Genomic DNA, 69127 nt, shown 5'->3' on the forward strand with positions numbered 1-69127 from the left:
GTGCTGGCTGGAAAGACATCCAGTCAAATTTGTGATTGGAAATAATTTTTTGAAATCGAAATTGATGGGATGTCTATAAAATATTGAGAAGGTGGTGAGACAAGTGCTTTGAACTGATGCGATCTACTTTGCATGTGTATTGTCTGATGAAAAAGACGTGTACAATAACAAAGGTAAAGGACTGCTACCATATTGTAGCAGCAAAACACTGGTTGGAGTGAATCAAGTATTTCCATGCTCTTTGTCCTTGTGCTGTGGCTATTGAAACAGGCATCAGAAAGTTGAATTTGGTGTCCTTGTGGTTCCGTAGGGCCAGTGGGGAGTGACAGCCACAGAGGAGGAGGAGGAGAACAGAAGGATCCGAGAATTTCAGGAATCTATACCAAAAATGTGCTCACAGCTGCGGATCTTGACGCACTTTTATCAGGTGTGTACTGGAGCGCAGGCTGCCGGGGCCTTCGTGTAGCTGACCAGCTCTGCCCTGTGGTGATGTGAGCTGAGAGCCCCGGGGGTGGGCCGGTGCTCCTCTCAGAGACTTGTGCACAGAATGCAGGTGGCCGAGGGAGGCCACCTTGAGCCAGGCCTCCCTGAGTGAAGCTGCCCCAGCCTGGGAGCTGGAGTCCTATTTGCTGGTGGTGAGTTGCATAAGCGGCACCCCTGTAGCTCATAAGATGGTTTCTGGGTACTCGTGTGTTCTTGTGGTGCAGGGTGAAGGAGACCACCACCAGCCTAGCTCCATCGTCGCTGGGAGCATTTGTCCTGGGGACAGTCAAGTGGTTTCTCTCCACAGTGGCGTATTTCTGGAGTGACTGACGTTGTGACGGGTCTGTGCTCAGTGTGGAAACTTGATGCTGTGTGTGTGGTGTGCACTGCTGGGCACCTGTGGGGAAGTCCCCCGCTAAGAACTAAAGTCCCGGGCAAAGTGGTGTTGTGTAAGTAAAAGCTTCCTAAAGATGCTGCAGCTTCTGGCGTAGTCACTGTTCCCATGACAGGGTAGTGTAATCGGGTTTTACTCAGACTGCGCTGTGCAGATTGTTAGTCAGAGGTGTCCAGCTCCGGACAGAGCAGACCTGCACTCTCCAGCCAGCGTCTACTGCCGTCACTACCCATGAATGAGCCAGGCAGAGAACGAGCTCTTCGGTTCCCTTGGGACTTCCCTGGCTTACTGGAACCACTGTATTTGTGGTAGTTCTCTTCCCCTGTCACTAAGAAACCCATCTGCACGTGTGCGTGTCACAGTGTGCCTGCAGACTGCCCGCCCTCCAGCTCCCCCAGGAGAGGGAGCAAAGGCTGCTGAGGGCTGTCAGGGTGCCAGGCCTCCTTCAAGGAGAGCCCCTCCCATGAGCTGGAGCAGGGACGCGTGTCTGCCAGTGGCAGGGCCTCCCTGCAAGCCATTCTCGGCAGCCAGAGACTTCAGTACAGTGCCAAGCAAAAAGGCTGCTCCCACCAGGGCGTGAGGATTGAAATGCTTTCACAAGTCAGGTGAAAGATGGACGGTGTGACCGACCTTTGTTTTCAAAAACTAGGGTGCCTTATGCACCCAGCTACTTTGTTTATTCCTGTGAACCTCCGAGGGAACACCAGCTGCTCCGGTGGCTTTAGATAAAATGTATGCACTGCTAATCTGTATTTGTGAGCACGGTTACTCTGATGGGGGCGTTTTGGGTCCGGTGAGTGCCAGGGTCCCCAGCTCTGCCTCGCAGGCACTGCCTGCAGTGTCTGTTCAGGCTTGATGGAAGCCATGCATGGCTGGCTGCTTCCTAAGTGAATGCTCTGTTTCTGTTTCTTCTCCAGGGCATCGTGCAACAGTTTTTGGTGTCTCTGACAGCCAGCCCTGATGAAAGCCTGCAGTTTCTCAGCTTCAGGTTGGACTTCAATGAACATTATAAAGCCAGGGAGCCCAGGCTGCGGGTATCTCTTGGCTCCCGAGGGCGGCGGAGTTCCCACACGTGAGCCCAGACGCTGTTACTAGTGTGGTCACACCTCAGCTCACTGCAGACCCTCGGGGCAGCTGGCAGTGGCGGCCGAAGTATAGCCGAGGCGAAGTATAGCAGTGGTGCGGTGTGTCCGGGTGCCCTGGAGATGAGTGTGTGATGTCACTGAGCTCAGCAGGCAGCGCAGGCTGTTCAGAGTCACGCCGAAGTCTTCAGGGTGTCCAGAGACATTGGGATGTGGGCCTTCCTAAGTTCTCCATGATGCAGTTTATATTTGCCACTTAAAAAATCTGTGTCGACCTATCTATCTAAGCAAGCTCACTCTGTCTAACAAAACTAGGCAGCGGTATCCTCCTGACTTAAGATGGTAATGTCAAAGCTGTTTTTAGCATTCTCTTGAGAGGCGTTTTGGGTACTGTGATCACATTACATTGAAATGAGATGTCCCTGCTAAGAAAGCCCAGCACGCTTTATTTTGGAATTGGTGTTGTAATAACCACCTGTGGGAGAGCGTCTGTCTGCCGAGTTGCCTTCGCACGCTGGTTCTCTTCCTCCCAAAGCTTACACTCTTGTGTTGAGTTCACTATTGCAGGTAGCTTGTAAAAGCAGCAGTACACGAAGCCTTGTCCCTGGGCAGATGTGCCCTCGCCAGGGCAGCCCGGCAGTGTGTCGGAGCTGCCACCCAGGCATCATGACTGTGGAGGGCTTGAAAAGGAGCCTGTGTTCATTTTCAAAATTCTGTTGATAAGCATGGGAAAGAAATCCACTTTTAGGACTAGTGAAGATTTTCTTTTCCTTGACTATTTTTTCATTGTAAGTATTTATATACTACTGACCAGATATTGGGGGAACTGTTAGGTTTTGTTTTGTAAAGCTGTCATGTTGGGTCCTGTAATTTTGCCTTTTTTTTTTATGTTGCATAAGTGAGAACTTAGAAAATTAAAAACATTATCTTTCAAGAGTTCCTCTTCCTTCCAGTGGCAGGGTTGAGTTGGGTTCATCATTCCCCCATGTGTGGACCTTCTCCCCTCTCCCCTGGTCCTCACCTGTGACCCCAGCACCCTCAGGCTAAGCTTGCTTTACGGAAGTGGGCATTGGCTGGGGCCTGATTCCAACGCACGCAGTCTCTTGAGTCAGCGTGTGGCTATCATTCTGCTGCTGCCTGCTCTCCCTCTGATGGGAGCCTGACTTGCCAAGCCACAGGTGGACCCATATTTCTGTGGGAACTATGTGTAGGAGGGAGAGAAAGATAGGCATTCCAGTAGCTAAGTGAGCAAAAATGCTGTCCAGGTGGTTAGCGTCCTGGGAGTCAGGGAAGTAAAGATGCCACAAAGGCCTTTGTGGTCCACAGATACACCTCTACTTGAACAGGACTCAGAAAACCACACTTCTACTTAAACAAAGCTGAGAAAAACACCTCTAATTGAATAAGGCTGAGAAAAACCACACCTCTACTTGAACAAGGCTGAGAAAAACCACACCTCTACTTGAACAAGGCTGAGAAAACCACATCTCTATTTGAACAAGGCTGAGGAAAAACACTTCTACTTGAACAAGGTTAGAAAACCACACCTCTACTTGAATAGGACTGAGAAAAACACCTCTACTCGAACAGGCCTGAGAAAAACACCACCTCTACTTGAACAAGGCTGAGAAAAACACCTCTACTTGAACAGGGCTGAGAAAAACCACACCTCTACTTGAACAAGGCTAAGAAAACCACACCTCTACTCGAACAGGCCTGAGAAAAACACCATCTCTACTTGAACAAGGCTGAGAAAACCACACCTCTACTTGAACAGGGCTGAGAAAAACCACACCTCTACTTGAACAAGGCTGAGAAAACCACACCTCTACTCGAACAGGGCTGAGAAAACCACACCTCTACTGGAACAAGGCTGAGAAAACTACACCTCTACTCGAACAGGGCTGAGAAAACCACACCTCTACTCGAACAGGGCTGAGAAAACCACACCTCTACTCGAACAGGGCTGAGAAAACCACACCTCTACTCGAACAGGGCTGAGAAAACCACACCTCTACTCGAACAGGGCTGAGAAAACCACACCTCTACTCGAACAAGGCTGAGAAAATTACACCTCTACTCGAACAGGGCTGAGAAAGCCACACCTCTACTCGAACAGGGCTGAGAAAGCCACACCTCTACTCGAACAGGGCTGAGAAAGCCACACCTCTACTCGAACAGGGCTGAGAAAGCCACACCTCTACTCGAACAGGGCTGAGAAAGCCACATCTCTACTCGAACAGGACTGAGAAAAGCACACCTCTACTTGAACAGGGCTGAGAAAACCACACCTCTACTTGAACAGGGCTGAGAAAAGCACACCTCTACTTGAATAAGGCTGAGAAAAACCACACCTCTACTTGAACAGGGCTGAGAAAACCACACCTCTACTTGAACAAGGCTGAGAAAACCACACCTCTACTTGAACAGGACTGAGAAAAGCACCTCTACTTGAAACACCTCTATTTGTACAGGACTGAGAAAATATACCTCTACTTGTATAGAGCAAGAAAAAACACACCTCGTACAAGACTGAGAATAACACACCTCCACTCATACAAGACTCGGGAATGTACCGCTGCAGGACAGGATGGAGAAAGTGCATGTCAGCACGTACAAGACAGGAAAATGGTGTGGAAGTGTGCAGGTGATGGAAGTCCACACAACACATGGCGCCAGGTATCTAAAAAGAGCCTCTGCATGGACTCTGTGGCTGTAATAAAATGCAGAGGGATGTAACAGGATTAATAGTGCCCCTAGGGCCTGCTGGGACCCAGCCAGTGAGCTCCAAGGGGCCCTGCCCCCGTGCTGTGCAGGGAAAGGTTGACTCCTGTTGTCTGGAATTACCCAGAGCCAGCGGGGCGCTCAGCTTCTGTGCCCTCAGCTTCTGTGCCCTCTGGGCTGGGAACACTGGCCTGGATTGCTGTCTCCCTTGTGCTTGAGCTGGCATACCTTGAGGGGGAGTAGGAGGTGCCCTGGGTAGCTGTGTGCCCCTACCTCTCTCTACCTCTGCGCATCCAGAGGCTGAGGTGAAAGAGACACCTGTTCAGTCAGCTGAACAACAGGTGTGGAGGAACGAACGCCCTTTAGGACGGGCCCTGCCGGGGTATGTGTGGTAGCTAGGCCCAGGGGTCTGCTGAGCATCCCAGCAGGTGACAGCACTCACCAGTGGCAGGTGTGAGTCCCCTGTATGCACAGAAAATGCTTGTAGCTTGCGTTTTTGTTGACTGAAAAGCAAACCTGAAAGTTCTGTTTCCTTAGTACTTGAAATGCAGCAACATGGCCCCAGAGACATAGCCATGTGTTGTTCTGAGTCTTTTAGAAAGGGCTTAGAGGTCCTAGAAACTCATGGAAGACACTCAGCTACTTTCTGCCTTCTATGTTCAGGAGTGTGGAGCTGTCTCCTGATCCCGGAGAGGGGTGTGTGGTGTGTTTGTGTGCGTGTATGCTTCTCAAGCATCTTGTACAACATAAGCTTGTTAGAAATGAGCCACAAGATTTTCAGATATGTGGCTTAGTGGTAGAGTGCTTGCCTACCCTGCATGAAGGCTTCGTTCGATTCCTTAGTGCCATATAAACAAAAGACTAGAAGTGGTCCTGTGGCTCAGAGTGGTAGCCTTGGGCAAAAAGAAGGTCAGGGACAAGCCCCAGGACTGGCCAAAAATAAAAAATAAAAATTCAGACATTAGGCCGGGAGTTTGGCCTAGTGGTTAAAGTGCTTGCCTAGCATGCACGAAGACCCGGGTTTGATTCCTCGGTACCTCATACATAGACAAAAGCCGGAAGTGGTGCTGAGGCTCAAGTGGTAGAGCTCTAGCCTTGAGAAAGTCCAAGGACAGTGCTCAGGCCCTGAGCTCAAGCCCAGGACTGGCCAAAAAAAAAAAAACTTCAGACATTAGACATTCAGTTCCACGAGCTTTGGCATGTGCAGGAAGCTGGGCACCTGCCCTGCTTGCACCATTTCTTCCACCCCGGAAGTTCTCTTTTTGGACCTGCACACCCTCTCTACACCCTCTGAGCTGGACCTATGGGCACAAGTTTGCTTGGCGGAAGCCAGGGCTTCGGGCACAGAGTCCCGCTCGCCTACCTGTCTGTTCCAGGACCACGTGGCATCCACCCTGAGACGGGCACCACGCCCCGCAGCAGTACCCGGCTGCTTCTGCTGCGTTTTGGTAAACGGTGCCTGTGTGAGCACACTGGTCTGTCCATTTCCTTCTAGCTGGATGCTCAAGCAGCCTCTAGCCTCTGTCCACCAGTAGGGATGAGAAGTGGTGTGGGAGAGGTGCTTTTGTCTTGGAGAAATGGTTTAGGAATGACTGCAGAATGGAGCTTTTCTGTCCTCACCAGCAGCACGTGTGGCTTTCTTCCCTGCTCTGCATTCAGTGGCTAGGCCTTCCAGTTTGGCCGCAGTGGGCTATGAAGTGGCAGTTGAGGCGCTGGGAGCGAGTCCGGGCACCTCGCCACGAGCTTGGACGCGTTGGTCTTCCTTCCTCAGGAAAGCTTTTCTCAAGGCCGCCGCCCAGTACCTCGTTGCTGCCCTCCTGCCCTGGCTTAGACGGAGGAGGACGTGTGCTGCAGACGTGTCCTGATTCATTTCAAGAGGCTTCTCACTTTGGAACACACTGAGAGCCGCAAGTACAGTAAGTACAAGTTTTGAGCCATTTCATAGAAAGTTGCCAACCCTGCACCCCTGCACGCCACAATTCTTCAGTCCCAAGATGTCTTACCTCCCACACTGCCCCAAGTTGGTATGTGACACATTCTGTGATGCTGATTCCACTTTAGGCCTCATGGCACCCACAGTGTCCCCTGTGTTGTGTGGGGGCCACAGCACCCCTTCTCAGGTGCTTGGTTCCCTGTGCTTCCCATGCTTGCCAGCCTTATGGTGTGGAGGGGTGCAGGCCCCCTCCCCTGAGTCCCACTCTGTCCTAGGTGTCCTTAGGAGGGGGACCCTGTTATAGCTGTGCATCCTGTCTGCACACCTGCAGGTGCAGCACAAGCCCTGCGTTCAGGTGTGGGCCCCCTGGTCGGCTCACTGGAGCCTGCAGACTGCACACGGGGTGGGAACTTGGGGCATGTGTGGTATTCCCCTCCTCACGAGGCTTCACGTTACTACTGTGTTTCTGGGTGGGTAGCTTTGCTGAGGGGTCACCTCACTCGTTACTCATTCATGCTCCTATCTTCCCAGCTCTGGCTAGTAGGAGCCAGCTCCACCCTTCCTCCTGGCTCACCAGTCACTCAGCCCTGTTAACTTCCTCCCAAATGCAGTGTCCTTCCCGGGCCCAGCCCTGGGATCAGCAGTGTCTCCCAGGACCTGGGTTCCTGCCATAGCATTTAGAAGGCAAGTCCAGCTTCTGATGGTTGCCTCTGTGTCTGGAAGCTCTGTAGCATGCCCCTGTATCCCACAAAACCCTCTAGGTACTGGCTGAGAAGCTCTCAACAGAGGTGAAGGTTGGGTTACTCTGGCTTTCTCATGTGTGGTGTGTCCATGGGGTGTCCTGGCCCCATTTCACTGTTAGTTCCCTTGTGCCTCATGCTTGCTTCTACACATGGCACATAGTTGGCCTTGGCAGTGAGACTACTGAAAGTGGACTGTCTGTGGACAGGTGGAAATGCTGAGCCACACCTGACCCACCGTTTAGGCTGCATTTGGGCAGAGCCACCCAACACAAGCTGCGGTGTTTACAGGCAAGCGCCTGCAGCACCTGCAGCTTCCTGAGTCCAGTGAGAAGCTGCTGGCGTGCTGTGCGGCGAGGCTGTCATCTGTCCTCACAGAGCCAGGACTGCTGGGAGCCAGGGATCATCCGAACTTCTGTTTTCACTGTTTTATTTATGTATTACATGTTTATTATTATATGGGTGATCTGCAGTTACAGAAGTCAGATCAAGGGTACATTTCTTTCTGGACACTCCTTCCCTCACTCTCCCAGTGTTCCCCTCCCACCCCCCACAAGTCCTGTAGTTCACTGCAACAGTGTCTGGTGAATGCCCTCACTGCGTTAGTCCATCCTGTCCCTCCATTTTTGTGCCTCCCCTTCTCTCCCAAAGACAGATAAATGAACAGATGGAACAAAAAGGAAAGAAACAAAAACCTCTTGTGTTCATTTTCTGGAGTTGATATCAATAAATATTTTCATTTGTTTTATACCTGCCTTTGCTTTTGAATATTTGTGCATTTGCACAAAATGCAACTATTAATGTTATTGGGGCTAAATTTGCCTTATTTCTAGTTCCTTGAGTATTTTCTCCATGGGATTTGTCTTTTCTAATTTTGTTTTGTTTTTGGCCTTGCACTTTTTGGGAGTAAATTATGTAAATATTTTGTCAGTTTAATTTTGTCTATTGACTTAACTTTTTTTTGCCTGTCCTGTTTTTAGTGATGGTGCAGAGATTGAAATGTGCATCTGTAATGGCTCTCTGCCTATGAAAATGACATCCTCATGAATTGTGTAAGAAATCTTCCAGTTGCATAATTTCAATCATGGCTCTTTCCCTTCTGTACCTTTGTCTATCTTGTATTTCTACATTCCTTGGAAATAGCATATAACATTCTTTGTCCTGAAACTTTTTTACACATACACACGTTTTGGTAAAATAGTGATGAAATAGACACACAGATGTATTTAGAGGTGTCTTGTGTTTCTCGGTATTCAGAGCCTCCGTGGAGGGCATGGCTGGCTGCACTTGTCAGCTTGTCTTGTAGTGTGAGAGAACTCGGCGTCTCTCTGGAAAGGTCTCCTCTCTCTCCGCCCTCAGTCACCTTGTGACTGTTTCCTCCCCTCTGCCTCCTCTATTTCACATGAGAAGCGTGGCCATTTTTTTATCCTCATTCCCTGAGCATCCTTTCCCCCCTATATGCTTTCAAGATGTGCATCTCTCTGTGGCTTGACTCTGCTGTGCCTTGGACACGTTTCCCACGTTGGTCCACTGCTGTGTTTTGCACGTTTGTCCCAGCTGCATGGCAGATCAGGGCACGGGCCTCTGGTCAGTGGTAGGGCAGGGTCAGACGTGCCTTTCCTCACAGCCCAGTCCTGCAGCCTCCCCTCCCTTGATGGCCCAGCACCACGTCTACTCAAGTACGGAGGCTCTTCCTCCTTTCCCTCTGAAGCCAGAGCTGGCTGCCCCTGTGTGGAGCACCGGAGGAGGCCTTATCTGCTCCCAGGCTTTAGCAGGCGGCCCGCCCCCATCCCCCTCAGCTTTTCCTCTTTGCTGTCCTCTCAGATGTACAAGGCAGATGGCACTGCTGACCAGTGGGCCCCACAGTCCTGCTAGAGCTGTGTACCCCAGATTTTTCCCCTTCCTCCCCTGCCAGATCTCTGCATTGCCCCCACAGCTGGCTGGGCACTCCTCCCTGGAGATGCCAGTCTGTGGGTCTCAGCCCGGCACTGAAGGGCCTAAAATCTGCATTTCTAGGTCTTCGTCTCCTTCCCCATGCCCTGCAGAGAGGGGCACAGAGGATACTGGCCCCTCTGTCAGCAGTGTGAGTGTGTATGAGAGATTGTGTCGGTACTGAGGTTGAACTCAGTGCCTGAGTACTGTCCCTTAGTTTTGTAATTACTCATTTGAAGCTGGTGCTCTGTCACTTGAGCCACAACTCCCCTTGTGGCTTTCTGGTCTTGTGCACTTTTCTGTCTGGGCTGGTGTCAGACTACAATCCACACATCTCAGCCTCCTGGGTAGCTAGGATTACAGGTGTGAGCCATGGGTGCCTGCCTAATTAGCGGTATCTGCTGCAGCATGTGAGGAGCTGAGGTGAGCTTGTTCTGACCTGCACATGGTTAGAGATGGACAGACATGGCAGAGGGACAGTTTCGCTTACAAAGGAAGCATAAAAATGGAAGAGGAAAGAGGAAAGCAAAGTAAGCAAGAAGTGCTTCAGATCTGTGTCTTCTTTGAGACAATAGTGGTGCTGAGAGTGACTCCTCTGCATATAGTATTCCTGTGTTTTAGAAACCCTCAGTCCGCCTAGGCAAGGCCTCACTAATGATGTTTTGACAGCAAATGGGGCAGAAATGCACCTGTGGAGAAAGCATGGTATAAATGGGTGTTCAGAAATGTATGATATTGATAAAAGTGATGTGACTTAAAAAAATTGTCTTAAACACAAACTAGGAAACGTGGTTTTAGACCTTGCGAAAATAGTTGAGGTAAGCTGTTTCTGCTGGATGTAGCGACTTGTCAAAATTAAAATTCAACACGTTCCGCTAGAGCCTAGAAATGCATTTCTGGATTTGAACATAAATCTATGTGGTTCATCCTGTGGACGGGCATTTATGCATTTCCATAGTTTATTCTGTGGGTGGATAGGCCAGCTTTCCCGTGGTTCAGTCTGGTGGATGGATAGGCATGCTTTCCCGTGGTTCAGTCTGGTGGGTGGATAGGCATGTTTTCCCGTGGTTCAGTCTGGTGGGTGGATAGGCATGTTTTCCCGTGGTTCAGTCTGGTGGGTGGATAGGCATGTTTTCCCGTGGTTCAGTCTGGTGGGTGGATAGGCATGTTTTCCCGTGGTTCAGTCTGGTGGGTGGATAGGCATGTTTTCCCGTGGTTCAGTCTGGTGGGTGGATGGGCATGTTTTCCCGTGGTTCAGTCTGGTGGGTGGATGGGCATGTTTTCCCGTGGTTCAGTCTGGTGGGTGGATGGACATGTTTTCCCGTGGTTCAGTCTGGTGGGTGGATGGGCATGTTTTCCCGTGGTTCAGTCTGGTGGATGGATGGACATGTTTTCCCGTGGTTCAGTCTGGTGGATGGATGGACATGTTTTCCCGTGGTTCAGTCTGGTGGGTGGATAGGCATGTTTTCCCGTGGTTCAGTCTGGTGGGTGGATAGGCATGTTTTCCCGTGGTTCAGTCTGGTGGGTGGATAGACATGTTTTCCCGTGGTTCAGTCTGGTGGGTGGATAGGCATGTTTTCCCGTGGTTCTGTCTGGTGGGTGGATTGGCCAGCTTTTCCATGTTTAGCCTTTTCACAGCTGCTGTCCTCAGCCATCCAGCCCAGTCTGCAGAGCCTTTGGCCCCACAGGAGAGTGAGTATCTTTTCCCCGGCACCTTGGTTGGCTCTGGGCATAGGTGGAGCCTCATGCTCCAGATGGTGGGTCTTCCCCGTTCCTCCCTCCTCCATCCATGGATGACCACGTCTGTGCACTCAGGTCTCCCGTAGAATTTTGGGTCACCGCAATGTGGGCAAGCAAGGTGTGGAAGGCTTCATCCAATCACTCTTTCCCCTCCTCCCCTCCACCACACCTCCTTCCCCTGACCTCAGGACTGAGGGCTTTACCGCAGGAAGCCCTCTTGTCCCCAGCTGAATTCTAAATTGGGAGCCACACAGATGGCAAATAAATCAACTCTAGTAGATAAACAAGTCACCCTCTTTAGTATGGCTTTAGGTATGTCTTGTCATGTTTCCCTCCATTACACATTTGGATCGTTGTCTATCCAGCTCAATGGACAGACCAACGGACCTGTTAATTCTGCAACTGAGGGTTGCCTCAACCATGTCTCAGCTGAACACACAGTGTGCTTTCAGTTGAATAAGTAAATCCACGTTTAAAAACAGAATGATAACTGTAGAATGAATCCTGTAAAAGCCCAGTGTCGATGCACCAATCAGAGCTCAGTGATGGTAGCACTTGGTGATAGTGATCCAGCAGAGGCGTGGGGACGGACGTCAGTGTGAACCAGAGCAGAGGTGTGAGGGCGTCAGTGTGAACCAGAGCAGAGGTGTGAGGGCGTCAGTGTGAACCAGAGCAGAGGTGTGAGGGCGTCAGTGTGAACCAGAGCAGAGTGTGAGGGCGTCAGTGTGAACCAGAGCAGAGGTGTGAGGGCGTCAGTGTGAACCAGAGCAGAGGTGTGAGGGCGTCAGTGTGAACCAGAGCAGAGTGTGAGGGCGTCAGTGTGAACCAGAGCAGAGGTGTGAGGGCGTCAGTGTGAACCAGAGCAGAGGTGTGAGGGCGTCAGTGTGAACCAGAGCAGAGGTGTGAGGGCGTCAGTGTGAACCAGACCAGAGTGTGAGGGCGTCAATGTGAACCAGAGCAGAGGTGTGAGGATGTCAGTGTGAACCAGACCAGAGTGTGAGGGCATCGGTGTGAACCAGAGCAGAGGTGTGAGGGCGTCAGTGTGAACCAGACCAGAGTGTGAGGGCGTCAATGTGAACCAGAGCAGAGGTGTGAGGATGTCAGTGTGAACCAGAGCAGAGGTGTAAGGGCGTCAGTGTGAACCAGAGCAGAGGTGTGAGGGCGTCAGTGTGAACCAGACCAGAGTGTGAGGGCGTCAATGTGAACCAGAGCAGAGGTGTGAGGATGTCAGTGTGAACCAGACCAGAGTGTGAGGGCATCAGTGTGAACCAGAGCAGAGGTGTGAGGGTGTCAGTGTAATTGTGCAGAGGCGTGAGGGCATCAGTGTGAACCAGAGCAGAGGTGTGAGGGTGTCGGTGTAATTGAGCAGAGGTGTGAGGGCATCAGTGTGAACCAGACCAGAGTGTGAGGGTGTCAGTGTGAACTGGAACAGAGAGGTAAGAGCATCAGGGTATTTGAGCAGAGGCGTGAGGGCATCAGTGTGAACCAGAGCAGTGACGTGAGGGTGTCGTGTGAACTGGAGCAGAGGTGTGAGGATGTCAGTGTGAACCGGAGCAGAAGTGTGAGGGTGTCAGTGTGAACTGGAGCAGAGGTGTGAGGCCATCAGTGTAATTGAGCAGAGGCGTGAGGGCATCAGAATGAACCAGAGCAGAGGTGTGAGGGTGTCAGTGTGAACCACAGCAGAGGTGTGATGTTGTCAGTGTGAACCACAGCAGAGGTGTGATGTTGTTGGTATGAACCAGAGAAGAGGCATGAGGGCATCAGTGTGAACTGGAGCAGAGGTGTGAGGGCGTCAGTGTAATTGAACAGAGGCGTGAGGACATCAGTGTGAACCGGAGCAGAGGCGTGAGGGTGTCAGTGTGAACTGGAGCAGAGACGTAAGGGCATCAGTATGAACCAAACCAGAGGTGTGAGGTTGTCAGTGTGAACCAGAGCAGAGGCGTGAGGGTGTCAATGTGAACCGAAGCAGAGGTGTGATGGCATCAGTGTAATTGAGCAGAGGCGTGAGGACATCAGTATGAATCAGAGCAGAGGCGTGAGGATGTCAGTGTGAACTGGAGCAGAGGTGTGAGGGCATCAGTGTAATTGAACAGAGGCGTGAGGACATCAGTGAGAACTGGAGCAGAAGCGTGAGGGTGTCAGTGTGAACTGGAGCAGAGGTGTGAGGTTGTCAGTATGAATCAAACCGAAGGTGTGAGGTTGTCAGTGTGAACTGGAGTAGAGGCATGAAGGCATCAGTGTGAACTGAAGCAGAGGTGTGAGGGCCTCAGTATAATTGAGCAGAGGCGTGAGGGCATCAGTATGAACCAGAGCAGAGGCGTGAGGTTGTCAGTATGAACCAGACCAGAGTGTGAGGGTTGTCAGTGTGAACCACAGCAGAGGTGTGAGGGCGTCAGTGTGATTGAGCAGAGGCGTGAGGGCATCAGTATGAACCAGAGCAGAGGCGTGAGGGCGTCAGTGTGAGCCGGAGCAGAGGTGTGAAGGCATCAGTGTGAACGGAAGCAGAGACAGGAGGGCATCAGTATGAACCAGAGCAGAGGTGTGAGGGCGTGGTGTGAACTGGTTGCAGTGGTCAGCTGTGTCCAGAGGTGGTGGTGGTGTGTATTCAGGGGGGCGGCCTTTGTGTTTGGGGCCATCGGCCTCAGGCGCCTGCCCAGGCCCTTGTCTGTTATGCCCAAAGGCCGTGGTTGGGACAACAAACACGAGCTGTGGCCCTTGTTCTGTGGTCCGGGGTCTGTGGGTTGTGTTAGGGGGTCCCCTGCTCAGAGAGCACGTCTAGGCAGCTGTGTGCACTTGGTCCCTTCCAAGCAGGGCCATTTCTCTTGGTAACCATGAGGCCTGTGTTAGGGGATCCCTGCCTGCCCAGTCCTCGGGGTGTCCTGCGGTCGTCTGTGTCCTCTCCTCCCCCAGTCCTCGGGGTGTCCTGTGGTCATCTGTGTCCTCTCCTCCCCAGTCCTCAGGGTGTCCTGTGGTCATCTGGGTCCTCTCCTTATGGCCTCAAGTGCCTGTGCTGGGCTCGGGGGAGCCTGCAGATCCTGTGTGATTCTCATGATTCCTCAAGCAGGGCATAACAGAGCTGGGAGCCTTGGGACAGAGGGCTGGGTCAGGCTGAGGATGGGCTTGAGTTTACAGGCAGTGCCCTCTTGTGGGGACAGAGAGCTGGGTCAGGCCGTGGACGGGCTTGAGTTTACGGGCAGTGCCCTTCTGTGGGGACAGTGGGCTGGGTCAGGCTGTGGACGGGCTTGTGGAGACAGAGGGCTGGGTCAGGCCGTGGACGGGCTTGAGTTTACGGGCAGTGCCCTCTTGTGGGGACAGCGGGCTGGGTCAGGCCGTGGACGGGCTTGAGTTTACGGGCAGTGCCCTCTTGTGGGGACAGAGGGCTGGGTCAGGCCATGGATGGGCTTGAGTTTATGGGCAGTGCCCTTCTGTGGGGACAGCGGGCTGGGTCAGGCCGTGGACGGGCTTGAGTTTACGGGCAGTGCCCTTCTGTGGGGACAGAGGGCTGGGTCAGGCTGTGGACGGGCTTGCGTTTATGGGCAGTGCCCTTCTGTGGGGACAGCGGGCTGGGTCAGGCTGTGGACGGGCTTGTGGGGACAGAGGGCTGGGTCAGGCCGTGGACGGGCTTGAGTTTACGGGCAGTGCCCTCTTGTGGCTTCTGTCAGATGCGAACTCCTGCGAGGTGGCTGTAACTCTCCAGCTGGCCATGGGGAGGCAGGGCAGGACAGTGGTTGAGAACTGAACCCCAGGGCAGCCCCGGGGCTCCAACTGGACAGGCTGCGGTCCGTAGTCTGAGTGTCTGCCGTGACTGGGAGCAGAGGAAGCAGGGGCGTTTTGCCCCACTCTGTGTGTGACAGATGGCAGCCCCAGCGTCTGCCTGGACTCCAGGGTGCTGGAGTTGAAGTTGTAGCGGGCTGAGGGTGGCAGAGCCTCCCTCTCCCCGCACCTTAGCAGACCCTCCACACGACCCCATGGTAAGACGTGTGCCTTTATGGTGCTAATGATGCGTCTGTACATGTGTGCTCTTCCTAAGGGGGTGGGCATGGAGGTCCTCCAGCTGCTGGCATCGCTCAGGTCCCTGCCTGCGTGAGGCCCTCTTCCAGCCCAGTCCTCTTCCCGTCACCGGAAGACACTTCCTGTTGGGGGACAGTGCATTTTGCTGAGAACCGCCGACACCCACTTGTCTTTCTGGGGTTCTGTGTCTGCAGCCCCGTGATAGCCTCTCACCGGGCATGCCAGAGGCACGGGGCGTGCACAGTGAACAGCGCCGCCTCACAGCCTGCTGCCCCTCACCTCTGCTCCAGAGGAAGGCCTGACTGGTGCACTGCGGGGGGGAATGGGGGGCTGCATCACTGGGCTCAGATGCTACACAGCTGGAGGAAAGGCTGGTGGGGTGGCGCGGGGTGAGGATGGCCACAGCGCTGCACCTGGCTGGTCACCTAATCTTCTGAGCCTCCTCATGACCCAGGCATTTATTAGAAATAAATAACAAGCTGGGTGAGCTGACTCACGCCTGTCATCCTAGCCACTCAGGATAAGATGAGGCTGAGATCGGAGAAGCGGGGTTCAAAGCCAGCCTGGGCACTAAAGTCCGTGAGACTCTTCTCTCCAGTTAACCCCAGAAAACCAGCGCCCAGGCCCAGAGTTCAAGCCTCATGACTGACCAAAAAAGAAAAAAACCAACCCTTTAACTCCTTGGGAGGCAGAAGTCAGAGGATTTTGGTTGGAAGCCCTGGCAGGGTGAGTGACTGCAGGGTGCTGTGGACCTGCCTGCCACAGTGACAGGGAAGCACAGGCAGAGGGGCAGCTGGCCAGGCTGGCTAGCACCCTACCTGGAAAACTAGCCCTGTAACGCAGGTGCTGGTAGCATAGGCTAAGCAGTAGAGCGCCTGCTATGCTACAGGCAGCAGTGTGTGTCACCCCGAGCCAGCACAGTACTTGAAAAAGCAAACACACAAGCCCTCCAAAATCTGCCCAGAAAGGAGAAGCCAGGCACCATGCTGGGGAACCTTGATTCCAAGACCCAAAGAGCCCGGGGATGCTGGTACAGAAAAGGGCAGCCGTGAGGGAGGCAGGCCCCTGGACTTAACCTGTTGGACTGTGCCACTTGTGCACAGGGTCCTCAGACACCGTGACACCCCCACCATCTGCTATACCAGATGTGGCCTCCCCCAGGTCTGGCAGGTGAGCTTTGAGACCCTCTCGTGTACCCGACTCTGCTTACACCATCTCTCAGTGCCCAGCATGGGGCTAGGACGCCCCCTGGGGATCCAGACGCTCAGGCTCAGGACCTGGGTGTGGTCACAGGTGGCTCCCAGGCCCTTGCACAGGCCCACGTGGGATCTGAACTCAGGTCGCACCTACTCCAGAGCCTGTGCTCTTAGCCCCAGCCCCACTTCCTGCAGTTGAGTCGGCCTTTTGGGGCTCTGTGAGAGAGAGTGTTGTGTCAGTCTGTGTGGCTGGAAAGAGAGCAGGAGGTGTGTGGCGGTGGTCTGAGGTGCTAGATACTGCCTCTCAGGGTCCTGAAAACTCCCGAAACCCAGAGAAGAGGCCGGCCTGGCACAGCGTGGGAGGGGGTGGGGTCACAAGGGACTGAAAATGAGGGAGACAGTGAGATATGTGGGGTGCTGTGGCTGGGCACGGGAGCCATCATGGGATCGGCAGAGCCAGCACAGACAGGAGGATTGCCGGTGACGCCCAGCCACTCCCTTGCAGGCCTTTCTGGGTGGCCCTCTCCTTTTAGCTGCTTCCTCCCTCAGATCTGGGGGGGCTCATGGGTCTGAGTGGAGCCACAGGGGCTGCGGCAGCTCAGTGAGATGCTGTGGGCTACTTGGGAGGGGAGGGGGTGAGCTGCTGTTGGTGTGTGTGGAGAGTGAGGGACACAGCCAGGTGAGGGGCGGCCCCGTGGTGGCCATATTTCAGATGCACAGGCAGCCGGGCACAGGGCTGGGGAGTCCCCAGCGTGCTCTTCAGCAGGACCCCGAGCCTCATCAGCCCGGGGATGGGCAGGACCGCCATGGCGCCTGGCGGGCCTCCCGGCCTCAGCCACCGCCTGCGAGCTCCAGCTTACCTGAGGATCGTCCTATGTTTTGAAGGATTTTGTCCAGGATCGATAATCTGCCGTATCGATCATTTTTTGGATTCTTTCTTTCTGTGGAGGAAAAACAGGCACTGTGATGTCGAGGCGTGATTTAATACCCATGAGTGAGCCAGCCATCAGCCTCGACTCCCGCCATGCCCCCTGCTGTGTCCCAGGCAGGGAGGCGGTGCTCTCTGAAGCATGCTTATTCTCAGGGTTCAGCCAAGCTGCTGGGAGATGCCTGGGTGTCACACACTCCTGCTCCCTGACCGCTGTCCCTGTGGCTTCCTGGCGTGCTCTACCTGGCCAGCCCCTCCTTCCTGCAGGTTCCGGCTGCTGAGGACCAGGTGCAGACAGGGCGTCTGGACCAGGACGGGTGAGGTGGCCTGGGCCTCCCGTACTCTCCTGGCATAGTTCTGGGCCTTGGGCCTTCCTCTCCCCAGTTTCCTGTGAGCCCTTGCGTGCTGGCAGGTTGCTATGTTCATGTGTCCCAGACAGGTGGGTAATAACCTCCCAGATCTCAGATTTCTAGGGAGCAGGGGACCTGCCCCACACCTGTTAGGCTCCCGGCAGATCCTAAACATTAATATCATTAGAAAACTACAACTCGGCATAAATCTGAATCTGTCCTGTGGATGTCTTCGTTTTCACAGAGCCTTTGAACTTAGGGCTGCAGGCCTGCTAAACAGGTGATCCATCCCTGAGGCAAGCCAGCAGCCAGAGTCTGGGCTGACTGACTGTGAGAGCAGAGTCCCTGGGTAAGAGCACCGTCTCCAGGCAGTAGCCACATCCAGGATCCCCAGGTATACCCGGCACCCAGCCAGTCTGGGTGACAGATGAGGAGCTGAGGGAATGAACGGGGAATGAGAAGGCAACCAGGAAGGGAAGGAGGCTGCAGAAGCACCATCCTTCAGCCTGCTTTGTTTCTACTTTTCTAGCTGTTTTATTTTTTGTAGTACTGGGTTTGTGCACTTAGGGTCCAGACAGTGCTCTACCATGTTTTCAGAAGAATGAGGTCTTACACTAACTTTCACTGGGCCAGCCTCTGACCACAGTCTCCCTGCTCTGCTGACAGGCTGGACCAGGTGTGAGCTGCCGTGCACAGTTAGATTTGGAGTCAATCTCACTGATTTCGCCCAGGCAGGTCTTGAACTGGGATTCTCCAGTCTCCACTCCGCAAGCCGCTGTCATTACTAACATATACCACTTGCCTAACAGCTTTGGCTTTAAAAGAAATTAAATAATGTTGAGGTATAAAATTTATAGTGTGAATAATCACTGCCTTATTTTTTTAAGGCTTTGTAGTGAGTACAGCCTCCTTCCCCACTTGTTCTGGAGCTGTCATTGTCTCCTGCCCCGCACCCCTCATCTTACCACCATTGTGTGCTAAAGGTTCCCACATGCTTAGCATTTGTAGAAGAAATTCCCTAGGAGATTTTGCCAGATAGTTCAGATTAACCGATGGGTAGGAATATCTATAGCTCATCAGTATAAGACCTAGATTAATTAATCACTGTGAATGCAACTCTTGACTCCTCCATTGTAGCTGAGGCCAGAGTGAGGCAAAGCCACTGTGCAGGGTCCTGGGGTGAGGTGTGGCCAGGCCAGGACAGAGTGGACAGCTTCAGACACCTCATGAGCCTGTGCCACGTGAAACACAAAAGAGCCAGGAAACGTCAGCTTTGCTTGAGTTTCAGTGGAGTGGAAAGTGTTCTAGCTGTGGTTAAAAGGTGAAAGGCAATAAGAGGTTGGTAATTTTGTCTACAAAAATGTGTAAGTTTTTCATGAAAAGAAAAGAACCGTGAGTTACATGAAGTCAATTGATTAAAAAAATGTCACATGTGTCTCAGGCCTTTGTCTAAGTTATAGTTCTAATATTCTTAAACACAAAGTCCTTGCCAGGGGCCAGTAGCTCATACCTGTCATCCTAGCTGCTCCGGAGGCTGAGAGCAGAGGATCGTGGTTTGAAGACAAGCCTGCAGAAAGTCTGCGGACTCTCACTTCCAATCGTTATCGACCCCAGAAAGCCACAAGTGGAGCTGTGGCTCAAGTGGCAGAGCACTGGCCTTGGGCAAAATTTCTCAGGTGCAGCCCCCAGGCCCTGAGTTAAGACCCCAGGACTGGTAAAATAAACCCCCAAAGCTAAAAATAAAATAAGCAACAGCAACCAAATCTCTTAGAAACCGAGGATAAAAGACCCAAACTTGGGCTGGGAGTTTGGCCTAGTGGTAGAGTGCTTGCATAGCATACATGAAGACCCAGGTTCGATTCCTCGGTACCACATACATAGAAAAAAGCTGGAAGTGGTGCTGAGGCTCAAGTGGTAGAGCTCTAGCCTTGAGAAAACCCAAGGACAGTGCTCAGGCCCTGAGCTCAAGCCCAGGACTGGCAAAAAAAAAAAAAAAAAAAAAAAAAGAGACCCAAACTTGACACAAGAAATTTGAAATGAGAAATTTGCCCGATCACATTTACAAGGAGGATGCAAAGATGGTCCTTGAATTTGAGAGGCTGAAGCCCACAGTTAAGTAGAGAATTGCCAAGCCTGAGGCCAGGCACACTGCCCAGTCCCCTCTCCCCCGTCCTCACCTCCTGAGGAGAAGTGAGGCTCGTGGAAGTTCTCAGAGCCCTGGACGTGAAGCGTCTCGGTGGTGACCTCTTCTTTACGGAAGAATATGGGAAAAGGGAGGGGATTTAGTACGTTTGGAATGCTCATTTAAAATGAGCGTCTCAAGACCACTATCACTTTTACGTTTTATCTGCCAAGCATTGTGCAACTTTTAAAACTACTCATTCTCCCATTCACTCCTCTTTTGGCTGAGCCTCACCGCCTAAGAATTTTCCCCGTGTATCTGGCCACACAGTGTGGCCTATCCTGTGATTGCAGGGTCTGGGTCGACAGAGACGTGTGGCCGCCCAAACCGTGGAAGAGGGGGAGAGGAAGAGACACCATTGGTCGGGGCCTGCGGGGCCACGTGCTTCCTGGCGTGTCCCTGGGAGGTGGCAACCCCTGAACTTAACCTCCCACCCAGTTCTTGGTCTCTGGAAGCAGGGCCTCGGGCAGGGAGGCAGCAGCGGAGCCTCCAGCGTCTTGTGGGCACACAGAGGAAGGGCTTGGAGAGATGGAAAGCGGCCAAGTGCCCGCAACCTGGCCGGCAGCCTGCGGTGCTCTCTAGTCTCTGCAATGCTAACAGTGATTGAATAAGTGACGAGGAAGGGTAAGAGGTGAACCCGGCCCCAGACCCTTTGCTTTCCCCTGTTTTGGGTATGGTCAGTTCTTTTCTTCCCTGGGCCAGCCTCAGACTCTGCTCCTCCTACGGCAGCTCCCATCCCTGGAGTCCCATGTCCTTTCTGAGCCTTTGCCCACGGCTGTTCCCAGAGGGAAGCTTTTTGGTTCCTGGGGTCCCCTGGGGCTGCTCTGGCTCTCTGCCACCTCACCACAGGAAGGAGAGATGACAGGTGTGCATCCAAGAGGAAGGGTGTGGCAGCCCCTTCCTTTTCCTCGTGGCATCTGCCTGTCCACGGCCTCTTCCTGCTGAATGCTCCAAGGGCTCATGTAAGGGCTGGAGCCTAACATGGTAGGGCTGCCATAATCCCCAGCTCCCCCCTTCGCTGACGACCAGGACCCGCCTGCACCTCTCTGACTCAGTCTCCCCAGGCACCTTCTGAATCCGGCGGGGGATTGGTGGGTCATATTCACCAGTATTATAATTTCTTTCCTCGCTGCCAGAAGAGAGTTCTGAACTTTCTAGTAATTCGTGGTAATTCTCAGCACCGTCACCTTGATAATTATCATCAATGCCGGAATCTTTGAACATGGAAAAGAATGGGGGAAAGTTGTCTTGGTTACACTCTTGTGAACATTTGTGATGCATGGTTTATTTTAAAACATTGGTTTGGAATTGTAGCAGGTGTCAGGTGAACAAAGTCCAGAAATGAATGTTCCTATCTGAACACAAACTCCAAGCAGATGCTGGCCCCACTGCCGGCTGCGTGTTCACGGAGTGTTCCAGCATTCTGATACACCCATCTCCGCAGCCACGGCTGTCCTTCTGTCCTCTCTGACCCTTGTGTACTATTTCACTCCCAGTGCACAGTTTTGACAATAGAAAGCTGCACTTCCTTATTTCTGCGCACTTTGTGGCCTGGGGCAATCATGTGCTCAACCTTGGTTTATCTCTCTTTTTTTTTTGGCCAGTCCTGGGCCTTGAACTCTGGGCCTGGCTGTCCTTAAGCTCCTTTTGCTCAAGGCGAGTACTTTACCATTTGAGCCCCAGTGTGATTAGTTAGAGTTAAAAGGCTCATGGACTTTCCCGCCCGGGCTGGCTCTGAACGGCAGAGTAGCTAGGATTACAGGTGTGAGCCACCATGCCTGGCTGGTTTACCGCCTGCCCCATTAGGTAACAGACCTGCCCTGCCCTTTCAGAAGCTGCTGCCCGTGAACGCGGGCCGGGGTCTGCTCATCTACCCCACGGTGGCCCATTCCAAGACCTTCCCGGGCGCCTCACGTTCCGGCCACCGCTCAGCCGCATTTGCATGGCGAGAAGACCATACAGCAGTGCACACTCAGAGATCATCCCAAAGGGAAGGGACGCCACCCCTGCCCCGAGGAATGACTTCCTCAGTCTCCAGAGGACCTGCCGGTGGCCTGGGGGTGGCTTCTTTCACACCTCCACCCGCCTCGGCCACGGCTGCTTCTGCTGGGCAGGAGAACTGGTGCAGAGGGCTCGCCGAGCAGTGTAAAAGCTCCGGACCTAACTGAAAACAAAGCAAGGCGTAAAGGCGTGAGCAGAGGGTATAAAAAAGGATATACTTGCTTTCTTCCTTTAATTGCTTTGTTGATAATGTCGATGCTGTACTCTCTGTCTCAAATACGGATTTGTTTGGGTCCAAAAGCTCTTGGACTAGAATCTCATCTGGGGAAAAACAGACAAGGACATGTTAGAGACAGGACTGACATGTGGGGTTGATGCCACGTGTGTAGTCTGAACCTCAGGCTGTGAGCAGGAGGAGAGAAAGCTGAACGCGTAGGACCCGAGCCTGACTCCAGAGAGAGCCTCATTGGAGAGGGCAGACGCCGGCTCCTAGACCCCCGGGACATTCCTGGGCACGGCTACCTGCTGACGTCTCCAAGGCCCTTGTGTTACCACGGGGGGCTTGGTCCTCGGGTGGGGTTACTGCAAGTGTGGGAGCCTTTAAGGGGTGGGGCCTAGCAGGAAGTCTCTAGGTCTGTGGAACCTGCGTCCGTCCGTGAGGGGGTTCTGGGACTCTGGCTTTTCTCTTTCTTTTGGCCCCTAATTGAGAGCTTTGAGCTGCACATTCTTCCATCAAGTGTCACAGGGTACTTCGTGACAGTGACGGGCACCTGTGGGGTCAGAACGCTGAGCCTGAGCCCCAGACCTCGTCTGGACCCCCACGTGCCCCGCTGTTGTGCTGCTCCGTCTCTGCAAATGCATTTCTTCCTGAGTGACACCCGTGAGCTGCGTGTCTTCCTGTCCTGGAGACCTCTGCGGCAGAATTTCTGGCGGAGGACTTTGTGGCCTCCAGTCCTGGATCCTCATTCCTTTTCTTTTTCTACTGGATTGTGACCTTGGGCAGCTTTCTTCCCACTCTGACCTTGGGCTGGCCTTGTGTAAATCTACCAGCACCAGCACGGAGTGGTGACATGGTGACAGCCCAGCTCACAGCCTGGGAATCGCTGCCAGTTCAGGAGTGTGCAGTCTGCGTGGACATAGACCAACTCTGGACTTTGAAGACTCAGTGTCTCATTAATAATTGTATATTAATTGCATAATGTATAGTATTAAACTTAGTCTCTCCCTCTGTCCCTCCCTCTCCCTCCCCCCCTCCCCCCCCTCTCTCTCTCTCTCTCTCTCTCTCTCTATTTCTCTCTCTTTATATTGGTGCTGGGGCTTGAACTCAGAGCCTGGGCACTGTCCATGAGTGATGGTGGTAAAGGCTAGCGCTCTACCACTTGAGCCACAGCACTCTTCCGGCTTTTTCTGAGTTGTTATTGTCAGGCTGTCTCTAATGCGCTCCTGAGTGCCACAGAGACCGTGGTCGGCAGACTTCCCTTCCAATGGCGAGTCCTTGGCAGATTCCTGTTCTGATCGTGAGATTCTGAGCCTGTTGTGGTGGGGAGCTTGACTCAGCTGCAGAGGCTCTGGCTGTTCACCTCTCTGGCTGAGGCTGCTAAGGGCGCCACCCACAGTGTCTGCCCCTCACTCGGAGACCAGGTAGGGCTGGCTACGGGAGTGTGGTGACCAGACCTCGGGGCAGGCCTTGATGTGCAGGGCTGGCTGACCTCTGTGTCTGGTCTGGAGGGGAGCGTGGACTCCTGTAGTGGAGCTGTGATCACGCGTCCCTCGGCTTGCCTGTGGAGAGTTTCTGTGGAGGCCCCAGTGAGCCGGCGCTGCAGAAGCAGAGCCCGAGGGACAGCTGCAGGTTCTGTGGGCCGGGTAGCTAAGGAAACCTCTGCAGGAGCAAGGGCTTGTCCCAGATGAGGCATGTCTGAAGAGGCAGAGTGCTAACTCGCAGATGGGCCGTGCTTTGGAGGCGGGGTGAGGCCACGCCCTGCCGTCAGTACAGGAGGAAAGTTCAGCCTCACTAGCCATGGAGGACATGCAATGAGGCCAGCCCCGGAGTCCCTCCCCAGCCAGAACGGCTCCACCAAGACGGCAAACTTCAACCATGCCAGGAAGCAGGGGGCAGGCTGTGGAGGTGCGAACACGCTCGGGGTGGCAGGGTGGCAGCCACGGAGGAATGCCACACCAGGGCCACAGAACTACCACCAGATCGGCGATGCCAGCCTGGTGTACAGCTCTGGTCCTGGGAATGTGTGTCAACACAGAGTCTCACTGTGGGCCCACCTGTGTGGGTGTCAGCCAAGCAGTAGATTCTGTCTGTACCTATCCGCTGATGAATGGACAAACAAAATGTAGTGTATGTGCAGAGTGGAGCCTTATTCAGCCATAAAGAATGAAATTATGTCACCTGTACGAACATGGAAGGGAGATGAGCGTGGTAAAGGAGATAAGCCGAATTCACAAGGCAAAATAAGTGAATGCGTTCACCCATGTGCAGAGTCTAGACCTGAGCTCAGGAAAGTCATGGCTAGAACAGCGGGACAGGGGCTAAGGGGTTGTGGGGCAGTGGTGTAGAACCAGTAGGAGGGGGAGGGAGGGTGGGGACAACACGGCTGGGGTACATTGTATGTGTGTTTATGTGTATGTGTGGGAAGGTGGCACAATGAGACCCAGTAAACACCACACTGTAGTAAGCCAGGGGCAGCGGCTCAAGCCTGAAGTCTCAGCTACTTGTGAGGCAGAGAACAAGGCCTGGGTATAAAAGCGTTGAAATTCAACCAGTGGGTAAACAAAAGCAGGAGGCTCGCAGCCCAGGCTGGCTGGCTGCAGAGGGAGACTCCCTCAACTGTGCTGAAGGTGAGGGGGGCCAGAGTGTGGCACAAGGGGCAGGGTGCCTGCCTGGCAAGCCTGAGGTCTTGGTTCAGTCTCCAGGGCTGCTAATTGGAGGAGAGTGGGGAGAGAGAGAATATTGGGGTGATCTCCGTCCAAGTACATCCACCGCACGCCTCTGCGGAAGTAGCACACCGAAACCCCTCTGAACAATCGTGCTTAAAGAAAGGCCTGGGTTTTCTCCTGTGGAAATCACGGTCACCATTCCGAGGGCTCAGGTGCCTGTGGCTTCCCACACCTCCCTTGGGGGAGGGAAGACAAGCCATTTAGCCATCCTAGTGGAGGAGAGACGCCCAGACTCCAGCACGTTCAAGTTCAGGGCAGGCGGCCTCCACCCACATCTCCAGGCAGGTTTCCGCTTCGCTAATAAATGGCCCTCGGCCTCTGCCTGCTCTTGGTGGCTCTGCTACTGCACCTGCGTCCTGATCTCATGAGCCGAGGAAATCTGGATCCCCACCCTGGAGCGTCCGGAGCCCCCTCCCCCCACCCAGAATGCCTCTGGGATGGGGTTTTTCCTGTGTCCCAGGACAGGACTTGCCCTGGGTGGGACCTGCCTCCTAGCCCGGCATCACCCCCAGATGGTGAGAAAACAGCTTGGTCCAAGGATGACTGGGCTGCTGGGCGGGTTGGTGGAGCAGAGGAAGGGGGGCACGTTTCCTTTGTGAGTAAGTACGTTTGTCTCCTTTGAGAGCTGTGGGCGGCCACCATCACACTTTGGGGTCCACCCTGAGCCACCCAAAGCCCGGCCCAACAGAAACAGGAACTCTGTGCTCAGCCTCTGCCTACGGCTCTTGCCAGCCAATCGTGTTCATTTTCTCTAAGCGCCTCATCAGTATTCCCCTCTTGTTCTTGGCTGCTTGAACTGCCTGTTGGCTGGCGCCGACTCACGCTGCGGTGGGTACTGGGGGGCAGAGAACTCAGAAGCCAACCCCTTCCTCCTCCTGCCGCTTCCGTGAGCAGGCACTTCCCGGTTGTGCCATCTGCAGCCAAGAAGCGGAGTCTCCTGGGCGAGCAGAAGGGTCCAGAGCCATCTGACCTCCCCTCCCTGGTGGACAGGAAGCGCCCCGCCGAGCAGCCAGGAGCAGGTGACTCCAAGCGCCAGTCCTGCTCGGCATTCCCTCCAAGACTCCCCTTCTGACACCGTGGCTTTTCGTTATCGGAGGTTGTGGCCTCTGTGGGTCATGGCACAGTTCGGCCTCCGTCTCTTCGTCCAGGGCTCAGGTCCTGGTCACCCGGGAAGGACCACTGGGCGGGCCCGCCGCCCCTTCCCCTGCTGAACACGCAGAGCCTGTCTGCGAGAATTGAAGTTCCTACCCAAACCAGTGCCACAGCTGATTCCCAAGTGGTCTTAATGACGGACAATCTGCATACCAATGCGCTCATCTGCACACATGCTCAGACAATGCAGGAAATATGGAACAAGGTCTGGGTGGTGATGACAATTGCTTCCAGTATGCTGACCTTCGGTAAAGGAAACAAACAAAAGTACAGTTCTCTTTGGAAGCGACATTAATGGATCGTTAAGAATGGGTACAGCTGTGCCATGCAAGCGCTTGTTAAAAATATTCTTTTCATTTGTGTGTGTCCCGTAATTACAATGGAAGCGTTGTGCAAGTCAGCCGAAAACCTGGGCAGGGAGTCTCTATGCTCACAGCACCCGTGCCGCAGGCCGTGCGCATTGTCAACGCAGCCTCTTCACGGTGGCTTTCTGGTCACCTCCTCCTGACAGTCGCAGTTTGCGGATGGCGCGTGGCCTGTGGCCTGGACACCCCAGCGCTCTCGTCCATGTCTGCCTCCTCACCTTCTGCCCGCGTGCAGTTCACTGTCGAGGGCTAAGTCCCCCTGGACAGCCTTCCTTCATCCCCAGGGCCATGGCGACGGCTGCCCTTCCTCTCGTGACCAGCGCCTCCATGTGAGGGACAACACTGCAGCCCGCACAGCGCACCTGCCAGCAGGTGGGAGACCCCAGAGTGGGGTGAGCGACACGCGGCACCCTCGGAGCTGGTGGAAACTTCCCCGTGGCTGGCTGCTCAAGCTGGGAAGGCATTCCCCTGTCCTGGGAGGTGACTGGCTGCTGGCCACATCCCGTGAGCCCGTTCACATGCTGAAGAGTTCCTGGGTCCAGCCAGGAGCAAGGCGCTGGCATCTGCACACAGGAAGGCAGGTGGTGGTGCCATTGGTGGGGTTCTGACCCTGCGCCTGCTCTGGACGCCCCCAGCCTCGAGAGCATAAGCACGGGGAGCTGAGCTCCTCCAGTCAGGATACTGGAGCCTCACTAGTTATTTCTGGGCCGTGGGGGCCTCCTGCCCTCCCTGAAAGTGCCAGGTCGGTTGTGTCTGGGGCTGTGGTATGCCCAGCTCTAGGAGGGTCCTCAGAACCCACTTGCCCACCCCTGTCCTTGGACTGGGGACCTGGTCCGACTCTTCTGGTACCTCTGCGGGAAGCTGAAGTGGAGGGAGCCCCTGCTCCCTGCAGGACGGGGGCAGGATCCATTGCTTCTAGGTCTTCTCATGTCAGCAGTGCCGCCGTCTAGTTCCTCACACGCTGTGTGGGAACAAAGGATGGAGAGAGCCCAAGGAGGCCCTCCCAGCGAGAGGGTGTCCAGCCCGGTGCCCGGCCCTCGTGCTCCTCATTCTAGCTACTCAGGAGACTGAGATCTGAGGGTCTCGGTTTAAAGTCAGTCTGGGCAGGAAACTCCCTGGAACTCCAATTAATTACCAAAAAGCCAGAAGTAGAACTTAAGCTCAGGTGGTAGAGCGCCAGCCTTGAGTGAGAAAACTCAGGGGCAGGGCCCAGCCTGAGCTGAAGCCACAGTACTGCTGTGCACACGCACACGCACACGCTCACGCATGCACACGCATGCATACACGCACATGCACGCACACATACACGTGCATACACACGCGCACACACATGCGCACACGCACATACACATGCACACATATGCATACATACACGTATACACACATGCATACACACATACACATACACATGCGCACACATACACACACACACACACCACATGCACACTCAGTGGGGAACTTTTAAAGTGTATTTTTTTTTTTTGGCCAGTCCTGGGGTTTGAATTCAGGGCCTGGGCTCTGTCCTTGGACACTTCCTATTCATAGCTGGCATTCTGCCACTTGAGCCACAGCTCCACTTCTGGCTTTTTCTGTGTATGTGGTACCGAGGCATCGAACCCAGGGCTTTGTGCATGCTAGGCGAGCACTCCACCACTAGGCCACACTCCCGGCCCAGTGGGGAATGGGTCAGCGTGGATGGCATGGCAGTGACTCTGGGTGGCCTGTGCAGCCATGCTCTCTGGAGCTCGCTTTCCAGGGGGCTCCTGCAGGACCCCCCATTGTGGACCTGGTTACCTCAGATTTTAGACCGAACTTCTCCCCTACCCATGATGCCTGCCTGCCTGCCTCCTAGGCCAGCCTCCTCATCTGTGGGTCTCCCGCTGGGGCTCCTGTTTGCAGAGCCTCCCAGCTGTGCCAGAGCCCCTCCAGCCTGCCGCGTTCCGCTGAGCTCCCTTCTAACAGGGCTCGCTCCCCAGAAGCCTTGCCAGTGTCTTTACCCAGCTCTGCACAACTCTCCAGTAGACGTGGTGCCACCACGGATGGATACGTCCCCCCCGGGGCCCCTCTGGGCCAGTCTGCATTCACGGCTGCCTTCCCTGGGGATCTGGGACTCGGGACAGTGCTGGAGCTCCAGAGCCAAGTCCTGATTCGGTTGGCGGAGGCCAGTGGCTGTCCCTGGCCTCTGGGGAAGACCTCTGTTCTTGCTCCTGGTTTGGGGTTCGCTCTTTGAGTCCAGGGCTGGACGCCCCTGCTCCTCATAGCCCCTCTTCCTCTGGTCCCAGCTGGCCTTGGCAAAATCAGCAGAGCGGAAGGCCTGGAGGTGCGGGAAGCTGGCGGGGTGTTGCGTCGTGGCAGAAGGCCTGGGTCCAGCCCCAGGACAGCCCAACGAAAAGTGGAAAATGACGTGTCCAGTCCGTGCATTTGACACCAATGAAGATATATGTCATCATCTGTCACTGTCTTTTCTTGTTTCAGTTAAAGCCGATGAAGATGTAACCAAAACTACCAAGAGAAATGAGGAAACGAGTCGGCAAACGAACTGTGCCAGGGGCTGTGTGAGAGGAAGCTGTGTGGGAGACGTGCAGGTGCTCAGATGACCAGGAGAGAGGTTCCGTTGTGAAGAGGAGCAAGATAAAGAGCAAAAGCCAAGCCGCGAGCTTTGAAGGGTCCGAGAGGAGCAGCTTCCTGTCTCCCGAAAACCTGCCTGGGCCAGTGGACCCTGGGGGAGGCAGAGGGGCTCCGCCCCGCGGCCAGCGGGCTCTCCAGAGCACCTCCTGTTCTGACAGTCACTTGTGCGGCTGCTGTTGTCTTTGTCACGTTTTTATTATTTAAGAAAGTACGGGCAGTGTTGGGAGAGCTACAGGTTTTCTTTCTCCTTCCTTTCCTTCTTTCCCTCCCTTCCTGTTTCTCAAGAACCAGTTACTGCTGTGACTACCTTTATTGTCATAGATAACCAAGAGCTGTCACCTTATTTAATCAAGAATGCAACGCTTCGGACACTTTTTGACAATTTCTCTGAACCAGATTCTAAACAAAGCCCTTTTGACCTCAAGCTCCCAGTGAGGTTCCAGAGCCGGGAAGATGGGGCGTCTCCTGAGGGACAGGAAGCCAACCGGGCCTTCACCAGATGGGTGTGCTGTCACAGGCACATCCGAATGGACGCCCGGGGCTCCTGTCCTGTCCTCCGTGTCCTCTGGATGTCCAGGGCTCCTGTCCTGTCCTCCATCCCCTCTGGACGTCCAGGGCTCCTGTCCTGTCCTCCGTGTCCTCTGGACGTCCAGGGCTCCTGTCCTGTCCTCCGTGTCCTCTGGACGTCCAGGGCTCCTGTCCTGTCCTCCGTGTCCTCTGGACGTCCAGGGCTCCTGTCCTGTCCTCCGTGTCCTCTGGACGTCCAGGGCTCCTGTCCTGTCCTCCGTGTCCTCTGGACGTCCAGGGCTCCTGTCCTGTCCTCCGTGTCCTCTGGACGTCCAGGGCTCCTGTCCTGTCCTCCGTGTCCTCTGGACGTCCAGGGCTCCTGTCCTGTCCTCCGTGTCCTCTGGACGTCCAGGGCTCCTGTCCTGTCCTCCGTGTCCTCTGGACGCCCAGGGCTCCTGTCCTGTCCTCCGTGTCCTCTGGACGTCCAGGGCTCCTGTCCTGTCCTCCGTGTCCTCTGGACGTCCAGGGCTCCTGTCCTGTCCTCCGTGTCCTCTGGACGCCCAGGGCTCCTGTCCTGTCCCCCGTGTCCTCTGGACGCCCAGGGCTCCTGTCCTGTCCTCCGTGTCCTCTGGACGTCCAGGGCTCCTGTCCTGTCCTCCGTGTCCTCTGGACGCCCAGGGCTCCTGTCCTGTCCTCCGTGTCCTCTGGATGCCCAGGGCTCACTCTGCTCAGTGCGCTGCTCTTCCTCGGTGGTTGCCGTCTGATGGGTTCTCACCAGGTTCATGGTGCGGGGACTGTTGGAGATGGACATTCTTTTGTCCCGTGTTTGTTTGCTGCTCTCTGGAAAGTGTTGGTCACCTCCATATTCTTCCTCTTCAGGAGACCCCAGGTTCCCCCTGGGCCGCTGTCCGCCAAGCTGGCGCCTGCTGGCTCTGGACGAGGTTCTGTGCGAGGTGAGACCCACTGGAGGCCAGGTCTGGAGCCAGGACAGCCATGTGGTCATCTCCTGCCGTTCCTCTCCTTTCTTCTGGTGGTGATCCACTCCCCCCTCCCCTGCTGTTAGCTCTTCTGGCGGCCACATGCCCACTTCACAAGATTCTAGTCACACCGGGGTGAGGATGCCAGAAGCTGGCTGGCTGCTCCTCAGAAAGGGACGGAAGAGGAGAGCCCCCGTCCCCCATCACCCGCCCCATCACATCAGAAAGGGACAGAGGACGAGAGCCCCCGTCCCCCCATCACATCAGAAAGGGACGGAGGACGAGAGCCCTGTGCGTTGTGCAGAGTGAGGAGGGGTGACTGCACAGCGTGACACCCGCTGCCCTCCCCACGAGGTCTCCGCCTGAGTCACCTCTGTGAAAGAGCCCAGCTTTGGTCTGGTCATCCAGATACTGGGCCAAATTCCTCCCCTGACACTTGGCCACTTGTCGCCCACGACACCCGTACAAAGACACGGGCGCAGAGACACCGGTACAGAGACACGGGCGCAGAGACACGGACGCAGAGACATAGGCGCAGAGACACGGGCGCAGAGACATGGGCACAGAGACACGGGCACAGAGACACCGGTACAGAGACACGGGCGCAGAGACACGGGCGCAGAGACATGGGCACAGAGACACGGGCACAGAGACACCGGTACAGAGACACGGGCGCAGAGACACGGACGCAGAAACATAGGCGCAGAGACACGGGTGCAGAGACACGGGCACAGAGACACGGGTGCAGAGACACGGGCGCAGAGACATAGGCGCAGAGACACCGGTACAGAGACACGGGCACAGAGACACGGACGCAGAGACATAGGCGCAGAGACACGGGTGCAGAGACACGGGCGCAGAGACATGGGCACAGAGACACGGGTGCAGAGACACGGGCACAGACCCGCCTGATCAGAGTTCTCCCTGGGGTTGGGGGCTCCAGTGCAGTGTGACAGTGGCATTGCGGATAGTTTATAGAACGAGACCCTTCCCGTGCAGGACTGGAAACTGTACACGTGCATGCACACACATGCGCATACGTGTGCAGGAGCGTGCACACACACACACGTGTGTGCTGTATGCCGGGTGCCTGCAGCTACACCGTGGTGTGGTGAGAAGGTGCACGTGCACACACACCTCTGGTGTGGACACACGCATGGAAGTGCCGTCTGGTGCACGTGTGCAGGCGTGTAAACACAGCAGGGGAGGAGCAGGAAGAATGGACACGGGCAGGTCAGACCTTGCTTCAGCAGCTCTCCCATGGAGTACCGATCCCAAAGGGCTTCGAAAATGAAAACCTTTTACTTCAGGTCCCCTAGGACTAAATGGGGGGCTGAGGCAGAGGCTGGAGAGGGGGAGGGTGGGGGGGAGGAGGGAGGGAGGGAGGGTGGAGAGGACCCCAGGGGAGAGAGGGAGGATGGAGAGGGGCAGGGAGGGAGGGTGGAGAGGACCCCAGGGGAGAGGGGGAGGATGGAGAGGGGCAGGGAGGGAGGGTGGAGAGGACTCCAGGGGAGAGGGGGAGGATGGAGAGGGGCAGGGAGGGAGGGTGGAGGGGACCCCAGGGGAGAGGGGGAAGGTGGAGAGGGGGAGGGTGGAGAGGGTGGAGGATGGAGAGGGGCAGGGAGGGAGGGTGGAGGGGACTCCAGGGGAGAGGGCGAGGATGGAGAGGGGCAGGGAGGGAGGGTGGAGAGGACCCCAGGGGAGAGGGTGAGGATGGAGAGGGAGAAGGTGGAGAGGACCCCAGGGGAGAGGGGGAGGGTGGAGAGGGAAGGGTGGACAGGGGGAGGGTGGAGAGGGAAGGGTGGACAGGGGGAGGGTGGAGAGGACCCCAGGGGAGAGGGGGAGGATGGAGAGGGGCAGGGAGGGAGGGTGGAGGGGACCCCAGGGGAGAGGGGGAGGGTGGAGAGGACCCCAGGGGAGAGGGGGAGGATGGAGAGGGGGAGGGTGGAGAGGGGGAGGGTGGAGAGGGAAGGGTGGAGAGGGGGAGGGTGGAGAGGGAAGGGTGGACAGGGGGAGGGTGGACAGGGGGAGGGTGGACAGGGGGAGGGTGGAGAGGAAAGGGTGGAGAGGGGGAGGGTGGAGAGGGAAGGGTGGAGAGGGGGAGGGTGGAGAGGGAAGGGTGGACAGGGGGAGGGTGGAGAGGGAAGGGTGGACGGGGGAGGGTGGAGAGGGAAGGGTGGACAGGGGGAGGGTGGACAGGGGGAGGGTGGACAGGGGGAGGGTGGAGAGGGAAGGGTGGACAGGGGGAGGGTGGAGAGGACCCCAGGGGAGAGGGGGAGGATGGAGAGGGGGAGGGTGGAGAGGGAAGGGTGGAGAGGGGGAGGGTGGAGAGGGAAGGGTGGACAGGGGGAGGGTGGAGAGGGAAGGGTGGACAGGGGGAGGGTGGACAGGGGGAGGGTGGAGAGGGAAGGGTGGACAGGGGGAGGGTGGAGAGGACCCCAGGGGAGAGGGGGAGGATGGAGAGGGGGAGGGTGGAGAGGGAAGGGTGGAGAGGGGGAGGGTGGAGAGGGAAGGGTGGACAGGGGGAGGGTGGAGAGGGAAGGGTGGACAGGGGGAGGGTGGAGAGGACCCCAGGGGAGAGGGGGAGGGTGGAGAGGACCCCAGGGGAGAGGGGGAGGATGGAGAGGGGGAGGGTGGAGAGGGCCCCGGAGGGCAAGGCTGCAGTTGGAGGCTGTGGTGGACTCGGGCCCTGGCTCTCCGGGTACTCTACCTGCTGACATCCTGAGGGGCTGGGGCTCAGCTTCTTGCCAGCTGCACAGCAGGAGAAGGAAGGAGAGAGTCCACGCTCCTCTGCTGGCTGCCATGCTCCCTCCAGCTGAGGGAGGGGAGCCTTGGTCTCCTGGACGCGTGGAATGTCAGGGGCCTGTGACATCAGGCCAGGAAGTGAGCTGGGTCCTGCCCCGTGTGGGGCTGCAGAGGCTGTGACGTCACAGGAGGCGGGAGGGGCTGCCGGGGGAGGGCTGGGGGTTGCCCCTCCCGCCCCGGAAAGCTGGTGAGGAGGGGCCCAGGGTGGCATCTCTAGAGCTGTGGCTCTGCCCCTGCCTGGCCACCCCTGGCCACCTGCCCCCGTGGACCTGTCTTGCTGGTTGTAGTGAGCCTCGTCCGCCTCACACACGGGTCACCCCGCCTGCCGCCCTGGCACGGGTGCCTTGACGGGACCGGACCCCTGCCCTCCGCGGCCCCGTCCCCAAGGCTCCGCTCACCCCCCTCCCAGGACGAGGTGGTGGGCGTGGCGGGCTGCAGCCCCCTCTCCTTGTCCTCTCAGGGCTGGCGCTGGGGTTGGAAGCCTGTTCCGGTATCGGCCTGGCTCAGGGCACGGACAGCCGGTACCCGGGTGGGTCTGTGAGAGTTCCACGTGCCTGTGCCCTTCTGTGGCTGTTCTGATGGCGGTGTAGGTGTGGGTGTGCTCTGAGGGACCCTCCCCCCCGGGCCGGCCACACCTTGTCAGGGGCCTGTCACCCAAGCCCCTCCCCACTGGACTCCCTCTGAGCCAGGCCTCGTCTGGCCATGGGAGGGGCCTCCAGCAGGGTTTGGGGGTCCGTCCTGGACGGCTGACAGTTTGGGTCTGCAGTCAGAGCCCAGGGCCACCACGGAGCCACGTCAGGCGCACGCCACTTGGGCCTCCAAGTTCATGGAGCAGACTTTTGCTCCTAGCTCCCTTGGAAAGAGACCCCAGGTTGGAGCAGCCAGTGTGCTGGCCGCCAGGCCCCACGTACACGGGAGCTGTGCGTGGCCAGGTGTGCTGGCTGCCAGACCACATGTCCCTTGGCTCCAGAGTTCCAATTAAAGATCCTTCTCAAAGCACATTTGCAGTTGTTTTCACTCATGAAAATATCCTGCAGACCCATAATTTGGCAATATACATATAACCAATTGTTTTAAAAACAGAAGTGACGCTGGCGATTATAATGCAAACTGTTTTCTAAATGAAAGAATTAAAGGAATGTAATTGGAGAAGTATACAAACAGTGGTTAATATGCTACTTCTTGCAAAGACATATTACAACTTATAATCTTCCTTTATGGGTGTATGTTGTTGGTGTTTAATCAGGCATGTGATGTATTCAGGTGTTAAACCATTCTATTAGCTGGAAATTGCACTATTATTTGCTGAGCTGTTTATGTTACATTGTTGTTGGCCCTCTGAGTTTCTCTTTCTCTCTGAGCTCCTCGCTCTGGTCTCCGCAATCTGTATAATTGTATTCCTTACTTTTGTCTTTAGAAAGCTTTAAATAGAGATCCTGGGACAATTAACTACAGCAGAATCACAAAGCTCTGGAGCTTTTGGATGAATGTAGAGATGTCACACAGATGCTGTGACAGGCAGAAGAGACCCAGGTCTAGCTCACAGGGCCACAGGAGAAGAGTTGGTGCAGGCCAGCTCTGCTGCTGACCAGCCCAAGGGCACTGCGGGGCCGGGGCACACCCTTGGGGACTGAAACCTTGATCTCAGGGCACCAGGATATCCCTCTGGGGAGACTTCCCGGGACTGGTGACCTGGTGACCTCCGAGGAACAGGGAGGGGGGCGGGGGAGCAAGGGTCCCCCCGCCGGGATACTGGGCACAGGCCCTCTGCGTCCCTCCAGCTCCTTCATCTCTCGTTCACTCTTCCACTCGCGCCCCGGCTCCTCCCCCTGTGTCTGGTGGTGAAGTCCTGGTGGGGTGGGTCCTGAGCTGCAGCAACAGGAAACCAGCTGGCTGTGACTCTCTCCTGCAGTTCAGCCTGTGCGGCTGCTGTGTGGATGGATGCACTCGTGCACGCACACAGGCATAGCGAGGGACCTGAAGCTCTTCCAGAAGAACCCCAGGAAGCTCTGCTCCACCCTTGACCACAAGATCTGGCATAAAATCTGCAGGGCAGAGAAACGCATCTGAAGACGGCACGAGCCAGGCTGCGATGAGATGTCATCCCTCCGAGGAGAATGCAACAGGGAAGTGTGGACGTTGAAAATACCAGGTGGGAAAATGTGAGTGGGTGAATCTAAATCCTCACACCACCCCCAGTCAGGACCCTCCCCCGCCGAAGAATTCTGGTGGAGAACCCCTCCCTCCCTGAGGACCCCAGCCCAGGGCCGTCTTTGCGCCAGGGCAGAGTGTTTGCCCAGAGCGGTTCCCAAACCCTAATAATCTTGCTTCCACCACCCAAATTAACTTTCACCTTTATTTCAAATAAAGGTCAATACAAGGCAAGCAGACGGAGCTCACTTAGCCCGGCCAGCTAGGGCTGTGCTCTGCCTGTCTCCAGACTTCTGGGGCCTCAGTTGCTCAGCCCAGCTGTGGGCTCCACCCACACTCTGATCCGGCCCTGAGCACAAATGTAGTGAAACAGCATGCCTCACCCTCTCCCACCTTCGTGGCTTCCTCTCTACAGAGGCCCAGTGAAGGATCACGTCAGCCATTTCCAAGACGCAGAATTAAATGCACCTGGTGCAAATCAATAGAAAGGAAATCACAGCTAAAAGGCTGGGTCAGTTCTGCAGATCACATTGTGCAAAAGAACTTTGCATGGATGGCAGGGGCCACCCAGACACTGCGACAGCTCTGCTTTCCAGGGGGTGGCGGCCCCAGGACAGGACTGTTGACCAAGCACCTGGGAAGCCAGCGCGAATACTTCCGGATCTGAGTTCAGAGGACTCCGCTGCCCGCCCACAGCTCCGAGTCACGGGACAAGGCAGAAAAGGTTGGCTTCGAAATGATTCACCAGACCACGACAGACGTAGAGCATGCTTCATTGAATTGGGCTGCAGTAGAGAAAACAGACTGAGGGCCGCAGATGTCGGTGTCCGTGCCCGGCGCTGGGCTGGCTCGTGGCGTTCCCGCCTGAATAGGAACTTTGGAGCCGTGGATGACAGAACAGCACGTGGCCTTCACCTTTCCCAGTGGAATTTAAACGGCATGCTGGGCAGCTCGCCGCGTCTCTCATGGGCCCCTATTTAGTGTGTGCCTTAGAGTGGGGGGGGAGTATGATGATTATAAGCCAGGGGGAGAGAACTAAAAACTAGACATGAAACGGTAAGTCGGGCTGCTTTTATCTTCAAAAGTGCAGAGGACATGAGGTGTTTTCCCTTGGCTTGGCTGTCCCGGCGCTCGGAGGAGGAAGTGGGTTGCTTTGAAACCGTGATCTCCGGCTCCACCCGAGGCCAGCTGGGCTCAGAGCCAGCGCCCTGGACCACAGGGGACTGCGTTCAGAGCGACTTCTCTGATGGATGGCGGCCACACGGCCAGCAGAGGCCACTGTCCTCCGCATGTCCCAGAGTCCACCAGCTGGAGCGGGGGTGGGCGTGGGACATGGCCCACTGTGTAGGCAGGGCCTGGGTAGCTAGCAGCTAGATCCTGCCGCCAAGAGTGGCCTCTCGTGGACTTCCCGAGGAGAGGCCGCAGAACCAGGGGGACTGCTTAGTTCTCAGTGTGTGGAAAGAACGTCACACTGGGCCCTGCATCCACAGCTGCCGCAGCTGGAGGAAGCGCTTGCAGGGCGTGTGGCTGGGCGCGTGGCTGGGCGCGTGGCACTGGCCGTGGGCTGCTTGTGGGGCTCATGGTGAAGCACCTGGTGCACAGACCCCTGTGGTCCCAGCTCCCGTCTCACACGTCCTTTTGGGTCAGTACTGAAATGTGGACTTGGGGGTTCCCACTGTCTCGACGGTGTTCTACCACGAGCCATGCCCTTAGCCCCCTTTTTGCTGCAGTGTCTGAGAAGGGTCCCACTTTTGTGCCCACATTGTCCTTGGAAGCCCTGTCTTCCTATAACTGGGACTACAGGTGTCGTCCGCCAAGCCCGGCTGCAGTCCCACGCGGGTGGGACGGGTCTGGACAGCCTCGCTGTCCTACAGGACCTTCTCAAAGCATCGTAGTAAGTCCTAAAGTGGCTGGGGTGGGCGTAGACGTCGGCCCAGGGGCCGGCCGGGCAGCTGGGGAGACAGTGCCTTTCTACAACGCCTTTAGACTCAGGCAGGAGTGAAGTGTGCGCTTCCAACCCCAGCCTGGGCTGCAGAGTTGCTTCCAGCGTTGCTCTACAGCCTCGTTCAAGAGCCCGCTGGGCTGTGTAGGTCGCTCTCCACACCGGGCTGGCTCTTCTGCCCCTGAGGCCTTCTGTCTCTCTGCGTCCTTCCGTGGATCCCAGCAGATGGCTTAGCAAGCTGGCTGGGATGGGAAACAGGGACTTTCTCAGACGGAGCGTCAGGCTTGTGAAATGAAAGCGCTGGGAAGCAAAGCGATTGCAACAGCACGTGTACTAGACCCCTCAAGATGGTTCAAACAGCATTTGTGTGGGGGGGGGTCATGGGGCTTGAACCGGGCCTGGGCACTGTCCCTGAGCTCTTCAGCTCAAGGCTACCATCCTACCCTTGAGCCAAGCCCTACTTCCCCTTTTCTAGAGGTTAATTGGAGATAAGAGTCTCAAGTTCTTTTGTGCCCGGGTTGGCTTTGAACCTTGATCCTCAGATCTCAGGCTCCTGAGTAGCTAGGATGACAGACGTGAGCCACAGTGCCCGGCTTCAAACAGCATTTTATTTTATTTTGGGAATTCTAGGCTCTTCAATCACCAAATTTTAGGCTTTACAAATACTCCTAGGACAGACAATTCAGGTGATGAAAGTTTTGTTGAGGGCACTTCTTGTACATAAAGAAAACAATGATCCATTTTGTCTGTGAATAACGATAGCTCTAGTTGGAATAGCATTCCTATCAGGATTTTTCTCTGAAGATCTAATCGTGGAGTCAATAAACACTTCATACGTACGTATGGCTAGGATAACAAACACTGTCACCGAAACAAAAATGTAAAGCTATAGATCACTGCATTTATATTTACAAAAAGCTGTCAATAAGCACGTACCTCTCCTTTATCAGGACAACTTGAATAGAAGTTTAAACATTAAGGCGGTGATGATTCTGAAACATGAAAATTAAGTTAAGGCTTTATGTTTGCTCTGAGACTCACATTCATAGGCAACTCTAACCAAGGCCTACGGGTATTTCCTGGGTAGAGTTGGTCTGGTGGGACAGGGCCACGAGAGGAATCTATTTATCCAGTCCAGCTGGGTGGGTGGCACCTGCTAACGGCAATGGCATCCATTTGCTTTAACCAATCATTAATTTATTCTTAGTTGATTTTGGGGACTTAGCCACACAAAAGAGAATTTGGGGGTAGACTTAGGGAACTCACAACTACACTCATTTTTACCGGCCTAGAAGTTGGGCAACAACCATGAATTTAGTCTACTTAACACAGAGAACCCCTGACCCCACCATGATTTTGCCTCTAACAGAAAAAAAGAAGTCCTTGAATACCAAAACACTAGGTTTTCAACGTCTTCACAGAATTGCACATTGGAGATGGACCTGTGGTGTCATTGTGAGCCTCAAGGCAAAATATGGGGCCAGTGTTTCCTTACTCAAGGGAAAGGCGAGCCGTGGACGGAGGGAAGGTTTTTGTAACAGGGTGGACTACACTCTTGCTGTCAGGCTTGGGGGTGCCAAGTATTGAGATTGGGCTGGGCCCCGGCTGTCCTTTTCAACAGCGAGAGGGACAGTTGGAGCACTGAGAAGCAGGCCCAGGGCCTCATCCGACCATCTGGAGCACAGGGAGGGCATGCTGTGAAATAGGGTCTCCTGCCCTGCCATCTCCACAATGTTCTATTTTGTGTGCATTCTACTGGGATCGCTTGCTGGTGGCGTGGCTCCTGGAGAGCTTCGGGATGGGGACTGGACAGGGAGGAGACCAAGGCCATTCAAGGAAGGGAGAAGGACTGAAGATTAGTGAATCAGCTCATGTAATGGAAGCTTCCATACAAATCCAGAAGGACTGTTTTTGGAGCACTTCCAGAGAGCTGGCCATGGATTTGGAGGGCTCGGGAGGGAGGCACGTCAGGAGAGGACTTGGAGGCCGGCTTCCCTTCCTTCACCCTCACCCAGAGCCCCTCTGCAGGACCCTCTGCGATAGCATATTAACTGCATCACAAGATACCCAGACAGCGTCCGCTGCAGACATGGCTGCTGGCTGGCACACAGAAAACTGCACATCTGATCACTACGGCTTCTCCATCCGTGGTGGTGGGCAAATGGAAAACAACAACAACAACTGCGGCGCCCGGCACCCCTGACCAGCAGGGAAGAACGGACACCACCCGAGGATCCTTCTCGTATCACGCTTTTAATGAAGAGCAACTCGTTTAAAGGGAAAGCTGAAGCAGAGGGGCGCGGGGCAGGGAAGTGCAGCTGCTTATAAACAATCAAAGAACGCGGGACTTTTGCCATTGGCTGCTGTGTTGCTAGGGTCATTTTAAAACTCGGGATTGGTCAGGCCTCTGACGTCATACGCGCAGACTCAGCGGAACGAGCAAAGGCTCTGCACTCACACACCAAATAAGGGGAACTAAGAAGTTTGTATACAATGAGCGAGGCAGGGGACAGGCGCCGTCTTGGCTGCTCCGGCTCCCCACATCTCCCCCTTTCTGTTTTAACGCAGCAGGCCAACATACCTGTTGTGAAGAGAGTAGAGGTGCTGTCCTCCAAAGTAAAACTTGAGGTCCTACTCTAGAGGAGTGACCCAGGCGGCCAACCCTGGATCCCTCCCCTCCAGGTCCTCTTTTCCCTTTGTGGAGATGGGCTAGGGGCGCAGACCCATATGCTGACGCACATGCTCTCCCTGACCTGTTAGGGTCAGGAGTGGTACTTTGTCCATCATTTCACAACTCTTGGCTGCCTATACTCCTATACCTCGTGCAATAGACTAAGGTCTCGAGGGTGCAAAGGCAGTACAGGGCAGTTTTAGTTGGCCTTTAAAGCTGCAAGCCAAATTTTGGGGGATGTCCCTGCTCCAAGACAGTGAGTGCATGAACAAGCATTGCTCTCTCTCTCTTATTGTGAGACCTCATTCAGCAGAGCAACCAAAGGCTAAGGACACAAAACCCAAAACAAACTGCAACAAACATTCACAGGAACTGGAACAAATGTAGGCAACGGCTCCAGCATTGACTCAATTTACACTCTATGGCAGAACAATTTAAAATAATCAGAGCGACCCAATTTTTGAGAAACCAGCCTAACACAGAAGGACAGATTTTTTGACAGGGTAAGGCATAGGGAACCTTGCAGTCCTAGGGAAGTTGCAAGGAAGAATTGGTGGCACAAAGGGGAAAACGGAAGAAGCATTAGTCACAGGCATTGGTAATGGAAAGGTCTTCATCACTGCCCACATCGTCTTTTCCTTGTTGCTTTTTCCCTTCTGTCTCTTCATCCAAAGTCGTGGCAGCAGAAGAATTATTAACAGGATTATTCCCAGGATTTTGTTTCGCATCATCCTCTTTAGGCGTTTGATTTTCCTCCAACATCCTTACGAGGCGCTGCGGCACCCAATGGGGGGATTCCTGTCCCTGTGGAAAAACACAAACAGCTCCCCTGGATCTCTGAATTACAGGATCCGGTCCATACCATTTATTATCGATAACATTTTTCCACATTACTTTTTGTGTGGGTGGTATTGCCATTTTGCCAGCATGCCGATCAGCAGCTGATTGTCCATTGTCATCCACTGTTACATAATTTAAGGTAAACAGTGCAATGGCCAGCCTTTCTCTGGGGGAGGCATCTCGGCTTATTTTTGACCCATCTGTAAATATAATTAGGGCATTACTCAGAGGCAGTTTTTTTGTAACTTTGGGGAAATACACCCAATCTTCACGCACAAAATTCAGCAGTGGATGTTTGGGATAATGATTGTCAATTATATTTGGAAAGGAGCACACCAAAACTGCCCACCAGTCAACAGAGGCAGCCAATATTTGTACTTGTTGCCGGGCATAAGGAATAATTAATTTGTCAGGAAATTTTGCAAAGTGAGTCAAACATGCCTTGCAACCTGTAAGAGCTAGCAAAGCAACTAATTCTGGAAAATACTGAATAGTTTTTAAGCCATAAGAATTTCCGTGCAACCATAACAATGGGCCTTCTTGCCATAATACTCCTGTAGGATAACTCTTTGTTTTAAATATGCACAGTAAGATTGGCGCTGATGGATTTACACGCAAGAGTTGTGCATTTTCTATGGCCTGTTCAAGACGCTGAATGGAACTCTTAGCCTGAACAGTCAATTTTCTATGTGAGGTAACATCCGGGTCTCCCTCCAATAAGGAAAAGAGGGGCAACAATTCAGAGCGAGGGACATTAAGAAAATTTCGGACCCAATTTACGTCCCCCATTAATTTTTGAAAATCATGAAGGGTATGCAAATGCTGTCTTTAATACCACCTTTTGAGGTGTAACAACTGTGGGAGTCATGGCCATGGCTTTAAGCCTACGCACTAGTGCAGTGGTATAATTGGCTGAAGGGCCATACTGTTGAGCAGAGGCCATAAGATCTTTTAAAGTTTTATAAGAGACTGGCTCCAGAACTCTCTGTCTTCAAAAACAGGAAAAGCAGAGGTCAGCCGAGACCAGGTGCGGGCCTTGATAAAGGAACTTCCCCTTTTTGGGATGTAGGGGGGCGGGGCAGAAGGGGTAGGTCCATTGTCTGCACCAAGTCCTCCCCTGGGGCTGTATCTGTCTGCCTCATACCTGGCAGCCTGTTCCTGTAACTCCTCCTCTTCATTTGAACTTAGCTCCTCCGGGGGCCCTTCCCCCTCATTTTCTGTGCTTTGATCTGACTCTCCTGCATCCTGATCATGTAAAGTCAGGGCAGAGAACTGGTTATCATCCTGAAATTCCTTTAAGGAAGGGTAGAGGGAGCTCCTTGGTCCCTCCTGTTTTTTCTTTTCTCTTCTCTCCTCCTGTTTTTTCTTTTCTCTTCTCTCCTCCTGCACTGTACTTTGTGAGGGCTGCAGTCCCTCAATTCCATTCTTTTGTTTTCTCTTACATTTTACCCCACTCTTGGTGGTCCCTCCTTCCTTGTACGATGACTCCGAGAGACTATCCTGGTGCTTAATTAATACCTTCCTCCCTTCTTTAATAATGTCAGTATTTCTGCCCTCCTCCAAACAAGCGCGCACCATTCTCCATATGGGCAACGTGGCGCGGGAGACCCCTCCCTTTTCTAGAGCTCTATCCAGGTCCTGGCCTAATTTATCCCAACAGGCCAGTGAGAGATCTCCAGACACCGCAAACCACGGGGCGTGTGTCTCAATATCTGTTAACACTCTATGTATTGTGCCGCGGGAAATTCTCAGCCCACGCTGTTTAAGAAGGGCCTGTAAGGGGGCACAGAAGCCCCTTATACTGCACACACTTCCTGAAGAGTTACCCATACTGATGTTGAAAGACCGAGTTAACACAAACCACAGAGGAAGAACGATAACAAGCACCCAGACAGGAACTTGTCAGAACAACATACCTAGAAGGAGTCCTCTTCACGTGTCAAGTTCTGGATCCTCTTCGGCCCCTCCGCAGGTCCCGGGTTTTCGGCACCAGTTGCGGCACCGGGCACCCCTGACCAGCAGGGAAGAACGGACACCACCCGAGGATCCTTCTTGTATCACGCTTTAATGAAGAGCAACTTGATTGAAGGGAGAGCTGAAGCAGAGGGGCGCGGGGCAGGGAAATGCAGCTGCTTATAAACAATCAGGGGCAGGGAAATGCAGCTGCTTATAAACAATCAAGGAACACGGGGCTTTTGCCATTGGCTGCTCTGTTGCCAGGGTCATTTTAAAACTCGGGATTGGTCAGGCCTCTGACGTCATACGCGCAGACTCAGTGGAACGAGCAAAGGCTCTGCACTCACACACCAAATAAGGGGAACTAAGAAGTTTGTATACAATGAGCGAGGCAGGGGACAGGCGCCGTCTCGGCCGCTCCGGCTCCCCACAAACAACAACATTTTTTTTGTGGGTCATGGGGCTTGAACTCTGGGCCTGGGCGCTGTCCCTGAGCTCTTCAGCTCAAGGCTACTGCCCTACCCCTGAAGTCACAGCGCCACTTCCAGTTTTCTAATGATAAACTGGAGATAAATCTCATGTTCTTTAGTGCCGGGCTGGCTTCGAACCTCAATCCTCAGATCTCAGCCTCCACAGTAGCTAGGATTACAGGTGTGAGCCGCTGCACCTGGCTGAGAATGTTTGAAAAGTAGATTACAGGGGCTGGGAATGTAGCTCAGTGGTAGAGAGCTTGCCAGCATGCACGAAGCCCTCGGTACGATTCCTCATACACAGAAAATGCCAGAAGTGGTGCCATGGCTCAAGTGGTAGAGTGCTAGCCTTGAGCAAAAGAAGCTCAGGGACAGTGCCCAGGCCCTGAGTTCAAGCCCCAGGACTGGCAAAAACAAAAAACACAGCCCACGAAAGTAGGGCATATCCCAGGATTTCCCCAGGATAAGCCAAGGGCCCTGACTTCAGAGCTGGTTCCTGTGGTTCGGATACCTTACTCTTGCCCAGGTGTGGCTATCTGTAGGACGTACTGCCACTCTTGGCTATTCAGTAGCTGGAGCAGCGGGCCTCCTGGGAGGACAGAGGGTTGGGTGCGTTTGTCCTCATGGGAGAAGGGACCGCGAGCACATGAAATCTTGCAAACGTTCAAGATAACTATGGTTTTCCTTGGTGTGTGCAAGTCAGAAGAGAAGCAGAGAAGACAAGGCTGTGACAGTGGCAGTCTCCAAGAGCAGAAGCACTGGTGAGGGTGTTGTGGCGCATGAGGAAGGTCTGAGGAGTTTACACCCCAGTACCTCACAAGCCTAGCTTCAGCTAGATGGTGTATGGGTTTTAAATCCAGGTCTGAAATATACTGGTTTGTTTAGTTTTTTTTTTTTTTTAAGATGGAAAGAAAACCTGTGAAAGAGCAAATGTAGGGAACACAAAAACATTTTTAAATCAACATCTTACACTTTATAATTATACACAGATTTTCTGTTGACAAGTACACAACGCAGAGAGAGGAGAATAAATAGTCGCAGTCACTACATTCCGTAGTCAGCATTGTCTGGTGTGTGGTCGGTCGGCATGGCGTCGTCAGTGCCATCCAGGATGGATTCCTCCTCAGAAGTTGGAGACTGCGCTCAGCTCAGCACAGAGCTAAACGGAGACTCCATTGTGTTCCAGGCCAAATCGGCCACGAGAAAGTCGTTCATTGCTGTCTGAGTCTCGTTGCTGGTGAAGCACGAGCTCCCCAGGGCTTCCAAGCCAGAATCACGGTCTGTGTCTCCGCACTGCTCAACTGGACCTTGCTCTCTGGAGCAGGCAGGGTCTGGGTCTCTGTGTGGGAGGAGTCGGTGCTCGTGGAAAAGCTGGAGTGAGGACCACTGTCTAAGAGGAAGTTCAGGTCAGTCTGTCTGCCTGTCAAACATCGCTAGGCCTAACAAGTTTGGCCTCCCCCTGCAGCTGTGGGGCTGAGGAGAGGGGTCTGCGAGCAGGAAGTCAGGCTGGGTTTCTGTGTCCAGTGATTCCAAGACTGGTTCAGGGTTCATGGTGCTCAGTGCACTCTCTTCAGTTTGAGTCTGGATATTTGAGGCTGAGAAGAACTCTTCAATATCGAAATCGATGCCAGGATTTGGAGTTGGGCCGGAGGGAAGCTGGGCGTCAGGTCCAGGATTTGAGTCAGACAAAAGACTGCGGTTATCCAGCGGTTATCCAGCGTCTGACCAGGCAGGTTACTTGACCAGATGTTTTCCAAGTCACTTAGTAAATCTATGGTTTGGGTCTGGTTATCTGTCACGTTCTGTGTGGGGAGCAAGCAGACTGCGCTGCTCACTGAAGCTGAGCATGGATTCAGACCTCTTGATGTCTTGATTTTTGGGACCATTCTGAGGTAGCAAACTCTGAGTCACCGTCTCTGCCACTAAACCTCTGCTTATTACGTTGTCTGTGGGAACACTCCCCCAAATGCCTCCGCACACGCCAGCATGGTCCGTGGGGACCTGGGCAGGTAGAGGATTTTGCATGCCACTGGTCTGGGTTTCTCTGGAGAGCTCGCCGGGCGGGAAACCGGCATCTATGAAAGCTTCAGTCTGAGCAGCTGTGGGCGAAGTTCCCTTAGTCTGGGTGTGAACGCTGATGGGAAGGGACGCTTGAGAACCAAAAGACAGATCGGTCTGAGAACAGGACGACACGGAGGAGTCAGGGCCCAGCCACCGAGCAGAAGACAGCAGGTCTGGTGAGGCACAGGACAGGTCTGTCTGTACGTTGGTTGAAGAAATGCTGTTCTTCTGACCTGTATTCTCTAGTTCTTGTAAAGAATTCGATGGACTTTTACGCAAGTTCACGTGAACACCTGGACTAATTGGCTCAACAACAGGACTGACAAGTTTTGAAGAGGTAGGGTCTCCTTCAGAGAGCAAGTGTCTGAGTCCAGGCCAAGGATCAGGGTTCCCACAGACAAGGGCACCAAGTGCACCGCCCCCGTCGCAGAGCCCTGATCCACAGCCAGCACCACAGGCTGGCCCGAAGACTCAGCTGTGGGCACAAAGACTGGCTCGGGAGAAAACTGCATGACCAGAAGTTTCACCAGCGCCACTCTGGGCTTCGGCAAAAGCAACTTTTGGGGATTTCTTGGAAGTGCTGAGATATTCTGCTTCCTGGCACTGGAACGGCAAGAATCCTCCAAAGAGGCGACTAGTTTTACTTCTGAAGTTCTGAGTTCCTGGGCATCTGTGAGGCGCTGATCGGTTGTTCAGTGGTTCCATCGTCTTATTGGACAGTTTCTGGTTTTGCAGGTCGTTTCCATTTTCCCTTCTTTACTAGGTGGATCCCTGTGTCCTGCAGGGATCTCACGGCCAGCTCAGGAGACGTGAGGCTGCAGTGCTGTCCTGCTGGCATAGGGGCCGCCACATGTGCCCTGGAAGGTCTTGCCGCAGTCCTCTGCGTCTCTTCAAGTCCCACACTTCTGCTTCATGTCAGCATGCATCTTCACAAAGTGCGTTTAGCAAGAGAAAACTGAGAAAACAGCCCGTCGGGTCCTCTAGGACGTCCCTCAATTGGACGACAGTAGAATTTTGGTACGGTGTTCAAGTCCTTTCTTATCGCGGGGTTACTGTGCCATCCTGCAGGCGGTGGCTCTCGGCCTGGTGCCTGTTGGGCTGGGCTGTCGGGCAGGATGCTGGTCTTTACGGCCCGGGACGGCTCGCGCGCCACGGCTGCATCAGGTCCTGGGCAGCAGGGGGCTGCAGCGGCTGCCTCCCCCCCGAGGGTCGCGGGCAGTGGCCCCTCAGTCTGGGCCCGGGCCTGAGGAGGTGGTGGCTCCTCCCATGACCCCCGGAGCCGTGGGACCCGCTGCTGCCGCCCGGGTCCAAACAGCACTTTTTAAAACCACAATTAAAAATTTGAAGCTCCGATGGTCAGCTCCCAGGATGCACTTCTGGTGCCATGACAGAGTCTCCAGAAGACAAGCCGAGGCTGTGAAACTGCGGGTTTGGAGCCCTGGGGGCCCAGCACTGCAGGCCACCGGCCGGGGCCTTGAGCACCCGTCTTTCGGTTCAGAGGCTGGAGTTCAAGGGCTGCAGCCCTTCCCTCCACCCTCAGGAGGCGCGGTGGTGTCTGCGGGAGGCCGTGCGTCCTCGGACGGACCAGCAGCAGCAGCCTGCGGGGAGGGACACTCTCCGTTCTGGGGACAGCTGGCATAAATGGGGCCGTCCTCCTTCACGCCAGCTCTTCTCCCCTCAGAGCTGGTGCCACGTGCACTCTTGCTTGTCAAAGTCTTGGACCCTGCACGCGTGTCACCCGTGCGTGACCTGCACATGAGCACTTCCTGCACATGAGCACTTCCTGCACATGAGCACTTCCTGCCTCCCCTGCAGGTCACCTCTGTGTCATCCGCGTGTCACCTGCACGTGGAAGGTGATGCTGGGTGTGGCCTCGCCCATCCGTGATTGGCGGGAAAGGCGGGGAGGGAGGGTCCTGGCCGAGCCCTTGGCAGGGTTGCTTTGGCTCAGGCTGGAGACCTCTGAGCAGCTCAAGAAGAGGCAGGAAGGCTTTGCAGAAAGCCTGAGGCCCCGGAGACCTCGTTGGGCGGGTGAAGGTGTGTGCTCAGCAGCTGTGTGGGAACCCAGGTGAACCCCAGTGCTCAGAGGTGGCTGCAGAAGGGTGGCAAGTTTGAATCTCAGCTCTGGCTACACCGAGTGATCTCAGCCAGGCTGGGCTTCGTAGTAAGGTCCTGGCAACCAGGCAGACAAAGCACACGGAGTAAGAAGGAAACCATAGTGCAGCCTGAGGGGGAGGGGACACCGTGGCCAGTTCCTTTCAACCCACATGCAAACCGAGGGGCCATGTGCTTCCAGGGGGTCCATTACACAGACAGACAGAGAGATGACAAATACATAGACGACAGATGACGAGGGGACACTTGAGGAGGATACACAGAGGGCAGATGATACAGATGACCTTTGGTGAGGGTGGATGTGTATACATACATACATAAACACACGCACGTGCACACACACACACACGTGCACACACTGGCAGAACCCTGCCATACCAGAAGTCACCTGCCCAGCTGCGGGACACTGGCAGCCAGTGCTCGTGGCGATACTTGAAGGCAAGGTGTGATTTCTCCCCTGCACAATGGCTTGTGCTTTCCACAGTGATGGTTTTCCCTGGGGGGACGGGACTGCGCTGCGGAGGTGTGAGGGCCTGGCGCAGGCCCACGGATCTACGGGAGAGGGAAGCCAGGCCATATGTGTGGCTCTTGTGTGCCACAGTTCCTGGGACCACACCGTCCCTGGCTCTTCACGGCAGTGCTTATGGGCCTCAGATCATCCTGCATGACCCACGCAGCGTGGGCTGCTCTGCAGGCCTAGGAAGGAAGCCCGGGCTCCCAGAAGCCACAGGAAGCCATGGAGGACCAGCAGTGTGAAGACTGGGAAGGGCGCTGGGGCTCCCCGGACCCAGCGCTGAGCCCAGACCATGGCCCCGAGGCTCCATTTCCACTCACTCTGGACATAGAGGGGGCCACGTCCCCAGATCCCATCGGCAGCAGGCAGGGGCCCACCCATTCCTCCACAGCCAGGTTCTGTGGACCCAGCGGCCCGGCCCTGGACAGCACCCTCCAGAGGCTCCCCGACTGGCTGGTGTCCTTCCAAAGAGAGTGCAGAGGCTGTGGACACTGGGCTGTGCTGTGGGGATGGCTGTGGCTTTGGAAGATTCCAGCGGTAACAAGTGTCTCCTCCTGTTAGAAATAATCATGGTGCCCCCCAGAACCCCTACAATCCCCACAGGACTGTCCCTGGGACTCTGAGAGAAGAGCAAGCAGGTCGTCTAACCACCTCTCCCTCCCTCTGGAGAGGATGCACTGTAATGAGCCTTCGCACGTATCCTGCCGTGCACAAGAGGCTTGCAGTGTCACCTGCCACTGGCCGTGGACCTCCTGCAAGGAGGGTGCCTGCCCGTCTCCTGTGCAGGCTGCTGGGGTCGGGGGGCCCCCATTCCAGCCTCTGCTCTCCTCCTCGCGGTTTTCATGCTGGCAGTGCGTCTGCAGAGGGCGGGACTCCGGCCTGCGCGCCCTCCAGCGGGCAGTGCTGCCTGGGTCCCTGCGGACGCCCTGAGTGATGAGGAGCGGCTGACCGGGCCCCAGGGGGCCCCAGGGCCTCACAGACTGCCCCCGTGGCCGGTCACCCCGGCTCTGTGGGAGCCTCCCTCACCATGGTGACCTCCCTCGCTGGGAGGGGAGCTCAGGCCCCTGCAAACAAAGGCTGCGCACGGAACGCCCTCTCAGCGGACTTCTCCTTTTGAACAACATCTTTCATTTATGCTTGAGCAGGGGGAAGAATCATTAAAAAGCAAAGAAGATGAAGAAGAAAAGTTCTGCACCCAGCTTGAGGACAAAGGCCCCCCCTCCCCAGCGCGCTAGGCCTCATTACCGGGCCCTGCGCTGCGGCCTGGCGGCCAGCTCGGCAGTGCTCACTGCTAGCTTAATTATCAGGACATGGCGGCCCCGGGTGGGCGGGCGGGCGGGGCGCTCTCTGGCAGCTCGTGGTCGGCACCTGTGTGCTCAGACCTGGGGCTGGCGGCCTGCAGATGTCTCCGCTCTTTTGTTGATTTCCTATTAGAGGCACTTAATAGGCAGGCGGGACAGCTTTGCTGAGCGTCTGGCGATGGGTGGACGGAGAACATTGTTCCCTCAGTGGGCGAAGGGTCAAACGGTTTCCCCTTCTCCAGAGCTTGGCCTGGTAATTGCTGTTGATTAGCAATTTTAATTACCAGGTGCACAGGGTCGGGGCCCCTTCCTCTAATTGGGCAGGTTCTTAGTAATCGAGAGATGCAGCCAGGGAGTATATTTTACCAATATGCTTTCCTCTGTCTCAAAGTTAATTACATTAAAGCTCCTAAAATCAGCAGACACCGCCTGGGAGTGTACGAGCCAGCTAGTTCTCAGTCAAACCCTGTCTGTCCTTCAGATGTGTGTGGCTGACAGGCTGTGGAGGGCAGGGCCTGGGGGGGCTGGTAGGGACCGCCCAGCCGCCATGCCCGGACTTCCTAGCTGGCTGGTTTTGCTCACCAGCTCCCAAGGCCTTCCGAGATTCCTGCAGGAAATCTGCTCTGTCTCAGCTGTAGAGGAGCAGCGTAGCCTGGAAGGCTTCCGGAGCCTTCTTCAGCTTCCACTCATTAATTCCTTGCCAATATAGACCTGAGGAGGCAGCCTGCCGGCCCAGCCCCAGGGTGGAGGTCTGGCCAGAGAGCCTCAGGGGAGGGAGGAGGAGGGAGAGAGGCGGACAGGAGGTAAGCTGGGGTTTGTGGCCCTAAAACAGCCAGAGGTGTGCAAGTGTCTGTCCAGGAGGAGCTGGGGTGACCGGAAGCCCCAAGGCGATGGCTTAGAGCTGGCCAACCAGCGTGGAAACCACAGCTTAGCCAAAAACTGGAGCTGAGGGGACCCCACGACAGACTGGAGGGAGGCCTGGAGTAAGGGAGGGGAGTCCGGGCTCCTGGAGGAAGGAGAGGCTGCAAGGCCTCCCTGGCCTGGAGCCTCCTTGGACCCTGGGCCCTTGCTGGCCACATTCTGTGTCTGCCTCCATTTTCAAGGTACTGTTTTAAGGAGCTTTAATGAACACTTATTTTCCCTGAGGGCTTTGATCCCAACTGAAACTGAATTGGTATGGGGAGACCCAGGGGTCTCGTGCCGGTCTTTGGCGTGTATGAAACCAGCTGCCACCACGGTTTGTGTTAGAGGCACTGCCTCTTGGCCTGTGTGGGTGGCGCCTCTGTGGGTGGCGCCTCCGTCAGACGTCTTGGGCTATGCACCCTCTGGTCCCCTCTGACCCAGAGGGCTCATGGCAGCTGCGCCAGGGCCGGCTCGCAGGTAGAATGGCATGAGGCCACGTGTTGTCGTGCTCCTCTGTGCTCAAGACCGCTTTGGCTACTTGTATTTGAGGGCTGTTTTCTTATTTCTGTGGAGAAGGACACTGGAATTTTGATGGGGATTTCTGGAAAGACAAACATCTCACACTTGTTCTCATACCTGCGATGGAGACCTATAAATTACATGATGCAAAAAGGGGGCCGTTGGGGGCCGGGATGGGCGGGGGAGGAGGTTAGGGGAGTTTCTAGGTGGATGCACAGTCTGTGGTGGAAGGGGGCTGTGGGGAGCTGGCAGAAGTACCGTACCACAACAAAGCCCCCTTTACCCACCGAACGTTAATACACACAATTTAACTTTTTTCCTTCCTATGATCCTTTTTTAAGACTCTGGTGCCATGACTACAGGCTGCCTCTAAGCTTGCCTCCAAGTCTTCCATCTCCACCCAGGCTGAGGGAGGACCCGGGCCTGGCCGGGGAGGTAGAGACTGTGGTCCTGCACCCAGCACCCTGGAAAGGTGCCCTGAGCGTCTCTGGGCTAGGGGAGGAGGGGCAGGGGAAGCCCTCTCTGGAGGCCAGGCAAGGCAGCCCCCATCTCATGTTTGCCAGTGTGGGCAAGAGTCTAGCTGATCATAGGTGGCCAAGGGACAGTACATCAGGAGCAGATTAGGGTGGACAGCACACAGCCAGGGGGCTGGGCAGGTTAGGGTAGACAGCACACAGCCAGGGGCTGGGCAGGTTAGGGTGGACAGCACACAGCCAGGGGGCTGGGCAGGTTAGGGTAGACAGCACACAGCCAGGGGCTGGGCAGGTTAGGGTGGACAGCACACAGCCAGGGGGCTGGGCAGGTTAGGGTGGACAGCACACAGCCAGGGGGCTGGGCAGGTTAGGGTGGACAGCACACAGCCAGGGGCTGGGCAGGTTAGAGGAGTGGACAGCACACAGCCAGGGGCTGGGCAGGTTAGGGTGGACAGCACACAGCCAGGCGCTGGGCAGGTTAGAGGAGTGGACAGCACACAGCCAGGGGGCTGGGCAGGTTAGAGTGGACAGCACACAGCCAGGGGGCTGGGCAGGTTAGAGGAGTGGACAGCACACAGCCAGGGGGCTGGGCAGGTTAGAGGAGTGGACAGCACACAGCCAGGGGGCTGGGCAGATTAGAGTGGACAGCACACAGCCAGGGGGCTGGGCAGATTAGAGTGGACAGCACACAGCCAGAGGGCTGGGCAGGTTAGAGGAGTGGACAGCACACAGCCAGGGGGCTGGGCAGGTTAGAGTGGACAGCACACAGCCAGAGGGCTGGGCAGATTAGAGTGGACAGCACACAGCCAGAGGGCTGGGCAGGTTAGAGGAGTGGACAGCACACAGCCAGGGGGCTGGGCAGGTTAGAGTGGACAGCACACAGCCAGGGGGCTGGGCAGGTTAGAGGAGTGGACAGCACACAGCCAGAGGGCTGGGCAGATTAGAGTGGACAGCACACAGCCAGGGGGCTGGGCAGGTTAGAGGAGTGGACAGCACACAGCCAGGGGGCTGGGCAGATTAGAGTGGACAGCACACAGCCAGAGGGCTGGGCAGGTTAGAGGAGTGGACAGCACACAGCCAGGGGGCTGGGCAGGTTAGAGTGGACAGCACACAGCCAGAGGGCTGGGCAGATTAGAGTGGACAGCACACAGCCAGGGGGCTGGGCAGGTTAGAGGAGTGGACAGCACACAGCCAGGGGGCTGGGCAGATTAGAGTGGACAGCACACAGCCAGAGGGCTGGGCAGGTTAGAAGAGTGGACAGCACACAGCCAGGGGGCTGGGCAGGTTAGAGGAGTGGACAGCACACAGCAAGGGGGCTGGGCAGATTAGAGTGGACAGCACACAGCCAGAGGGCTGGGCAGGTTAGAGGAGTGGACAGCACACAGCCAGGGGGCTGGGCAGGTTAGAGGAGTGGACAGCACACAGCCAGAGGGCTGGGCAGGTTAGAGGAGTGGACAGCACACAGCCAGGGAGCTGGGCAGGTTAGAAGAGTGGACAGCACACAGCCAGAGGGCTGGGCAGGTTAGAGGAGTGGACAGCACACAGCCAGGGGGCTGGGCAGGTTTGTAGTCTCCTGGAGACTTGTACTGCAAAGAGGAATTGGACAAAAGGACCTTGTTGTTTGTGATCTGGGTCCTGGGTGCCAGGCGGGGCCTGGACTTCTTGCTGGCGTCAGGGGCCTAGGGATGCTGCCCCCTGGGGCGGGAGGGGCTGTGTCTGGGAGGGGCTGCTGCACCACGGGGGTGCCCGTCAGAGGTCAGCCTGCGTGCCCGTGGGCCGAGAGGTGCACAGGCTGCTCCTCGGAGGGCTCTTGTGCACAAGCTAACCCGAGACGTGGGCCGTAGGGTTGGACAGAGAGCAAGGCGCTGTGTTGGAGGGGGCAGGGCTGCAGGCGGCCGGTGGGGACCTCGAACCCCACGGACACACCTGGGAAGCACTGTGTGAGGCGCCTCAAGAATGAAGCTGGTGCAAAGTCATTAAGGAGTGGGGCAGGGCCCAGGGCCTCGCCTGACCTGGACTGGGTCTGACCCCGGACCTCTGGGGCAGGTTTGTCCTGGAAGAGGTCCAGGGGGTGGGGCAGAGACCTCTCATGTCTGCAGCGCTATATAGCTGTGAAAAGACAGCACCAGGCAGCAGAATGGAGACATGTGCGGGGCTGAAGTTGGGGGACAAAATCACCAACCCCCTGTGCTGCCCCTACTCCTGGCCCCTCTGCAGGTCCATCTGGTGAACCATGCACTGCCTGTCCTCTCAGCCTGTCCATCACATTGCCCCTGAGCACACCAGGCAAGGAAGGACAGACAGAGGGCTGGGACCACAGGGTGCCTTCACCACGCTGAACAGGGCATTCTGGCTTGATCTCTGGGCATCTGTCAAGCCCCGAACGCTCTCGTCAGGGCTCTGAGAGGCCCTGTGGCCCGAGAAGGAGCTGTCTGTGAGGGTGATGTGGGGCCCTGGGCCAGGAGGGCCCGCCTCTGTGAGGTGGAGGAGAGGATGGAATGGGGTAGTCACCCCGAGTGGCCACTGGCCCTACGTGGCCTCTTCTAGGCCTGGGTGGAGGGCTCTGTGGGGCTGAGGGTGTTTCTAGGTGCTGGTCAGACATCAGACCACCATAGAACTCTCTGGCTGGCATCTCTGGAGTCAAAGGCTGCCCACAGCGCTGCTGGGCCTTTTGTGCTCAGCTTCTGGGGAGTGGGATCAAGTTCTGCAATATGTCTTCTTTATAAAGGGGACCATGGTCCCTGACCCCCTGCGCCACCTGAGCTCAGTCTGGATACCCTACAGTGTGGCCTCCTCTTCAGTGTGACCTCCCCTGCAGTGCAGGCCTCCCCTCCAGTGCAGTCCTCCCCTGCAGTGCAGGCCTCCCCTCCAGTGCAGGCCTCCCCTCCAGTGCAGTCCTCCCCTGCAGTGCAGGCCTCCCCTGCAGTGCAGGCCTCCCCTCCAGTGCAGTCCTCCCCTCCAGTGCAGACCTCCCCTGCAGTGCAGGCTTCCCATCCAGTGCAGGCCTCCCCTCCAGTGCAGTCCTCCCCTGCAGTGCAGGCCTCCCCTCCAGTGCAGGCCTCCCCTCCAGTGCAGTCCTCCCCTGCAGTGCAGGCCTCCCCTCCAGTGCAGTCCTCCCCTGCAGTGCAGACCTCCCCTCCAGTGCAGGCCTCCCCTCCAGTGCAGGCCTCCCCTCCAGTGCAGTCCTCCCCTGCAGTGCAGGCCTCCCCTGCAGTGCAGGCCTCCCCTCCAGTGCAGTCCTCCCCTGCAGTGCAGACCTCCCCTCCAGTGCAAGCCTCCCCTCCAGTGCAGGCCTCCCCTCCAGTGCAGGCCTCCCCTCCAGTGCAGTCCTCCCCTCCAGTGCAGACCTCCCCTCCAGTGCAGTCCTCCCCTGCAGTGCAGACCTCCCCTCCAGTGCAGGCCTCCCCTCCAGTGCAGGCCTCCCCTCCAGTGCAGTCCTCCCCTGCAGTGCAGACCTCCCCTGCAGTGCAGTCCTCCCCTCCAGTGCAGTCCTCCCCTGCAGTGCAGGCCTCCCCTGCAGTGCAGACCTCCCCTCCAGTGCAGTCCTCCCCTCCAGTGCAGTCCTCCCCTCCAGTGCAGGCCTCCCCTCCAGTGCAGGCCTCCCCTGCAGTGCAGGCCTCCCCTCCAGTGCAGGCCTCCCCTGCAGTGCAGGCCTCCCCTGCAGTGCAGTCCTCCCCTCCAGTGCAGGCCTCCCCTCCAGTGCAGTCCTCCCCTCCAGTGCAGACCTCCCCTCCAGTGCAGGCCTCCCCTCCAGTGCAGTCCTCCCCTCCACTGCCGGCCCTCCCTCCAGTGCAGGCCTCCCCTCCACTGCCGGCCCTCCCTCCAGTGCAGGCCTCCCCTCCACTGCCGGCCCTCCCTCCAGTGCAGCCCCCCTTCCACTGCCGACCCCCCCTCCAGTGCGGGCCCGCCTCCATGCTGGCCTCTCAGTGTGTGGTGGCTGGTAATGAGGACAGGCCTGGCTCTACGCTGTGTACTGACACTGCACCTGTGCAGCCCGGAGCCTCTGTCGAGCAGGTCGCCTGTGCTCTGCAGCGTGGTGCTGTCCTCCTGGCTGCTGGCTGGACCCCCTCAGGCAGGGACGTCCGGCTCGTGCGCCGAGGCCTTGCTTATTACCAGCCATTGTCTGTCTGTCCTTCACTGCTGTGCCTGTGCTTGGAAAACCTGCACTGTGGGATGGCAGCGTGTCGGGCTGCAGGCGGAGGTGGAAGAGCAGCCTGTGCAGTCTGTGGCATGGTGGGAGAGCTCTGTGTCAGGGAGAGCTTCCTGGGGCAGCGTTCCTGATGACAGAATCCCGGTGGAGGGGTGGAGGAGCAGCTCCCCAACCACAGAGCAGCCCAGCCTGGGGGGGCGTGCCTAGGAGTGGGCCTGGAGTGGGGGAGGTCCCAGGTCAGCGTATAGGCAGGAGGAAGTGGGGGGGGAGAAATGGTGTTATTACCAGTACCAGCCGACAGCGGAGTATCAATAACAGTATGACTGATAACTGCCTTCTACAGTGGACCAGGCCAGATTGACCCCTGAAGCCTCTGTGGCCGGGAGGGGACAGGAGCCCTCAGGGCAGTGGAAGTGTCAGGCCCCGCTCCCTGGCAACCCAGGAGTCCTGACGTGATGCCACACACCACCTCCCCCCAAGCTTGGTCACGTCGCCAGGCCCTGCCCACCAGACTCCAAGGTGAGGACCCTGTGTCCTGGGCCCAGGGCTGAGGTCCCCATCCGACACAGTGGGGACAGAGTGACGGAGTGCATTTGCACTGTCTGTGAGTCCTACAAGCTCAGAGCCGCTCTCACACCTCTGAACTGCACTGGTAATGGCGGCGTTTGGCTGTAGCCAGCTGCCCCAGGGTGGACTGTGGCCTGAGACAGGACCCTGCATGGTGGAGGCTAACGGTTCTAGGGAATCTGAGCGTGGCAGCAGGCAGTCCTTCCAGACGTGGCACCGACTGTGTTGGTTATTGGGCAACCAGGCCAATGCTGTGTGTGTGTCGGGGGTGGGGGTGGGAGCTCCTCTGACTGGTGGGGTTGGTGTGGGGTTGCAGAGACCACATCGGGCACAAAGGTGCACTGGGACAGTACCCTGGGAACTCAGCAGAGCGGCACGAGCTGGAATCTTGGGCTCTGTCCCCCGAGTGTGTGAAGTCTTTCCTGTTCTGTGATGAACTCGCACCATTGAGTGAAGGTCACAGCTGAAAGTCTGCCAGCATGAGACAGAGAGGAGGGAGAAGGAAGGGATGGGAATGGAGGAGGGGGAGTGGAGGAGGGGGAGCGGAGAGGACCCATGGGAAAGAGGGAGGCAGGCAGGGAGGGGGAAGAGAGGGCAGGACAGAGGGAGGGAGAGGGAGGGGTGGGGCAGGAGGGAGGGGCTTAGCAAAGGCACCTGGGCCCTCCTGCCCGGTCCTGTCCCCCTGGAGGCAGCCGGATCTGTGGCTAGCCCTGCCCACGTGGCAGGCTGCATGGGCCCTGTGCCCAGGTTTGGAGGGTGGGTTAGGTCTGGGCCCTTGGCCTGAATGCACATTTTCCTCCCTCTTGGGGGTCGACTTTAGACTCTCCTCTGCTGTTGGAACACAAATCTAGGCTACCTGATTGATACCAGTTACCCGCTGTGCCTTTCGGCGCCCACAGACTTCCCCCCGGAGCTCTGAGAGTGTAGGTATTGTGTACCTGAATTATAATCTCACTGTGATAATACAACTGCATTGATTCAACAAAATGAACTGTCTATTTTGTTTTCACTTCAACATCTTTGAGACGGAAAGACTGACAATCATAAACATAAATATTTTGGATTTCACATCTTATGGCATGAGGATGATTAAAAAAAAAAGTGCGATAATCACATAAAACGTGGCGGGAAATGCAGTTTTGTGTGAACCGGGAGGCAGCTTCTTGCAAAAAGCACTTTCGCTAGGTCAGTGTTAAAACGCTACAACTGCCTCGGGCCAGAAAATAGGCCGCATTACCCGCGGATACCGCAATCCCGTGAGCAGGCAGAAAGCTCTGTGGGTCAGGACGGGCTCTCCGCTTCAAAGCATTGTGGAAGGGCTTTGAGCCCACGCTGCTTTCCTCTAGACACTGTCCCGGCGTGCGGAGGGCTTTCCGCTCTGTCTGCCAGGGGTACCAGCCAGGGCACTGCCTCTTCCCTGCCCCGTGCGGGTGGAGCTGGTCCCAGTGAAGCCAGCGTCCGGCCCTCGGGTGAACTGCGGCGGTCACCAGGGCCAGGGCTGTCCCCAGGCCCCTCAGCAGCTGGAACTCAGTTGGTGTTGGAAGGCGGGGAAGCAGCGCCCGGGCTGGGGGTGTGCGTGTGCCCACGGGAGCAGACGGCGATGCGTGGGTGTGCGGGCACAGCTCTGAAAGAACGCCCTCCTCTCCCCTCGTGTGCTGAGGTCAGAGGGAGAAAGACAGGGAGGCACTGACCGTGGAAAGCAGCGCATTGGGAACCAATGGCCACGTCCCCGAGGCTCGGCACTCCACCCCCGCCTCTGCGCTCTGGTCTGGGTCCACGGGCCATGAGCAATGGTCTCTTCTCCCGCCTCCTCCCGGGGAGAGAAGGCAGAACCCAAGCAGGCCGCTGGCCTCACCCCGGGCCTTGCTCGCGCGGCTGCACAGCCGTGTGCGGGGACCACAGAGCGTAGTTAATTCCGTGGCACAGGCAGCGGGAAACCCGGTGAGTCCCCTGAGCTGAGACCTAAGCACTCGCCGAAGTCTCTTTCTCTGCTTTGCATTGGAGAGGCCGGGGTTATTTAGGATAACAATATTTTGTTGATTGTGCATTGCTCACTTTTTTTTTTTTTTGCCAGTCCTGGGCTTGAGCTCAGGGCCTGAGCACTGTCCTTGGACTTTCTCAAGGCTAGAGCTCCACCACTTGAGCCTCAGCACCACTTCCAGCTTTTTTTCTATGTATGTGGTACTGAGGAATCGAACCCAGGTCTTTGTGCATGCTAGGCAAGCACGCGACCACTAGGCCAAACTCCCGGCCCTCACTTTTTAAGGGGAGTCATAAATACAGATCCCAGTGCACTGAGGACCACTTGTGTAGACGCAGTGTACTTTCCTGTTTTAATGGAAATGCGGTTCATACTTATAACTTAAAACATTAATGCACATGCGTGCACACACACACACACGCACACACACACTATTTTGTTTGTCTTGTGGGAAGAGAGAAAAGCCAGGTGAGCCCTTTAGTTCAACTTGTGTGTGTGTGTGTGTGTGTGTGTGTACACTCCCAGGCCTTGTAATGCACAGTGAGGTGGAGGGGGGCTGTGAGAGGAAGGGGCCAGCGGCCTCCAGCATCCTGCAGCCTCCGCTTCCATCTGGAGCCTCTTCTGGGAACCGGATGCCAATTCGGAGCAGCCATGTCTGGGTAGCGACCTCCTACACAGAGCCCTGGACTTTTTAAAGGAATCATGACGTTCCTTTAGATATCTTCTTGTTTCTTGAATTTTAATGAAAAGATTGATTTCCAGTCATTATTTATCTATTGTTAAATTTTAACAAACAGCTGTAGTGATAATTGCTGAATTTCTACTCTGTGTTTAGAGGAACAGTCGATTCGCAAACATGGAATTGTGCCATTATCTGTGTGCAAAGCACTTGCCTGTAAATATACAGATTTAGTGCGGGTTTTCAATAAATATACAAAGATGCTAATTATCACTACAACTATGTGTTAACACTCAAAAATACATAAAAATAAAGAAAAGGAAAGCCATTTTTCCATTAGGAATTCACCGCCATTTGTCCCGACGCTGCCTCTCGGCCGTCATCTGCCATGACCTTGTTCTCTGGCCAGCACTGCGTGGCTGTCCTGGCTTCTGGGCCTCGCTCATTTGAGGGAGCTGGTCTCTAGGGCACTGTGGCTCTGAACTCACCCAGGCGCTGGGTCTTTGCCCTGGGTCCTGCAGGGAGTTGCTGGGCCTGGGGCCACGGCCTGTGGCTGAGGAGAGGAGCTCTGGTCCTACCACCATGCTGGAGGCGTGCGGGGCCAGCAGGAGCACTGGCTTTCCCCCGGGTCTTCCAGCGCATCGCCTGGCCTCCACGGGGCAGTGTATGAAGGGAGGGCCGTGGGGAAGGCGCCCTGGCTGCCCCTGCAGAGATGAGCGCTGACTCGGGTGGTCACGTGTTACACAGGACCAGCTCAGGATACGCGCGTGTGGACACACCGATGACCACACAGGGCCACTGCACACTGGGCTCCGTCGCCTTGGTCTTCAGGCTCTGGTGAAGAACTGGAATCAGTGTCCTGCCGGCTTCCAACAAAAGAGCACACACACACACACACGCGCGCCACACATACATTGCATATGGCACATGTGTTATACACGTGTGGACATGTGAGTGTAGGCAGACTCGTGGTACTGCATGCACCCCAGTGTGGGTGCACAATCACCTGTGCAGTGTGTGTGCTCATGCAGAAGGGTCTGTGTGCCGAGGACACTGACCACCATGAACACAGGCCTGCTCATGTTCGGCTGTGCGGTACAGTGTATTGTGTGCACTTGTGCATGCGTGGACATGCACACACACTGGCACGGGAGTCACATGCTCTTACACACATGTGCCTACAGCATGCGTGTGTAGCATGAGTGTGTGTGTGCACACAGCCTGCGTGTGGAGTGAAGCTGTGTGCATGTACATGTTTATAAGTGGGTGTGCATCCACAGAGGTGTAAGCAGAAAGCAATGTTCTAAGGAAATGGAGTCCAGACAAATGCACGATCTGCTGGAAGGGCGGGCTGTTCCCGGGGCTGACAGCGCCACGCTGAGCTGAAGGCCTGAGACAGCAGAGCCAGGGGGGCGGGCGGGCACACCACACACACATACACACCGCACACACGCACACATGCACATATGCACATATACACACATACCTGCACGCACACACAGGCACACACACATACCTGCACACATACACACATATACACACATACACATGCACACATGTACACACTTGCACATGCACACCTTCACATATACACACCTACCTGCACGCACACACATGCACACACACATACCTGCACACATACACACATATACACACATACATGCACACATACACACATGCTCACATGCACACATGTACACAGTTGCACATGCACACATTCACATATACACACATACCTGCACGCACACACATGCACACACATACCTGCACACACATACATGCACACATGCACACATGCTCACATGCACACATGTACACACATGCACACACATACAAGCACACGTGCACACATGCACACGCACATACACATACGCACAGTACACACGTACACGTGCACATATACACACATGCACATACATATACACACACGCACATATACACAGATGGGCACACATGCGCACATGTGCGCACACATGTGCACACATGTACACACTTGCACACATGTACACACTTGCACATATGCACCCATGCACATATACACACATGCACACGTGCACACACATATGTGCACACACACATGGAGCTGAGTGGGCACCAGGGCAGGGCTAAGAGGGGAGCCCAAGGCTGCCCGCTCTGCCCACAGGAGACCTATGCACCCGCTCCTTTGTGGCCCTAAACCACCAAAACCCACCCAAGAAAACCCTGGCTCCACCGCTAGACCTGGGCGAGCCGTGGACATCGAGCTTCTGGTTAATTTAATGAATTACACATTTCTAAGAAGCAAACCCCAGGCTTCAATCGCCTTACTGGCATCTAAGGAAGAAATAAGGCCAATTCTAGAGAACTTCTTTTCCAGAAAAACAGAATATTTTAAAAGTGACTATTCACTTGATACAGAGGTATCATAATACAAGAGAGTATGGCAGACAACTACTTGTCACAAACATGGCTGCAAAGTCTCAGCGCAGCACGAGCAAATAAGCTAACACCGTGAGTGAAAATAGAACGAGCCATGACTCAAGATGTCTCCACACTGAAGTCAGGGTGGAAGAGGTGTTCAGCCAATCCCCGTCACACGTTCTAAACACACCCAGCAGTCCAGGAGCAGACGGATGCGTCACCCCGCGGGGCAGCCAAGCAAAACGCCTGCTCCGGCCGTATTTGCTGTATGGCGAGCAGATGTTTTCTTCTTGAGGCAAAATCGGGGTGAGTGGGCTCGACCTCCCCACCCCTCTTCCACCACGCTGGGAGGCCAAGTGGATCCAGCTCAGAAAGGGGAAAGGGTGGCCGGGAGTTTGGCCTAGTGGTAGAGCGCTTGCCTTGCATGCACGAAGCCCTTGGTTGGAATCCTTTAGTACCACGTAGACAGAAAAAGCAGGAAGTGGTGCAGAGGCTCAAGTGGTAGAGCGCTAGTCTTGAGAAAGCCCAAGAACAGTGCTCAGGCCCTGAATTCAAGCCCCAGGACTGGAAAAAAAATAAAGGGGGAAAGAAGGCGTATTTTCTGGAAGCAATGTGTAGATGTCTGGCTGTCTTGGCAGATGGCCTCCCAGCAGCTCAGGGCCCTGTGACTAAGGCTCGAGTGTGGTGAGCCGGATGCAGCATTTCCGTAGCTGGTGTGAGCCTGGGCAATTCAGGGTTTAAGGCCACAGCTGTAGCAGACGCTGGGGGCTCACATGCCTGGCTCTGGCCAACCCCTGAGTTCTGGCATCCGAGGTCACCCAGGCAAGCCCGTAAATCTGAGACTCATCTCCAGTTCCTCAGTGAAAATGAAACAGAAATGGAGGTTCAAACAGTGGAGCACTAGCCTTGAGCAAAAACAAGCTAAGCAAGAGTGCCTGGTCCTGAGTTCGCGCCTCGGGGCCGGCGTACACCCCCAAGCAGTTCTGGTGGGTGCCAGGCCTTGAGGACGGGCGGTACCAAGCTCTGGTAAGGTACTGGACCCGGGTGCTCTGCCGCCTGGCGGCCCTTGCACTGCCAGGGGTTAGAAGTCTGGTTCTCACCCTGGCAGGCCAGCTGGTGTCTTTCCTTGTCAGTCCTCGGAGCAGCTGCCGGGCTGCACCCGTGGATTCTGGGAGAGAAGAGCTGCTTTGGTTTGGTCACCACGGCAATCCCGGGTTGTGACTTAGGGCTCGGAGTGCCCAGGTAGTGAGTTCGAGAAAAATCTTAGGAAACATGGCACCTGGGTCTTCGCCAACGCTGGGCGCGTGGTGCTGGTGGAGACGCTGCGCAGAGCTGCGGGGAGGATGGTGGATGGCAGGGCGGGCCCCTCAGCCGCCGACGCCGCAGGCTCAGGAGAGGCTCTCGTTGTAGGCATCGTGGCGCCTGGAATCTGGCAAAAATACACCAAATTTTCAGCTCTAGAAACAGCGGTTTAAACACCTGTGAGAGCAGAGCCAGTCCTCCATGTCATCACGCATTATCAGGGAGGAATCCCGTAGCTGACAGGACTAAAATGAGATGATCAGAGAAATGACTGCATTTGTTCTGTGGACTGAGCAAACCTATCTTGGCTGGGCCCATACATTTGTGGAAGAGAAAAGGGAATTATCTGCGGGCAAAGGTCCCCAGGGTCTTGGGGGCCCCGGAGGGCCGGGATCTGTTAAGTACGTTTTAAAGCATTTTCCAGTGGAACACCCAAGCCCTGCAATTTTTTGTAATTTTTCAGACAGCCTTGTGCTGCCGAGAGAAGTGTCGTCTGAATTGTTTCAAGGAACTAAACAAACAGAGAAGCCATTAAATGGCTGTATCAGGTCTGACCTAAGGCCAGCATGCACTCTCCCGTTGCTTTGGGGCGGAGGGCAGGGAGGGGCAGCCAGAAGCTCCCTCAGTGCCAAAGGCAGGGTGGACGGAGGAGGCTGGAAGGGGCGCCCTGCTTTGAACAGCACCACAGCCCCCAGCAGACATTTGGCTCCGGGGACTTCTGTCACAGTCCTGGCCGGAGGGCAGGGAGGAGGAGTGGAAGGGGGGAGGGCAGGGATATGGGGGGACGCGGTGCATGTGGAGGGAGAGGCCAGGATGGCGCTTCTTCAGGTTCCAGGGGCCTCTGGGACCTGGGCGGCTGAACCTCCTGGATGTCTCCTGGGCAGGCGGTGGGCGTGGGCCACCTCCCGTGCTGCCCAGGCCTCCAGGTTGCTCAGTTTCCCTCAGTCTCATTGCATGCCTCTTGGCTGCATGCGTGTTACATGTGTCAGCATGGAGACACACACGCGTGTTGGCCACGAGCCCTAGAGCCAAGAGACAGGGATCGGGGTTCTCCGGCCCTGGTCTCCTATGGGAGGCAGAGGGGACATGGTCACTGTGGCAGGGCGTCCTCTCCGGTCTGCCCGTGTCAACGGCCTGTCCTGGGGTGACCAGAGGACATAGAACGCCGCTCCTCCATCACTGAGACCCGCCAGGGTGCAGTGTCCCAGTCTCCTCCTCCCACCGCTGTGCTCCCTATCCCCACGTGGTACTCCGAGTCCTCCAGGTCTCATCCTCCCCACACCTCGTGTGCTCCTCCAGGTCTCATCCTCCCCACGCCTCGTGTGGTCCTCCAGGTCTCCATGCTCCCCACACCTCGTGTGGTCCTCCAGGTCTCATCCTCCCCACACCTCGTGTGGTCCTCCAGGTCTCATCCTCCCCACACCTCGTGTGGTCCTCCAGGTCTCATCCTCCCCACACCTCGTGTGGTCCTCCAGGTCTCATCCTCCCCACACCTCGTGTGGTCCTCCAGGTCTCCATGCTCCCCACACCTCGTGTGCTCCTCCAGGTCTCCATGCTCCCCACACCTCGTGTGGTCCTCCAGGTCTCATCCTCCCCACACCTCGTGTGGTCCTCCAGGTCTCCATGCTCCCCACACCTCGTGTGGTCCTCCAGGTCTCCATGCTCCCCACACCTCGTGTGGTCCTCCAGGTCTCATCCTCCCCACGCCTCGTGTGGTCCTCCAGGTCTCCATGCTCCCCACACCTCGTGTGGTCCTCCAGGTCTCATCCTCCCCACATCTCGTGTGATCCTCAAGGTCTCATCCTCCCCACACCTTGTGTGGTCCTCCAGGTCTCATCCTCCCCACACCTCGTGTGGTCCTCCAGGTCTCATCCTCCCCACACCTCGTGTGGTCCTCCAGGTCTCATCCTCCCCACACCTCGTGTGTTCCTCCAGGTCTTATCTTCCCCATACCTCGTGTGGTCCTCCAGGTCTCCATCCTCCCCACACCTTGTGTGGTCCTCCAGGTCTCCATCCTCCCCACACCTCGTGTGCTCCTCCAGGTCTTATCTTCCCCATACCTCGTGTGGTCCTCCAGGTCTCATCCTCCCCACACCTCGTGTGCTCCTCCAGGTCTCCATGCTCCCCACACCTCGTGTGGTCCTCCAGGTCTCCATCCTCCCCACACCTCGTGTGGTCCTCCAGGTCTCCATGCTCCCCACACCTCGTGTGGTCCTCCAGGTCTCCATGCTCCCCACACCTCGTGTGGTCCTCCAGGTCTCCATGCTCCCCACACCTCGTGTGGTCCTCCAGGTCTCCATCCTCCCCACCCCTCGTGTGGTCCTCCAGGTCCCCATGCTCCCCATACCTCGTGTGGTCCTCCAGGTCTCATCCTCCCCACACCTCGTGTGGTCCTCCAGGTCTCATCCTCCTCACACCTCGTGTGGTCCTCCAGGTCTCATCCTCCCCACACCTCGTGTGGTCCTCCAGGTCTCCATGCTCCGCACACCTCGTGTGGTCCTCCAGGTGTCCATGCTCCCCACACCTCGTGTGCTCCTCCAGGTCTCCATGCTCCCCACACCTCGTGAGCTCCTGCAGGTCTCCATGCTCCCCACACCTCGTGTGCTCTTCCAGGTCTCCATCCTCCCCACACCTCGTGTGGTCCTCCAGGTCTCCATGCTCCCCACACCTCGTGTGGTCCTCCAGGTCTCATCCTCCCCACACCTCATGTGGTCCTCCAGGTCTCATCCTCCCCACACCTCGTGTGCTCCTCCAGGTCTCCATGCTCCCCACACCTCGTGTGCTCCTCCAGGTCTCCATGCTCCCCACACCTCGTGTGGTCCTCCAGGTGTCATCCTCCCCACACCTCATGTGGTCCTCCAGGTCTCATCCTCCCCACACCTCGTGTGGTCCTCCAGGTCTCCATGCTCCCCAAAACTTGTGTTGTCCTCCAGGTTTCCATGCTCCCCACACCTCGTGTGCTCCTCCAGGTCTACATGCTCCCCACACCTCGTGTGGTCCTCCTGGTCTCCATGCTCCCCACACCTCGTGTGGTCCTCCAGGTCTGCATGCTCCCCACACCTCGTGTGATCCTCCAGGTCTCCACCTCCCCACCCCTCGTGTGGTCCTCTAGGTCTCCATGCTCCCCACACCTCGTGTGGTCCTCTAGGTCTCCATGCTCCCCACACCCCGTGTGGTCCTCCAGGTCTCATCCTCCCCACACCTCGTGGGGTCCTCCAGGTCTCCCTGCTCCCCACACCTCGTGTGGTCCTCCAGGTCTCATCCTCCCCACAGCTCGTGTGCTCCTCCAGGTCTCATCCTCCCCACACCTCGTGTGGTCCTCCAGGTCTCCATGCTCCCCACACCTCGTGTGGTCCTCCAGGTCTCATCCTCCCCACAGCTCGTGTGGTCCTCCAGGTCTCATCCCCCCCACACCTCGTGTGGTCCTCAGGTCTCATCCTCCCCACACCTCGTGTGGTCCTCCAGGTCTCCATGCTCCCCACACCTCGTGTGGTCCTCCAGGTCTCATCCTCCCCACTCCTCGTGTGGTCCTCCAGGTCTCATCCTCCCCACACCTCGTGTGGTCCTCCAGGTCTCCATCCTCCCCACACCTCGTGTGGTCCTCCAGGTCTCATCCTCCCCACACCTCGTGTGGTCCTCCAGGTCTCCATGCTCCCCACACCTCGTGTGGTCCTCCAGGTCTCATCCTCCCCACACCTCGTGTGATCCTCAAGGTCTCATCCTCCCCACACCTCGTGTGGTCCTCCAGGTCTCATCCTCCCCACACCTCGTGTGGTCCTCCCGGTCTCATCCTCCCCAAACCTCGTGTGTTCCTCCAGGTCTGATCTTCCCCATACCTCGTGTGGTCCTCCAGGTCTCCATCCTCCCCACACCTTGTGTGGTCCTCCAGGTCTCATCCTCCCCACACCTCGTGTGCTCCTCCAGGTCTCCATGCTCCCCACACCTCGTGTTGTCCTCCAGGTCTCCATGCTCCCCACACCTCGTGTGGTCCTCCAGGTCTCCATGCTCCCCACACCTCGTGTGGTCCTCCAGGTCTCATCCACCCCACACCTCGAGTGGTCCTCCAGGTCTCATCCTCCCCACACCTCGTGTGGTCCTCCAGGTCGCCATGCTCCCCACACCTCGTGTGGTCCTCCAGGTCTTCATGCTCCCCACACCTCGTGTGGTCCTTCAGGTCTCATCCTCCCCACACCTCTTGTGTTCCTCCATGTCTCATCCTCCCCACACCTCGTGTGGTCCTCCAGGTCTCATCCTCCCCACAGCTCGTGTGGTCCTCCAGGTCTCATCCTCCCCACACCTCGTGTGGTCCTCCAGGTCTCATCCTCCCCACAGCTCGTGTGGTCCTCCAGGTCTCATCCTCCCCACACCTCGTGTGGTCCTCCAGGTCTCCATGCTCCCCACACCTCGTGTGGTCCTCCAGGTCTCCATCCTCCCCACACCTAGTGTGGTCCTCCAGGTCTCCATCCTCCCACACCTCGTGTGGTCCTCCAGGTCTCCATGCTCCCCACACCTCGTGTAGTCCGCCAGGTCTCATCCTCCCCACACCTCGTGTGGTCCTCCAGGTCTCCATGCTCCCCACACCTCGTGTGATCCTCAAGGTCTCCATGCTCCCCACACCACGTGTGGTCCTCCAGGTCTCATCCTCCCCACACCTCGTTTGGTCCTCCAGGTCTCATGCTCCCCACACCTCGTGTGGTCCTCCAGGTCTCATCCTCCCCACACCTTGTGTGGTCCTCCAGGTCTCATCCTCCCCACACCTCGTGTGTTCCTCCAGGACTCATCCTCCCCACACCTCGTGTGGTCCTCCAGGTCTCATCCTCCCCACACCTCGTGTGGTCCTCCAGGTCTCATCCTCCCCACACCTCGTGTGGTCCTCCAGGTCTCATCCTCCCCACACCTCGTGTGTTCCTCCAGGTCTCATCCTCCCCACACCTGTTGTGGTCCTCCAGGTCTCCATGCTCCCCACACCTCGTGTGGTCCTCCAGGTCTCCATGCTCCCCACACCTCGTGTGGTCCTCCAGGTCTCATCCTCCCCACACCTCGTGTGGTCCTCCAGGTCTCATCCTCCCCACACCTCGTGTGGTCATCCAGGTCTCCATCCTCCCCACCCCTCGTGTGGTCCTCCAGGTCTCATCCTCCCCACACCTCGTGTGGTCCTCCAGGTCTCCATGCTCCCCACACCTCGTGTGGTCCTCCAGGTCTCCATGCTCCCGACACCTCGTGTGGTCCTCCAGGTCTCATCCTCCCCACACCTCGTGTGGTCCTCCAGGTCTCATCCTCCCCACACCTCGTGTGGTCCTCCAGGTCTCATCCTCCCCACACCTCGTGTGGTCCTCCAGGTCTCATCCTCCCCACACCTCGTGTGTTACTCCAGGTCTCATCCTCCCCACACCTGTTGTGGTCCTCCAGGTCTCCATGCTCCCCACACCTCGTGTGGTCCTCCAGGTCTCATCCTCCCCACACCTCGTGTGGTCCTCCAGGTCTCCATGCTCCCCACACCTCGTGTGGTCCTCCAGGTCTCATCCTCCCCACACCTCGTATGGTCCTCCAGGTCTCATCCTCCCCACACCTCGTGTGGTCCTCCAGGGCTCATCCTCCCCATACCTCGTGTGGTCCTCCAGGTCTCATCCTCCCCACACCTCGTGTGGTCCTCCAGGTCTCATCCTCCCCACACCTCGTGTGGTCCTCCAGGTCTCCATGCTCCCCACACCTCGTGTGGTCCTCCAGGTGTCATCCTCCCCACACCTCGTGTGGTCCTCCAGGTATCATCCTCCCCACACCTCGTGTGGTCCTCCAGGTCTCATCCTCCCCACACCTCGTGTGGTCCTCCAGGTCTCATCCTCCCCACACCTCGTGTGGTCCTCCAGGTCTCCATGCTCCCCACACCTCGTGTGGTCCTCCAGGTCTCATCCTCCCTACACCTCGTATGGTCCTCCAGGTTTCATCCTCCCCACACCTCGTGTGGTCCTCCAGGTCTCATCCTCCCCATACCTCGTGTGGTCCTCCAGGTCTCATCCTCCCTACACCTCGTGTGGTCCTCCAGGTCTCATCCTCCCCACACCTCGTGTGGTCCTCCAGGTCTCCATGCTCCCCACACCTCGTGTGGTCCTCCAGGTCTCATCCTCCCCACACCTCGTGTGGTCCTCCAGGTCTCATCCTCCCCACACCTCGTGTGGTCCTCCAGGTCTCATCCTCCCCACACCTCGTGTGGTCCTCCAGGTCTCATCCTCCCCACACCTCGTGTGGTCCTCAGTGTCTCCATCCTCCCCACACCTCGTGTGGTCCTCCAGGTCTCCATCCTCCCCACACCTCGTGTGGTCCTCCAGGTCTCCATCCTCCCCACACCTCGTGCGGTCCTCCAGGTCTCATCCTCCCCACACCTCGTGTGGTCCTCCAGGTCTCATCCTCCCCACACCTCGTGTGGTCCTCCAGGTCTCATCCTCCCCACACCCCGTGTCGTCCACCAGGTCTCATCCTCCCCACACCGCGTGTGCTCCTCCAGGTCTCCATGCTCCCCACACCTCGTGTGGTCCTCCAGGTCTCATCCTCCCCACACCTCGTGTGGTCCTCCAGGTCTCCATGCTCCCCACACCACGTGTGGTCCTCCAGGTCTCATCCTCCCCACACCTCGTGTGGTCCTCCAGGTCTCATCCTCCCGACACCTCGTGTGGTCCTCCAGGTCTCATCCTCCCCACACCTCGTGTGGTCCTCCAGGTCTCATCCTCCCCACACCTCGTGTGTTCCTCCAGGTCTCATCCTCCCCACACACTGTTGTGGTCCTCCAGGTCTCATCCTCCCGACACCTCGTGTGGTCCTCCAGGTCTCATCCTCCCCACACCTCGTGTGGTCCTCCAGGTCTCATCCTCCCCACACCCCATGTCGTCCACCAGGTCTCATCCTCCCCACACCGCGTGTGCTCCTCCAGGTCTCCATGCTCCCCACACCTCGTGTGGTCCTCCAGGTCTCATCCTCCCCACACCTCATGTGGTCTTCCAGGTCTCCATGCTCCCCACACCTCGTGTGGTCCTCCAGGTCTCATCCTCCCCACACCTCGTGT

At 56.3% G+C, this 69127-nt stretch overlaps 2 protein-coding genes, 1 long non-coding RNA gene and 1 pseudogene across 5 annotated transcripts in view; 2 read left to right on the forward strand and 2 right to left on the reverse strand.

Annotated features, from left to right (window-relative positions):
* Window positions 1–2041, forward strand: part of Tubgcp3 (tubulin gamma complex component 3) — a 52800-nt gene extending 50759 nt beyond the window's left edge. The window contains 2 exon segments of the mRNA XM_090341869.1: window positions 311–427; window positions 1795–2041. Coding sequence (XP_090197995.1) covers window positions 311–427; window positions 1795–1953 — 276 coding nt within the window. The 3' untranslated portion in view covers window positions 1954–2041.
* A 2173-nt stretch (window positions 2042–4214) lies between these two features.
* On the forward strand, window positions 4215–8104 carry LOC150056669 (uncharacterized). Its single transcript, XR_016536967.1, has 2 exons — window positions 4215–4638; window positions 6455–8104. It is a non-coding gene; the product is annotated as an uncharacterized LOC150056669 (long non-coding RNA).
* Window positions 8105–14994: 6890 nt separating this feature from the next.
* Window positions 14995–33147, reverse strand: Spaca7 (sperm acrosome associated 7). Of its 3 annotated transcripts, none has more exons than XM_090341672.1 (6): window positions 32982–33142; window positions 21919–22017; window positions 20802–20909; window positions 19691–19759; window positions 17096–17176; window positions 14995–15161 (listed from the first exon to the last, which is right to left on the reverse strand). In XM_090341672.1, exons 1-6 carry the CDS (start codon window positions 33073–33075, stop codon window positions 15145–15147), a joined length of 468 nt encoding a protein of 155 aa, XP_090197798.1. In that variant the 5' UTR covers window positions 33076–33142; the 3' UTR covers window positions 14995–15144. The 3 variants fall into 3 exon arrangements, with proteins under 3 accessions (XP_090197798.1, XP_090197797.1, XP_090197799.1); XM_090341671.1 differs by having other exon boundaries at window positions 19691–19762; window positions 32982–33139; XM_090341673.1 differs by lacking the exon at window positions 20802–20909 and having other exon boundaries at window positions 19691–19762; window positions 32982–33147.
* An 11082-nt stretch (window positions 33148–44229) lies between these two features.
* Window positions 44230–49645, reverse strand: LOC150056671 (ATM interactor-like; annotated as a pseudogene).
* Window positions 49646–69127: the final 19482 nt, after the last annotated feature.

Source organism: Megascapheus bottae, chromosome 11 (assembly GCF_031878675.1).
Source record: "Megascapheus bottae isolate mThoBot1 chromosome 11, mThoBot2.hap1, whole genome shotgun sequence".
Classification (NCBI taxonomy): domain Eukaryota; kingdom Metazoa; phylum Chordata; class Mammalia; order Rodentia; family Geomyidae; genus Megascapheus; species Megascapheus bottae.

What these genes read in the sequence shown, in the direction of transcription:
- Spaca7 (XM_090341671.1), bottom strand. Translation starts at nt 33,075, where the DNA reads ATGGCAGCCAGCAGAGGAGCGTGGACTCTCTCCTTCCTTCTCCTGCTG. An exon ending in AAAGCAATTAAAGGAAGAAA is followed by an intron (nt 20,910 to 21,918) that starts GCAAGTATATCC and finishes CCATGTTCAAAG; the next exon opens with ATTCCGGCATTGATGATAAT. An exon ending in GGAAAGAAATTATAATACTG is followed by an intron (nt 19,763 to 20,801) that starts GTGAATATGACC and finishes TCTTCCGTAAAG; the next exon opens with AAGAGGTCACCACCGAGACG.